Source organism: Balaenoptera acutorostrata, chromosome X (genome assembly GCF_949987535.1).
Source record: "Balaenoptera acutorostrata chromosome X, mBalAcu1.1, whole genome shotgun sequence".
Classification (NCBI taxonomy): Eukaryota; Metazoa; Chordata; class Mammalia; order Artiodactyla; family Balaenopteridae; genus Balaenoptera; species Balaenoptera acutorostrata.
Window position 1 is genome coordinate 62,205,160 of NC_080085.1, and position 72,089 is coordinate 62,277,248.

At 42.0% G+C, this 72,089-nt stretch overlaps 2 protein-coding genes across 2 annotated transcripts; one reads left to right on the forward strand and one right to left on the reverse strand.

Annotated features, from left to right (window-relative positions):
- Positions 1-16,094: 16,094 nt before the first annotated feature.
- On the reverse strand, positions 16,095-30,564 carry LOC130706262 (uncharacterized protein CXorf49 homolog). Its single transcript, XM_057537650.1, has 6 exons — positions 30,375-30,564; positions 18,461-19,821; positions 17,635-17,791; positions 17,029-17,105; positions 16,716-16,761; positions 16,095-16,135 (listed from the first exon to the last, which is right to left on the reverse strand). Exons 1-6 carry the CDS (start codon positions 30,562-30,564, stop codon positions 16,095-16,097), a joined length of 1,872 nt encoding a protein of 623 aa, XP_057393633.1.
- A 39-nt stretch (positions 30,565-30,603) lies between these two features.
- Positions 30,604-34,198, forward strand: LOC130706263 (uncharacterized protein CXorf49 homolog). The gene is made up of 5 exons (XM_057537651.1): positions 30,604-31,851; positions 32,500-32,656; positions 33,184-33,260; positions 33,528-33,573; positions 34,158-34,198. The coding sequence occupies exons 1-5, from the start codon at positions 30,604-30,606 to the stop codon at positions 34,196-34,198; spliced, it is 1,569 nt and encodes a 522-aa protein (XP_057393634.1).
- The last annotated feature ends 37,891 nt before the right edge of the window (positions 34,199-72,089 follow it).

Consider the following 72,089-nt stretch of genomic DNA (forward strand, 5'->3'; position numbering starts at 1 on the left):
TTAAGGTCACACGTACGCTCAAAGTGAAGGGATGGTGAAAGATATTTCATGAAAGTGGAAAACAAAAGAGAGCAGGGGTAGCTATACTGATATCAGACAAAATAGACTTTCAGCCAAAAATGGTAATTTGAGACAAAGAAGGTCATTATATAATGATAAAAAGGGTCAATTCATCAAGATGATATAACAACTGTAAATATATACACACCCACCATTGGAACACCTAAATATATATATATAGTTAGAAATGATCACTGATATTTATTTATCTTTTTTAAACTTTTTATTTTATTTTGGAGTCTAACCAATTAACAATGTTGTGATAGTTTCAGGTGCACAGCAAAGGGACTCAGCCTTATATATACATGTATCCATTCTCTCCCAAACTCCCCTCCCATCCAGTGGAACACTTAAATATATTGAGGAAATACTAACAGATCTGAAGGGGTAAATAGGTAACAATACAATAATAGTAGGGGACTTCAATACTCCACTTTCACAATGGATAGTTTATCCACACAAAATCAACAAAAGGAAATGGACTTGAACCTTACTGTAGACCAAAGGACTTAACAGACTTCTATACAACATTCCTTCTAACAGCAGCAGAACACATTCTTCTCAAGTGCAAATGGAACACCTTCCAGGATAAATCATATGATAGCTCATGAAACAACCCTAAGCCAACTTAAGAAGATTGAAACCATACCAAGTATCTTCTGCAACCACAATGGTATGAAACTAGAAATCAATAACAGGAACAAAGCTGGAAAACTCACAAACATATGGATATTAAACAATACACTCCTGAACAACCAATGGGTTGAAGAAGAAGTCAAAGGTATATTTAAAAATATCTTGAAACAAATGAAAATGGAACCACAAGGTACCAAAACTATTGGGATGCTGCAAAAGCAGTTCTAAGAGGGAAGTTTAGAGCGATAAATGAATACATTAAGAAACAAGAAAAAAAAAGAAACAAGAAAGATATCAAATAAACAACCTTACGGATTAAGAAAAAGAAGAAAAAACTAAGTGCAAAGTTAGCAGATGGAGGGAAATAACAAATATCAGGGAAGAAAAAATGAAATAGAGATCAGAAAGTCAATAGAAAAGATCAATGAAAATAAGAGCTGGCTTTTTGAAATGATAAACAAAATTGACAAACCTTCAGCTAGACTAACTCAGAAAAAAGAGAGAGTTCAAACTAAATCATAAATGAAAGAGGAGACATTACAATGACACCACAGAAACACAAAGGATTGTGAGAGACAATTATGAACAACCATACACCATCAAATTGGAAATGGATAAATTCCTAGAAATATACAATTTACCAAGACTGAATCATGAAGAAATAGAAAATACGAACAGACCAATTATGAATACAGAGATTAAATCAGTGAAGAAGAAGAAGAAAAAAATCCGAGCAAAGAAAAGCCCAAGACCAGATGGTTTCAATGGTGAATTCTACCAATCATTTAAAGAAGAATTAATGCCAGTCCTTCTTAAACTCTTCCAAAAAATTTAAAAGGATGGAATACTTCCAACCTCATTTCACAAGGACAGCATTATCTGACACCAAGGTCAGATAAAGACACTATAAGAAAACTATAGACCAATGTCACTGATGATTATAGATGCAAAAATTCTCAACTAAATAGCAAGCCAAACTCAACAGGACATTAAAAGAATTATATATCACGACCAAGTGGGAATTATCCCTGGGATGCAAGGATGGTTCAACATATTTAAATCAATAAATGTAATATACCACATTAATAAATGAAAGATTAAAATCATATGATCATCTCAATATATGCAGAAAAGCATTTGACAAAATTCAACATCATTTTAGGATAAAAACACTCAGCAAATTGGGTATAGAAAAAACATACTTCAACATAATAAAGGCCATATATGTCAAGCCCAGCATCATCATCATACTCAACGGTGAAAGGCTGAAAGCTTTTTCTCTAACATCAGGAAGAAAACAAGGATGCCCAATCTCACCATTCATCTTCCACATAGTACTGGAAGTCCTAGCCAGAGCAATCATCAATACAAAAAATAAAAAGGGCATCCAAATAGGAAAGGAAGAAGTAAAATTGTCTTTATTTGCAGCTGATATGATCTTATATGTAGAAAATCCAAAAGACACCAACACCAATAGTTAGTACCAATCAACAAATAGAGTAGAGAGGAATCAAGATGGCAGAGTAGAAGGACGTGCTCTCGCTCCCTCTTGCGAGAACACCAGAATCACAACTCGCTGCTGGACAATCACCGACAGGAAGACACTGGAACTCACCAAAAAAGATACCCCACATCCAAAGACAAAGGAGAAGCCACAATGAGACAGTAGGAGCAGCACAATCACAGTAAAATCAAATCCCATAACTGCTGGGTGGGTGATTCACAGACTGGAGAACACTTATACCACAGAAGTCCACCCACTGGAGTGAAGGTCCTGAGTCCCACGTCATGCTTCCCAACCTGGGGGTCCGGCAACGGGAGGAGGAATTCCTAGAGAATCAGACTTTGAAGCCTAGTGGGAATTGATTGCAGGACGTCGACAGGACTGGGGGAAACAGAGATTCCACTCTTGGAGGGCACACACAAAGTAGTGTGCGCACCGGGACCCAGGGGAAGGAGCAGTGACCCCAGGGGACACGGAACCAGACCTACCTGCTAGTGTTAGAGGGTCTCCTGCAGAGGCAGAGGGGGTGCTGTCGCTAACGGTGGGGACAAGGACACTGGCAGCAGAAGTTCTGGGAAGTGCTCCTTGGCGTGAGCCCTCCCAGAGTCTGTCATTAGCCCCACCAAAGAGCCCAGGTAGGCTCCAGTGTTGGGTTGCCTCAAGCCAAACAACCAACAGGGAGGGAACCCAGCCCCACCCATCAACAGTCAAGTGGATTAAAGTTTTACTGAGCTCTGCCCAAGAGAGCAACAGTCAGCTCTACCCACCACCAGTCCCTCCCATCAAGCCTCTTAGATAGCCTCATCCACCAGAGGGCAGACAGCAGAAGCAAGAAGAACTACAATCCTGCAGCCTGTGGAACAAAAACCACATTCACAGAAACATAGAAAAGATGAAAAGGCAGAGGGCAATTTACCAGATGAAGGAACAAGATAAAACCCCAGAAAAACAACTAAATGAAGTGGAAATAGGCAACCTTCCAGAAAAAGAATTCAGAATAATGATAGTGAAGATGATCCAGGACCTCGGAAAAAGAATGGAGGCAAAGATCGAGAAGGTACAAGAAATGTTTAACAAAGACCTAGAAGAATTAAGGAACAAACAAACAGAGATGAACAATACAATAACTGAAATGAAAACTACACTAGAAGGAATCAATAGCAGAATAACTGAAGCAGAAGAACGGAGAAGTGACCTGGAAGACAGAATGGTGGAATTCACTGCTGTGGAACAGAATAAAGAAAAAAGAATGAAGAAAAACGAAGACAGCCTAAGAGACCTCTGGGACAAAATTAAACACAACGGGCTTCCCTGGTGGCGCAGTGGTTGAGAATCTGCCTGCCAATGCAGGGGACACGGGTTCGAGCCCTGGTCTGGGAGGATCCCACATGCTGTGGAGCGACTAGGCCCGTGAGCCACAATTGCTGAGCCTGCGCGTCTGGAGCCTGTGCTCCTCAACGAGAGAGGCCGCGACGGTGAGAGGCCCGCGCACCGCGATGAAGAGTGGCCCCCACTTGCCGCAACTAGAGAAAGCCCTCGCACAGAAATGAAGACCCAACACAGCCAAAAATAAATAAATAAATTTAAAAAACAAACAAACACATGTGGTTAAATATTAAAAAAAAAAAATTAAACACAACAACATTCGCATTATAGGGGTCCCGGAAGGAGAAGAGAGAGACAAAGGACCAGAGAAAATATTTGAAGAGATTATAGTCGAAAACCTCCCTAGCATGGGAAAAAAATAGCCACCCAAGTCCAGGAAGTGCAGCGAGTCCCATACAGGAAAAACAAAGGAGAAACTCGCCGAGACACATAGTAATCAAATTGACAAAAATTAAAGACAAAGAAAAATTATTGAAAGCAGCAAGGGAAAAATGACAAATAACATACAAGGGAAGACCCATAAGGTTAACAGCTGATTTCTCAGCAGAAACTCTACAAGCCAGAAGGGAGTGGCATGATATACTTAAAGTGATGAAAGGGAAGAACCTACAACCAAGATTACTCTACCCGGCAAGGATCTCATTCAGATTCGAGGGAGAAATCAAAAGCTTTACAGACAAGCAAAAGCTAAGAGAATTCAGCACCACCAAACCAGCTCTACAACAAAAGCTAAAGGAACTTCTCTATGTGGGAAACACAAGAGAAGAAAAGGACCTACAAAAACAAACCCAAAACAATTAAGAAAATGGTCACAGGAACAGACATATCGATAATTGCCTTAAACGTGAATGGATTAAATGCTCCAACCAAAACACACAGGCCTGCTGAATGGATACAAAACCAACACCCATATATATGCTGTCTACAAGAGACCCACTTTAGACCTAGGGACACATACAGACTGAAAGTGAGGGGATGGAAAAATATATTCCATGCAAATGGACATCAAAAGAAAGCTGGAGTAGCTATACTCATATCAGATAAAATAGACTTTAAAATAAAGAATGTTACAAGAGACAAGGAAGGACACTACATAATGATCAAGGGATCAATCCAAGAAGAAGATATAACAATTATAAATATATATGCACCAAACATAGGAGCACCTCAATACATAAGGCAACTGCTAACAGCTATAGAAGAGGAAATCGACAGTAACACAATAATAGTAGGGGACTTTAACACCTCACTTACACCAATGGACAGATCATCCAAAATGAAAATAAATAAGGAGAGAGAAGCTTTAAATGACACAATAGACCAGATAGATTTAATTGATATTTATAGGACATTCCATCCAAAAACAACAGATTACAATTTCTTCTCAACTGCGCATGGAACATTCTTCAGGATAGATCACATCTTGGGTCACAAATCAAGCCTCAGTAAATTTAAGAAAATTGAAATCATATCAAGCATCTTTTTTGACCACAACACTATGAGATTAGAAATGAATTACAGGGAAGAAAACATAAAAAACACAAACACATGGAGGCTAAACTATACCTTACTAAATAACCAAGACATCACTGAAGAAATCAAAGAGAAAATCAAAAAATACCTAGAGACAAATGATAATGAAAACACAATGATCCGAAACCTATGGGATGCAGCAAAAGCAGTTCTAAGAGGGAAGTTTATAGCTATACAAGCCCACCTCAAGAAACAAGAAACATCTCAAGTAAACAATCTAACATTACACCAAAAGGAACTAGAGAAAGAAGAACAAACAAAACCCAAAGTTAGCAGAAGGAAAGAAATCATAAAGACCAGAGCAGAAATAAATGAAATAGAAACAAAGAAAACAATAGGAAAGATCAATAAAACTAAAAGCTGGTTCCTTGAGAAGATAAACAAAATTGATAAACCATTAGCCAGACTCATCAAGAAAAAGAGGGAGAGGACTCAAATCAATAAAATTAGAAATGAAAAAGGAGAAGTTACAACAGACACCGCAGAAATACAAAGCATCCTAAGAGAATACTACAAGCAACTCTATGCCAATAAAATGGACAACCTGGAAGAATGGGCAAATTTTTAGAAAGGTGTAACTTTCCAAGACTGAACCAGGAAGAAACAGAAAATATGAACAGACCAATCAGAAGCACTGAAATTGAAACTGTGATAAAAAATCTTGCAACAAACAAAAGCCCAGCACCAGATGGCTTCACAGGTGAATTCTATCGAACATTTAGAGAAGAGCTAAAACCCATTCTTCTCAAACTCTTCCAAAAAATTGCAGAGGAAGGAACACCCCCAAACTCATTCTATGAGGCCACCATCACCCTGATACCAAAACCAGACAAAGATACTACAGAAAAAGAAAATTACAGGCCAATATCACTGATGAATATAGATGCAAAAATCCTCAACAAAATACTAGAAAACAGAATCCAGCAACACATTAAAAGGATGATACACCATGATCAAGTGGGATATATCCCAGGGATGCAAGGATTCTTCAATATATGCAAATCAATCAATGTGATACACCATATTAACAAATTGAAGAAGAAAAACCATATGATCATCTCAATAGATGCAGAAAAAGCTTTTGACAAAATCAACACCCATTTATGATAAAAACTCTCCAGAAAGTGGGCATAGAGGGAACCTACCTCAACATAATAAAGGCCATATATGACAAACCCACAGCAAGCATCATTCTCAATAGTGAAAAACTGAAAGCATTTCTTCTAAGATTAGGAACGAGACAAGGATGTCCACTCTCACCGCTATTATTCAACATAGTTTTGGAAGTCCTAGACACGGCAATCAGAGAAGAAAAAGAAATAAAAGGAATACATATTGGAAAAGAAGAAGTAAAACTGTCACTGTTTGCAGATGACATGATATTATACACAGAGAATCCTAAAAATGCCACCAGAAAACTCCTGGAGCTAATCAATGAGTTTGGTAAAGTTGCAGGATACAAAATTAATGCAAAGAAATCTCTTGCATTCCTATACACTAATGATGAAAAAAATCTGAAAGAGAAATTATGGAAACACTCCCATTTACCATTGCAACAAAAAGAATACAATACCTAGGAATAAACCTACCTAGGGAGACAAAAGACCTGTATGCAGAAATCTATAAGACACTGATGAAAAAAATTAAAGGTGATACCAACAGATGGAGAGGTATACCATGTTCTTGGATTGGAAGAATCAATATTGTGAAAATGATTATACTACCCAAAGCAATCTACAGATTCAATGCAATCCCTATCAAATTACCAATGGCATTTTTTGCAGAACTAGAACAAATCATCTTAAAATTTGTATGGATACACAAAAGACACCGAATAGCCAAAGCAGTCTTGAAGGAAAAAAAAAAAACTGGAGGAATCAGACTCCCTGACTTCAGACTATACTAGAAAGCTACAGTAATCAAGACAATATGGTACTGGCACAAAAACAGAAACATAGATCAATGGAACAAGATAGAAAGCTCAGAGATAAACCCACGCACCTATGGCCAACTAATCTATGACAAAGGAGGCAAAGATATACAATGGAGAAAAGACAGTTTCTTCAATAAGTGGTGCTGGGAAAACTGGACAGCTACTTGTAAAAGAATGAAATTAGAACACTCCTGAACACCATACACAAAAATAAACTCAAAATGGATTTGAGACCTAAATGTAACGTGGGACACTATAAAACTCTTCGAGGAAAACATAGGAAGAACACTCTTTGCCATAAATCACAGCAAGACCTTTCTTGATCCACCTCCTAGAGGAATGGGAATAAAAACAAAAAATAAACAAATGGGACCTAATGAAACTTCAAAGCTTTTGCACAGCAAAGGAAACCATAAACAAGACCAAAAGACAACCCTCAGAATGGGAGAAAATATTTGCAAATGAATCAACGGACTAAGGATTAATCTCCAAAATATATAACCAGCTCATGCAGCTCAATATTAAAGAAACAAACAACCCAATCCCAAAATGGGCAGAAGACCTAAATAGACATTTCTCCAAAGAAGACATACAGATGGCCAAGAAGCACATGAAAAGCTCCTCAGCATCACTAATTATTAGAGAAATGCAAATCAAAACTACAGTGAGGTATCACCTCACACCAGTTAGAAGGGGCATCATCAGAAAATCTACAAACAACAAATGCTGGAGAGGGTGTGGAGAAAAGGGAACACTCTTGCACTGTTGGTGGGAGTGTAAATTGATACAGCCACAATGGAGAACAGTATGGAGGTTCCTTAAAAAAACGAAAAATACAATTACCATATGATCCAGCAATCCCACTACCGGGCATATACCCAGAGAAAACCATAATTCAAAAAGACACATGCACCCCAATGCTCATTGCAGCACTATTTACAGTAGCCAGGTCATGGAAGCAACCTAAATGCCCATCGACAGACGAATGTATAAAGAAGTTGTGGTACATATATACAATGGAATATTACTCAGCCATAAGATGGATCGAAATTGAGTCATTTGTTGAGTCGTGGATGGAGCTAAAGACTGTCATACAGAGTGAAGTAAGTCAGAAAGAGGAAAAACAAATATCGTATATCAATGCATATATGTGGAACCTAGAAAAATGGTACAGATGAACCGATTTTCAGGGCAGAAGTTGATACTCAGATGTAGAGAACAAACGTATAGACACCAAGGGGGGAAAACCATGGTGGGGTGGGGATGGTGGTGTGCTGAATTGGGCGATTGGGATTGACATGTGTACACTGATGTGTATAAAATTGATGACTAATAAGAACCTGCAGTATAAATAAATACATACATACATACATAAATAAAATTCATACGGAAAAAAACCCAAATACAGTAAAGTTGCAGGATACAAAATCAATATACAAAAATCAGTTACGTTTCTATACATTTACAGCAAATTATCTGAAAAAGAAATAAAGGAAACAGTCCTATTCACAATACATCAAAACCAATAAGATACTTAGGAATAACTTTTATCAGGGAGGTGAAAGATCTACACACAGAAAACTACAAGACTTTGAGGAGACAAACAAATGAAAGACATCCAGTGTTCATGGATAGGAAGAATTAATATGGTTAAAATGGTCATAGTACCCAAGCAATGTATAGATTCAATGTAATCTCTATCAAACTTCAATGGTATTTTTCTCAGAAATAGAAAATGACAAACCTAAAGTTTGTTTGGAGCCACAAAAGATCCCAAATTGCCAAAACAATACCGAGAAGGAAGAATAAAGCTGGAGGCATCACAGTTTCTATTTTCAAACTATATTACAAAGCTAAAATAATCAAAACAGTATGGTACTGTCATAAAAATAGAAACATAGACCAATGGAACAGAATTGAGAGCCTAGAAATAAACCCTCGCATATAGAGTCCAAAAACAAACAAAACAAAACATGTGACAAGGAAGTCAAGAATAATTGAGGAAAGAATGTTCTCTTTAATAAATATGGTTGGGAAAACTGGATGAACACATGCAGAGAAGTATTTCCCTTAACTTTTAATCTTCCAGTTGCAGAAATTGGACACATACTACAGCACTTACAAAAATTAACTTGAAATGGATTAAAGACTTAAACATAAGAACTGAAAACGTAAGTCTTCTAGAAGAAAACATAGGGGAAAAGAAGGAGGAAGCAATCAGAAAATCCAAACCAATCAAAACTTTCTAAAGGAGAGCATGGCATGGACATATATACACTACCAAATGTAAAATAGATAGCTATTGGGAAGCAGCCACATAGCACATGGAGATCAGCATGGTGCTTTGTGACCACCTAGAGGGGTGGGATAGGGAGGGAGGGAGGGAGATGCAAGAGGGAGGAGATATGGGGATATATGTATATATATAGCTGATTCACTTTGTTATAAAGCAGAAACTAACACACTATTGTAAAGCAATTATACTCCAATAAAGATGTTAAAAAAATAAAGTAAAATGAAAGCCCCCCCCCAAAATGGATTAAAACTTCAAAAATGTCAATGTCACGAATGACCCAAAAAAAATCTGGAAAATTTTTCTAGTTTAAAGGACACTAAAGAGACATGACAACTGAATGCAATGCATGTTCTTTGATTGGAAGCAGGATTTTTTTTTTAAGAAATAGGTACAAATAACAATTCTGAGACACATGAATTTTGAATGAGTGCATACGGTAGGTAATTGTATTGTCTCAAAGTTAAATTTCTGAGTGTGATAATTGCATTCAGATGTTGTAGCAAACTGGGACTTCCCTGGTGAAGCAGTGGTTGAGAATCTGCTTGCCAATGCAGGGGACACGGGGTCGAGCCCTGGTCCAGGAAGATCTCACATGCTGTGGAGCAACTAAGTCCGTGTGCCACAACTACTTGCTCTAGAGCCCATGAGCCACAACTACTGAGCCCTCGTGCCACAACTACTGAAGCCCACATGCCTAGAGCCCATGCTCTGCAACAAGAGAAGCCAGCAATGTGACAAGCACGCACACTGCAATGAAGAGTACCCCCTGCTTGCCACAACTAGAGAAAGTCCGTGTGCAGCAACAAAGACACAATGCAGCCAAAAATAAATTTAAAAAAAAGATGTTGGGGCTTCCCTGGTGGCGCAGTGGTTGAGAGTCTGCCTGCTAATGCAGGGGACACGGGTTCGAGCCCTGGTCTGGGAAGATCCCACATGCCGCGGAGCGGCTGGGCCCGTGAGCCACAGTTACTGAGCATGCGCGTCTGGAGCCTGTGCTCCGCAACGGGAGAGGCCGCGGTAGTGAGAGGCCCGCGCACCATGATGAAGAGTGGCCCCCGCTTGCCACAACTGGAGAAGGCCCTAGCACAGAAACGAAGACCCAACATAGCAATCAATCAATCAATCAATTAATCAATAAATAAATAAATAAATAAAATCTTTAAAAAAAAAAAAAAAAAAAAAAAGATGTTGTAGCAAACAATTATTTTTCCCAAGTGAAACATGTCAAGGTATTTAGGGACAATGTACTATAATCTCTTCAAATAACTCAAATGATTCAACAAAATGATTAAACACACACACGCATACAGTTAGACAGAGGGAAAGGAAATATGACAAAAGCTACAAAATATTTACAATGGGTGAGTCCAGTTGAAGGATGAATGGGTGTTGCTTGCAATTTTCTTGCATAAGTATCTGTAGGACAGATATTTTGTAAATAGGGGAAAAAGAGGATATTATGGACCATTTTATTCCAATTAATTTGAAAACTTAGAAAAAAGTCACCAATTTCTACACAAACATAACTTGCCAAAAATGACTCAGAAAGGAAGAGCCAACCAGAATCGTTCCACACTAATTGTAAAGAAATATACTAATAGTCAAAATGCTTTTCCAAAAAAATCTTCTAGGCTTCACCACTGAATTTTGAAAAGCATCTTAGTCATAAATATTTTCAATTTGACACAAAATCTTAGAAAAAATTGAAAGGGCAGGACACTCCTCAACTTATTTTCTGAGGATGGAATAACCTTGACACTAAATCCTGTTGACAGTTTGAGAAAGGAAAATCACAGGTCAACCGCAGGCTCATGGCATAGAAGCAAGAATCAGAAACAGAATATTAGCAAACTGAATCCTACAGGATATAAAAAGGAAAATACAAAACATACCATGACTGGATTCATCCCAGGAATACAAATTTGATTTAGTTTCAGAAAATAAAGTGATATAGCATTCCATGTTAACAGATTACAAGAGAAAATTATGATCCTCGTGTTTAAAAATAAATACTGAGTAACAATATCCATTTGTAATGTATTTTTTTTGGCCGATCGATTTGTAATTATTTTTTTCTGCTGCACCACGTGGCACGCAGTATCCTATTTCCCCAAGAAGGGATCAAACCCGTGCCCCCTGCAGTGGAAGCACAGAATCTTAACCACTGGACCACCAGGGAATTTCCCTGTAATGTAACGTACTTTTTTTTTAATTTATTTATTTATTTACTTATTTATTTATGGCTGTGTTGGGTCTTCGTTTCTGTGCAAGGGCTTTCTCCAGTTGCGGCGAGCGGGGGCCACTCTTCATCGCGGTGCGCGGGCCTCTCACTATGACGGGCTCTCTTGTTGCGGAGCACAGGCTCCAGACGTGCAGGCTCAGCAGTTGTGGCTCACAGGCCCAGTCGCTCCGCGGCATGTGGGATCCTCCCAGAGCAGGGCTCGAACCCGTGTCCCCTGCATTGGCAGGCAGACTCCCAACCACAGCGCTACCAGGGAAGCCCCTGTAACGTACTTTTAAAAATTGAAGTAGAGATGACTTAGAATGTTGTGTTAGTTTCAGGTGTACAGCAAAGTGATTCAGATATATGTATATGTATTTTATATAAATAAATATATAAATATATATGTATTTTATATACATATATTCTTTTCAGATTCGTTTCCATTATAGATTATTACAAGATATTGAATATAGTTCTCTGTGCTATAAGTAGGTCCTTGATATTTATTTATTTTACATATAGTAGTGTGTATCTGTTAATCCCAAACTCCTAATTTATCCCTCCCCCCCTTTGCCCTTTGGCAACCATAAGTTAGTTTTTGATCTGTGTAAGTCTGTTTGTTTTATAAATAAGTTCATTCGTGTCATTTTTAAAATTAGATTCCACATATGAGTGATATCATATGATATTTGTCTTTCTCTGTCTGACTTACCTCACTTAGTATGATCATCTCTAGGTCCATCCATGTTGATGCAAATGGCATTATTTCATTCTTTTTTTATGGTTGAGTAATATTCCATTGTATATATATATACCACATCTTCTTTAACCATTCCATTCCCTGTGTGTATGTATATGTATGTATGTGTATATATACATATATATACACATATATCTGTGTGTGTGTGTGTGTGTGTGTGTGTGTATATATATATATACACACATACACATATATGTGTGTATATGTATATCACATCTTCTTTATCCATTCCTCTGTTGATGGGCATTTAGGTTGCTTCCATGTCTTGGCTATGGTAAATAGAGCTGCTATGAATATAGGGGTGCATGTATCTTTTCGAATTATGGTTTTCTCTGGATATATGCCCAGGAGTGGGATTGCTGGATCATATGGTAATTCTATTTTTCGTTTTTTAAGGAACATCCATACTGTTCTCCATAGTGGCTGCACCAATCTACATTCCCACCAACACTGTACAAGGGTTCCCTTTTCTCCACACCTTCTCCAGCATTTATAACTTGTAGACTTTTTAATGATGGCCATTTTGACTGGTGTGAGGTGATACCTCATTGTAGTTTTGATTTGCATTTCTCTAATAATTGGCAATGTACAGCATCTTTTCATGTGCCTATTGGCCATCTGTATGTCTTCATTGGAGAAGTGTCTATTTAGGTCTTCTGCCCACTGTTTGATTGGGTTGTTTGTTTCTTTGTTTGTTTGTTTTTGATATTGAGCTTTATGAGCTGTTTGTATGTTTTGGAAATTAATCCCTTGTCGGTCACATCGTTTACAAATATTTTCTCCCAGTCCATAGGTTGTCTTCGTTTTCTTTATGGTTGCCTTTGCTGTGCAAAAGCTTTTAAGTTTCATTGGGTCCCATTTGTTTATTTTTGCTTTTGTTTCCATTACTCTAGGAGATGGATCCAAAAAAATATTGCTGCGATTTATGTCAAAGAGTGTTCTGCCTGTGTTTTCCTCTAGGACTTTTATAGCATCTGATCTTACATTTAGGTCTTTAATCCATTTTGAGTTTATTTTTGTAGGTGGTGTTAGAGAATGTTCTAATTTTATTGTTTTCAATGTAGCTGTCCAGTTTTCCCAGCACCACTTGCTGAAGAGACGGTCTTTTCTCCATTGTATATTCTTCCCTCCTTTGTCATAGAGTAATTGACCATAAGTGTGTGGGTTTATTTCTGGGCTTTCTATCTTGTAGCATTGATCTATGTGCCTGTTTCTGTGCTGGTACCATACTGTTTTTTGTTTGTTTGTTTGTTTTGTTTTTTTTAACATCTTTATTGAAGTATAATTGCTTCACAATGGTGTGTTACTTTCTGCTTTATAACAAAGTGAATCAGCTACAGATATACACACGTTCCCATATCTCCTCCCGGGTGGGAAACAGGTCTGGAGTTGAAGGGGCTAGAGCCAGAACAATGTGTGAGCTTGGCCTTCTTCTATGCTCAATGGCCATCACTGCCCTTTCAGGTGTGGGGTTGGGTCCTGAGGGGCTAGAGTAAGAGCCCTGACGAAGTTGGGTTTCTCCCGGCTGTGATGGCAGTCTCCACATTGGTCTGGGATATAGCCGGGTCCTGAGGGCTTGGGGCAGTATTTCTGTGCTGCTTTCACCTTCTCCCCAGTGTGCACACTGTGGTTAGAGGCTGGAGGGAATGGGCTCTGAGCCAGAGGGGTTCAGGCCGGAGGGGTTGGTGCCACACCACTGAGCTGGTCCCACAACCTCCATACTGTGCATTGAGAAGGGAGTTCCTGTGATGGCGGTCTGCAGCCTGTAGTTAGTTTCACTCTCTCCAGAGTGTCTGCAGGGACACATGACCTGGAATGACTGTCTCTACTGGGCAGAGGCAGGTCCAAGGTCTGAGCTACCTCTGTTTCCTCAAAGTGCACACACACTCATTGGTAATGGCCTCAGCTCAGTGGGGAGCAGTGCCAGAGCAAGAGGGCCTAGATCATAAGCCTGGTACAGGCTGGGGTGGGGAGCACTGGGTACATCCTAGGAATCCAGCCAGAGGCCTGGGCAGCAATCAAGCCCACCTTCTCCAGGGAGGGGTTTGAGTGGAAGGATTCAGTCCCACGAACATTCTTTTCTGACACTGAGGTCTGTGACTGTCCCACCCCACATGTGGTCTGTCCACCTGAGCTCATGCCATGAACTCTGGAAGCGAGTCAGGGTGAGAATATGGGGGAAGGGTGGACCCAAGTGCTCCCCATTGTCCAGGTACAGTCACTCCTTCCTTCCCATCCTCACTGCGCCCATCCCGCCCCTGTCCCGGGTAGCTCACGTTGGGTGGTCTCATATATGGGTCAACTGATTCTAAGATGAGCTACTCTGAGGAGCCACCCTTCCCAATCTCATTCCATCCACACCCACAGTAGTCGTCAGACATCATAGGATCACAGAGTAGGATCGAGAGCCTCCTCCAGCGAATCCAACATTTTGAGCATCCCAACACCCTGTCGTGGGGTTTGGTGACTTCTGCATCATCCCCCTCCTATGTTTTGGGAATGTAACGACAACCCTTGAACAAAACAGATCCGACCCTTGATTTTGCTCATTCAATGCCTCACAGAACCTGGACCAGCCTCTACTCCCTTTACTCCCTGAATCACATCTTTCTCCCTCAAGGGAGATTATCCCTGATTACTTTTATTCACAGACAGGGACACACATTCACCAACCTGGAATGTCCTATCTACCATCATACCCCCTTTTGTGTAGTAAAACACCGGTCTTTCGGGAAGGCGGTCAGGCAGAACCACCCTCGCCTCACTCGAACACAAATCTGTCCCTCTGAGTCTCAGGCTGGTACAGCCCTGGGTCCTCGCTGAGGGAAGGAAGTGCTTCCCAACGAGGTCCCTGAGGGAGAAATCGAACGTGGAGTTCAGATTCAACCTCATGTGCCCTAAAGAGGCAGTCTGGGAGATTGAGCTGGGACACGGAAATATCATTTCCAGGAAAATCTGTGTCATGGGGCTGGTGGAAGAGTATTTGACGGGGACCATGCAAGAACACAGACCTACTAACCACACTTGCCATAGAACCTGACGGGCCAATTTCCACTCAAGGGTATAGAGACGACCAGGCTGGAGGAGGGTGGTCAGCTGGCTACGGCAGGGAGGATGTGAAAGCTTCCAGATCGGAGCTCTGGAAGGGGGTCATGAGTTCCTGCTGATGGGGAGGGGGAATGGCAGAGATGAATGGGAACCGCCAGACCCCAAAGGAGGAAGGGGGTTTGGAGAGAACTAGAAGAGGGCCTTCGGGAGAAAGGGAGGACGTGCCAATGTGGCCAGGCAGAGCCCACACAGGACCCAGACCTGGGGCACTCCGCTGGCTTGACTGCAGGGATGGTAGCAGAGGCTGGCCCAGAGTCCCCACCACAGGATGCCAGAGATACTGTTCTGGAAAAGGCTCTGACGTGGAGCAGCGCCCTGCCCCGGCCCGCTACCCCTACCCCTACCCCTACCCCACCAGAGAGAAGGCAGAACACAGAATATGAGAGGCACTTTAATTGGAAAATGCTGTGAAACTGGGGTGGGGCGGGGGCAAAACAAGGGGGAGAGGAAGCCCCAGCTGAGGCAGAACAGGAGGGAACGAGCTTGGCCACAGCTCCCGGGCCCCAAAGGTACCAGCTGCTCCTCTTGCAGGAAGACGCTGGGCTCAACCTGTGAAACAGCGGAGTCAGGGAAGAGCCTCAAGCCAGGGCCAGCCCCCAGCCCTGCTCAACAGCCAGGACTGTGGGAAGGGGTACGGTGTGCGTAACACTCACTTCAAAGGGTCTGGAACTTGTCAGCCAGGTACTGCATGGCGGCTGCAACAGGGACAGGCATTAGCAGGCGCTCCAGACAGAGGGATATAGAAGCCCGTCCCCCTATCCCCGTGAGGAACCGCCTAGCCCTGCAACCTGAAACCCCCTCCAGACCCGATGCAAAGAGCTCTGGGCCTGACCACTCCCCACCACCCGAATTGAATGTGGAACCGGTTCCTAAAGGGAAACAAAGTGTGCCAGCAGCTCTCATGCTGTGGGCCGTGCCACAACCAGTCAGAAGTCGTCACACAAACAAACAATCCAACAAGAACCTTAGAAGCCACACCAAGCAGCAGTTCAAGGGAAAAATCAACGAGGTGTCTCTAAAAGTCCTATCAGAAGGAGGTTCCCTAGGACTGGTCTGGTTGGCAAAGTGTGCATGCAGTCCAGACAGTACTTTGCTACTAGTACACACACCCAGCTGGACATGCACAGCCGGCTCCAGGGCCAGGCCTGCTAGGTTCTCCTCCCCACAGGGATATTGGTCCCTGTGAGGCCAAATGCACCTGCAGTCCACCCCCACCCCAGGTGCCCACCCGGGTTCTGCACTAAGACACCGCTCTCCGTCCCCGGTTCCTCATACCAAGTTTCTCCTTAAGGTCGTCTATTTCTCTCTGTAGCACGAGACTCTAGGCCAGCAGACACAGGAGGAAGAAAAATGATTAGTATACTCTGGCCTCCTCTCTCCTCCACCTTCTCCTCTCCCACAGGCCATCCATCCCAGAGCCGGGTGGCTAGACTGGCAAGGGTTCCTCAGTGGAAAGGAGGTGGGCTCCCTCCGTGGGGTACGTCATGGGGGCAGGGGAAGGAGGGCCCCACACATGTCAGTTGAACTTGGACCCAGATCCCACCCTCGAGTTTGGGCCTGCATTTCCAGGAGGCAGAGGAAGCATTACCAGAGGACAGCCCGGTGTTCCCAGGGTCTGCTGCTGTCTTTCTGGTCTTGGGGGATGGTCAAGTGGCTTCCGGTCACCTGAGAGGGAAAGGACACACAATCCAGCTTCCCAGGCTCCCAGTGAGGTGGAAAGGGCCAAGCGGGGTCTAACGTGAGGTGAGGCAGCACCACCCTCCGCTGGCAACAAGCCGCCCCTGCTCTGCCCAGCAGCCCGAACCTTCTCCCTGGGCCTGCCTCCCCTGTTCCCCAGGGGCAGCCATTTCGCCACTGTGGTCCCCAAAGACCGTGGCTCTGGATTCGACCCTCCCAGAGCTGCAGCCACAGCCAGCACGTGGAAGAGCAATGTGGGCGAACAGGACTTAACAGAAAAGGCTGTTCCCCTGCAAGTCTACACCCGGAGGAGCTGTTTGGGGCACTGCCACCGATCACCCCGGCCGCACAAACCCCACACAGAGGATGATGTGGCTCAAGGCCAGCCCTGCCAGCACCCCGTCTCCTGTGGGAGAAGCTGCCTGGGAGCAAGGCTGTGCCCCCAGCCGAGACAGAGCCAGAGGTTTCTGCCCTCAACCCCTCTCCCCTCCCCTCATATCAAACCCACGACACTCACCTGAGGGGACAGGCACCCTGGGCATGACTTCTCCCTGGTTCAGGGCCAAGGGCTCTGAGTTGCCTGGATCTTGGGGGCCTCTGGTGTTGAGGTCGCCACTGCTGGCTTTTCCACGATGCATGCGTGGAAAAGATGTGCCTGGCCTGTAAGCTGGCAGCTGAAACAAGAATTTCTCACCGATTTGGACTAAGGATGTGTGTGTGTGTATGTGTATGTGTGTGTGTGTGTGTGTGTGTGTGTGTGTGAGTGTGAGAGAGAGAGAGAGAGAGACAGAGAGAGAGAGACAGAGAGAGAGAGAGTTGTGTGATTCGGGGCCGGGGTGAGGCAGGGAATTGAAAGGCTGATCTCATTAGCACTTTCTACCTCAGTCAGCCTCAGGCCAGCAGGCAGAGCTGATCTAGGGACAACACTGGGGCACTGAGAAAGCCCAGGCCCCCTGCAAGGAAGGTCTGGGGAACAGCTAGGAAGTAGGATTCAGGAAGCTGGTGAGTCTAAATACTATGGCTTTTTGGGGAAATTTTTAAGGGATCCCCCGACACAATTCAGCTACCAGCCCTCCCTTCCATCACAGCCTGTCTCGCAGAGGAGGCTGGAAACAGGCCAAGGGTGGAGAACCGGGCCCAGCACACCCGAAGTGCTACCTTAATGTTTGTCCCTAGTAAAAGGAGCCCGATCTGGCATCCTAATGACCAAGTGACCGAGGGGCACCCAATGAAGACCCCTGAGGGATGGACAGAGGCAGCATGGGTGAAGACGTGTGTCCTGGGGGCGGTTGGAGCGGGGGGGGGCGAAGAGTGGGGAGAGAGGAGGAGCATGGCCTACTCACTTGGCCCTTTGCGGCTGGATCTCTATTTGGGTCTTTATCTTCTCCCGCCACCGCCTCAGACTCCCTTGCCCGCCTGGCCACGGATTTCTTTCCATCACCGGTGTGCTTGGAATGTTCGGTTCCCGAAAGGACCAAGGTATACCTCTTGGGTCTCCCAAGCAGCGAGATACCAGAGATTGGGGGCACGGTGGCCGGTTCCAGGGGAGTTGCCGAGATTCGCTCTCCCCCGGAAGGGAAGGTTCTCCCCAGGGCAAGTTTGGAGGATTCCCCGAGTGATTTCTTCTCCTGGACCCCCTTCTTCCTAGGAGTGACGCGCGGCAGGCCACCTGCAGCAGCAGCAGCAGCAGCTCCCGGGTAGCTGGGCCTGCTGCCCCCCTTCCCCCAGAGCACGCTCTGCATTTTCTTAGGGGAAGAGATGCCCTGCTCTCCCACGCCCTGTGTTTCCACAACCGAAGTTAATCCTCGCGGAGCCAAGGACAGGGAAGAGCCTGGCACGTGAAGGAAATTCTCCCTGTCTTGGAAAATCGAGTGTCTGGGAGTGTCTCCGGGATCCTTGGGTCTGCTGGGCTCGACCTGGCCTCCTCCTCTGGGGTAATTGCTCAACGTCATCAACTCTGTCTCACTGAACTCATCTGAGGACTCGGGGTCGGAAAGCAGCCAGGCCAGGCCTTTCTCGGGGAGCCGCTGGCGATCCGCAGCCACCTTCAACCTACGCTTAGGGCCTCTCTTAGGGTTCCCCCAGGCCCGGCCTGCTTCGGGCCCACCGAGGTGGAGAGGGCCGGCCGGAGCCGGCGGCGCTTCCCCACAGCTCTGGGCGGGCGCTCCTCGACCCCCGGGACCCGCCTCGAGGCCGGCCCACACGGCGGACACTTCGAAGGCAGCACAGCTCTCCGGGGACGGGTGTCTGCGGACGTCCAGCACGTCCCGGGCGGCCAGCTGCTGCAGGATGGCCGCCGCAGACTCCTCGGCCAGTTCCATGAGGTCCCTCGTGTCGTCAGCCGGGCAGCCAGGTCGGCCTTCGCGGCCCCACAGCACAGGCCCTCCCGCTTCCAGCATCTCCCGCTCCGACTGGAAGCCCTCGGGGTCTGGGAAGCCGCCCCCGCCCTCGCCGCTCCGTGGCTCCCCGGGCTCGGGGCCTGGGTCGGGACCCCGCGGGACTGCGGGGCCGGTCGGGCTGACGCCGGCCCGCTCCCCGCCCTCTGGGCTGAAAAGCGTTCCCCACACAGACACCTTATCGGGGGAGCTCATGTCGCTAACCTGGCGGCGCCGGAACTGGGGCGACGGTTGATGGCCCGAGTCACGGTCGCGGTCGCGGTCACGGCGGTCGAGGCGGGCGGCGCTCAGAGGGCAGCGGCAGCCACCTCAGGCGTCGCACGAGCTCGCCTCAAACGAAACGACGCGAGGCTTTCAGCGCGCCTCCTACGCCCGCGCCGCGGCCTCCTCATTGGTCCGGGCCCGGCCAACCAGCGGGCGCCTTGTTCGCCTGCCGGCTCGAGGCCTAACCAATGGGGTCGAGGGCCTCTGATTTGCCCCCAAGCCCGTGGGCGGTCCAGGCAGTGGGCTGGTGAAGGGGATGGTGGGAGTGCCTCCCTCTGTCGAGCCTCTCGGCCCGCCTCCTCCTGTCCCGCCTCCCCTTTCCGGTTAGAGTCACAGCTCTGAGCCTCCGTTTCCCATCTACACAGGGGGTCGGGGAGTGAGGGTGCCGGGCTCCAGGGGTGGTGAGGATGAAACGTCAGGATGGAGGCGCTGGACGCCTAGCACACGCCGAAAGCATTTGCGAGCCTCCCTTCCACCGCAAGCCTTAAGACCCAACAGGAGAATGGGCACAAGAGTCCCGCAGTCAGTGATCAGGGGTCAGCCAGAGAGCAAAGGGATCGTATTTTCCTTCTGTAAGGTCTCTGTCTCAACTGCTCCATCAAATGTGGCTCAGCAAACGTTATGGGCAGGTGGGTTTGGCGGACAGACTGGGGTTGGCCTCGCTCCATCAGCCCTTCGCCCACTCTCAGGCAAATTCAAAGAAGAGGAAATCGCAGTGGCCAGTTACACCCCAAAAGATGCTCCCCACCGCTGATCCTGGAGATGTGAACTAAAACCACGAATCGGGTTTCACACACTAGGTTGACAACCTTCAAAGAACTTAACCATTCTGAGGGTGGGAGAGTTTAGGAGCAAAGCCCTGTGGCGGTGGTGCAAGAGATCCATTTGGGAGGTAATCTGGCAGAATCCATTGAAAGCAACTTAGTGCCAGCACGGACTCTGTGCCTGGCACTCTTCTAAGCGCTGGGCATAAATAGAAATGCATCCGCGTGACACACCTATAACTATAGTACCAACTATTACTGGCCTCTTACCGGTGAGGAAACAGGCACTGAGAGGTTCAGCCACTGGCCCAAGGTCATTCGGCTCGTGGGGATCAGCGGCAGCATTGAAACCAATCAATCTGCCTCCAGAGTCCTTGCTTTGAGCCCAAGATCTTAAAACTGGAAGGAAAAATAAAAGCTATTTCCTCTATGTTCTGGCAAGTCCGCTGCCTGGTACTTCTTCCGGAGACACGCTGGTACCTGTAGTGTACAAGAACACATGCACAAGGGTGTTGGTGATGGGAAAAACTGGGAACACTCCAAATTCCCGTCAGTAAGGAAATGGATGAATGCAACGTGGCTTAGCATCCAGTAGCATAAAGCGTGGCAGTCCAAAGGAATGCATCAGGCCATTCTCACAGCTTTCGAAAGCATCCTCCTGACTTCAAACTGCAAGTTGCAGAATGATGGCATCAGATCCACATTAGTCAATGTTTTTAAATCCCAAATGAATCCTATCTAATGTTTGATAACCTTTGGGTGTATGTTTCAAGGTCTGAAAGACGGTTTTCACTAGATGTTAAAATGGTGGAATAGCTCCTAACAGGACCCAATAGGTTTATGGAACAAATTTGTGGCCTTGGATCTCCCCAGATTGGTTAGGGAGGTGTACAGTTGGTTTCCTTTAGACTCAATGTCACCTACAGGTAGCCTTGAAAACATCTGCTGTCATTCTGCTTTCAATTTGGGCATGTTGGGTTCAATCAGTTTTCCAATGGTATGATTATTTGGCTGCAATATTTATTCCTTCACTTGGAATAGAAGATATCATTACTCATATAGAGGCTTTAACAAAATTCACCCAGCAAGCCTTAAATGATAGTAACCAAGACATTTGTTTGCTCAGTTCAGAAATTTCCATGATGAGAAAAGCAGTCCTACAGAATTGCATAGCCCTCAATATTCTAAAAGCTTCCCAAGGGGGAGCTTATGCTATAATACATAGTGAATGCTGTGTTTTTATACCTGATGAGTCTTCTAATGCACCCCCCCCCCCATGGTGCATCTGAAAAATCAGATTTCCACTCTGAATGATCCTCTTCCCAGTTTAAGGGAAATGCTAGGAAAATGGTTTGGTTCAAGAGGATATTGGCTTAAATCTTTACTAATGATATTGTTCCTCCTATTGCCAACTTTGATTACAGTTTGTGTAACTTATAAAGTTTTAGTTTCTTGTCTTTTGCACTGTGTATCACCTGCTCCTACTAAGATAATGATATCTAAACAACTGGAAACTACTGATCACATCTATAGTTCTCTATAAAATAATGGACATGCACAATGCACATGCAAGGTAAAATTGGTGCAAGTCCTATTGGACAACTTGGAATTGACCGTTATTCCTTGCCAGACATCTTACTAGTACCACCCCCTAAAAGGAAAGAAAGAACCGGGCTATTAGGACCCAGCATCGAGGGACATGATGGACCCAAGGCAGGTAAAGAACCACTCTAGCATTTAGGTACCAAATACTTGATCACCTAATGCTTTCTATTGAAAGATTAATGATCAAAAGTGGAATTAATGAAATAAAATTATTTTCAGGCAGGGCAAGAAAAATTGTAAACATAAAATTCTCTCTCTGCCCATTTGAGCCACTAGCCCCTCCCCTTTAGTGTGATTTGTGTATCACATTATACATTAACTAGATCCCCTTAAAAGATACAGGAATGCCCACATGCCAAGAAAAAAAAAAGAAAGAAAGAAAGAAGGAAAGAAAAGAAATTTCCTTCTGGAACCAGCAAGGTAACTCCTTAAGAGATAACTTTCCTTTCTCAATCCTGTAATGGGTCATTAATACCCACTACTCGCCTTGTTGGACTATGTAAACTATTAATATGCTACTTTGTCTCAAAAACTTATATAACGGTTTTATCTCCAATGGGTGGAACAGTCCTCAGAGTTTTCTGAAGATTGTCTCCCATGTTACAGTCCTCAGGTTGGCTCAAATAAAAATTTCCATTTTTCTTAGATTGACTATTGATTAATCTTTTTGGACAACACAATGAAACCAAAAGATGGTTTTTTTTAAAAAGATAACAAATCACAAACCTTAGGCAGACTGACCAAGAAAAAAAAAAAGAGATTCCTAAGGAATCACTAAAATCAAGACTGAAAAGGGAGACATCACCATTGAGCCTATTGAATTTTAAAAATTATAAGAAAATAGTATGAAAAAATTTATACCAACAAATTAGACACATATATGCAATGAAAAAATTTGTAGAGAGACACAAACTTCAAAACAGACTCAATAATAGACAGTCAATTAAATTAATAATTAAAAATCTTCCCACAATGATGCTCCTGTCCAGATGGCATCACTGCTGAATGCTATCAAACATTTCAGATGGAAATAATAGCAACACTCCAGAAATTCTTCCAGAAAAAAGAAGAGGAATGAACACGTTCAAATTAGCTCTAGCAGGCCAATATTACTGTAGTGTGAGCCTCTGACAGTTTTTTTTTTAATTGTAATGCAAGTGCCTGACATTAAGCTTCTGATTGCTGAGGCACCACTTCAAAGACAGCTATATCAAAAAGAACAAATTGCCAGCTACACGACTAGGTAAAGAGCCAGGCCACCACACCCCTGAAGTTTCCTTTGTTTTGGAGATCTCTGATTGACTTAGATAACTGACCCTTTGGCTGCTTGTTTTTCCCTTCTTGTGCTTTAATTCCCATTCTGTTTTAAATTCATCAATAAAGAGTGAATCTGAGAAACCCTAGGCCCCTCACTCTTGACCCCGATTAAAACATAACCCCAGGTCCCAGCTGTCTTTCTCCACCCACAACCTTTCTGTGTGGTCCAAGGCATGCCATGTACCCTCCAGGACTTGTGAGTAATAAACTTCGTCCTTTCAAAGGTTCCTGAAGGTTATTGCTGAGGTGCTTCTTGCAATTATAATAAGAACCACAAGGGCTAGTTCAACCACAACATTGGTTCTGAAAGGGGAAATATCTGTGGGGGCTCGCCTCGGAGTCCAGGTGAGTGCCTCCAGGTATTTCTAGCTGACAGTATCACTATCGATTGGCTGAGACCAGCACAATTACCCTGATGCCCAAAACACACAAAGACATCCAAAATAAAGAAAATTGCATACCAATCTTTCTCATGAATACAGATGAAATAACCCTCAAGAAAATATTAACAAACTGAATTCAGAAACATATAAAAAGGATTATATACCATAACCAAGTGGAATTTATTCTAGAAATACAAGGTTGGTTTAACATCTAAAAATCAATTTATGTAATACACTATTTTAAAAGAAGAAAGCACTGAAACATTATCATATTAACTGACACAGAAAGAGCATGTGACAAAATTCGACCACCTTTCATGATAAAAACAATAAAAAACTAGGAATAGAAAGAAATTTCTTCAGCATGATAAAGGATATCTATGAAAAACCTACAGCTAACATCATATTTAGTAGTGAAAGACTGCATACTTCTCCCCTAAAGTCAGCAACAAAGACATGCTCACTACTTTTATTCATGATTGCACTGGAAGTTTGAGCCAGTTCAAACAGGGAAGAAGAAGAACTAAAAGTCATCCAGATAGGAAATAAAAAAGGAAAATTTTTAATTCTCAGATGACATGATTTCATATGCAGAAAATCCTAAGGAATCCACAAAAATGGATCTAATGGTAGAACTAATAAAGAAGTTCAACAGATCACAGAATACAAGATTAATACATAAAACAAATTTTATTGCTATATACATGTAGCAAATAATCCAAAAATGAAACTAAGGAACACTTAATTCTAGTTACAATAGCATCAAAAAGAATAAAATGCTTAGGCATATATTTAACAAACCAAATGTAATACTTATGCACTGAGAAACACAAATTGATGTTTGTTGAGAGAAATTAAAGATGATCTAAATAAATGGAAAGGCATTGCATGTTCATGGTTGTAAGACTCAATATTTATATGGTAATTCTCCCCAAATTGATATATAGATTCAATTCAATCTCTATCGAAATTTCAGCAGGCTTTCTTTGTAAAAATTCACAGGCTGATCCAAAAATTCGTATGGAAATGAAAAACAAAACAAAACAAAACAAAACAGAATATCCAAAACTACTTTGAAAAAGAACAAACCTGGAAGACTTCCACTTTCTGATTTCAAAACTTACTATAAAAATACAGATAATCAAGTTAGTGTAGTACTGACATAGAGATAGATCATTGGAACAGAATTGAGAGTTCAGAATTAACGAACTCTCCTTATATTTATGGTCAATGATTTTCAATTCAATGGGAAAAGGATAGTCTTTTCAACACGTGGTGCTGGTACAACTGGATATCATGCAAAAATACAAACTTAGAACCTTACTTCACAGCACACACAAAACTTAATGCAAAATGGATCAGAGACTTAAAAGTAAAACCTACAACTATAAATCTGTTAAAAGAAACCCGAGGAGAAAAATCTTTGTAAACATGAGTTAGGCAATGATTTCTTAGGTACAACACCAAAAGCATGATCCATAAAAGAAAAACTTGATAAATTGGACTTCATCAAAATTTAAAACATTTATGCTTCAGAAGGCACTATTCAGAAAATGAAAAGACAAGGTACAGACTGGGAGAAAATATTTGAAAGTCACAGATCTAACAAAGAACTTGTATCCAGATTAAAGAATAAGAATAATAAATAAATAAGAAAATGACCCCATTAAAAAATTGGGTAAAAGATTTGTATAGACATTTCACCAAAGAAGGTATAGAGATGGTTAATGAGCATATGAAAGGATGTTCAGAACCACTAGTCAGTAGGGAAATATAAATCAAAACCATAATGAGATACCATGTTGCAAAAACAATAGGATGGCTATAATCCAAAACACAGATAATAACAAATATTTGGATCTGGAGAAATTTGAATCCTCATACACTTCTGGTGATAATGTAAAATAGTTGAATCTCTTTGGAAAATATTCTGGTATTTTCTTAAAAAGTTAAACATAGAGTTACCATATGATCCAGAATGTCCATTCCTAGGGATCTACCTAAGAGAACTGAAAACATATGTTCACACAAAAACTCATGAACTCAAAATGTATAGGAATATTCTTAACAGCATTTAGTTTGGGAATATTATCCATAATATTCCCAAACTAAACATAACCCAAATGCCCATAAACTGATGAATGTATAAATAAAATGTGGTAGAGCCATACCATGGAATATTATTTGGCAATAAAAATAACTGAAGTACTGATACACGCTACAGCATGGGTGAACCCCAAAAACATTATATTAAGTGAAAGAAGCCAGACAAAAAGTACTATATATTGTGTGATTCCATTTATACAAAATTTCCTAAATAGGCAAACCATAGAGACAGAAAGTAGTTTATTACTTGCCTATAGGGCTGGGGGTGGGTTGTGGGGTTGGGGGTGATGGCTAAGGGATACAGGGCATCTTCTTGGGCTAACAAAAATATCCTAAAATTGATTGTGATAGATGCACAACTGTGAATATATGAAAAGCCATTGAATAAGGCATTTTATTTTTTAATTTATTTTTATTGCAAAAACACATAATATGAAACCTACCTTATTAACAAATTTTTTAGTGTACAGTGTTGTTAACTATATGAACATTGTTGTAATCCGACCTCCAGAATTCTTCATCTTGCATGACTGCAAATCTATACTCATTGAACAACAACTCCCCTTTTCCCCCTCCCCCAAGCCCTTGGCAACCAGGATTCTACTTTCTGCTTCTAAGAGTTTGACTACTTTAGATACCCCATGTAAGTGGAAAAATGCAGTATTTGTCTTTTGTGAGTGGCTTACTTCACTTAGTATAATATCTGCAAAGTTCATCCATACTACAGCATATAGCAAGATTTCCTTCTTTTTAAAGGCTGAGTAATATTCTGTTATATGTATACATTATATATACTACCTTTTATCCATTCACCTGTTGATAGATATTTAGGTTGATTTCATCTCTTGGCTATTGTGAATAATGGTGCAATGAACATAGGAGTGCAATAATCTATGCAAGATCCTGATTTCAATCATTTTGTAATGTAAATGTAAATATACAGAAGTGGGAATGCTGGATCATATGGGAGTTCTATTTTTATTTTTTTAGGAACTTCCATACTGTTTTCCATGGTGGGTGCACCATTTTACACTCTCACCAGCAATGCACAAGGGATTCATTTTCTTCACTTCCTTGCCAACACTTGCTATTTTAAGTTTGTTTGTTTTTTTAATACTGGCCATCTTAACAGTTGTGAGGTGATAAATCATTGTGGTTTTGAATTGCATTTCCCTGATGACTAGTGATGTTGAGCATTTTTCATATACCTGTAGGCCATTTCTGTGTCTTCTTTGGAGAAATATCTAATCAATTCCTTTGCCCATTTTTAAATTGTGTTATTTGGGTTTTGTCTGTTTCTTTGTTTTTGAAAGCATAAGCCACAGACTGGGAAACAGTATTTGCAAAGCACACACGATAAAGAACTTGTATCCGAAAGAGATAAAGAACATTCGATATTCAGTAATGAGAAATCAAACAACACAATAAATAATGAGCAAAAAAAAAAAAAAATAGAACTGTCATTGTGCTTACTGGATGGCCAGTAAGCTATTGAGAAGATGTTTCACCTCATTAGTCATTAGGGAAATAACTAAAGCCACAATGAAATACCACAACATAGCTATAAGCATGGCTGAAATAAAAACAAAATACAGACAATACCAAGTGCTAGAGAGACTGAGGAACAGATAGAACTCTCCTGCATTGTTGGTGAGAAGGCAAAAAATGGTATAGATGCTCTGGAAACAGTTAAAAATACACTAACGATTCAATCCAGCAAGTTAACTCCTAGATGTTTACCCAAGAGAAATGAAAACTTACATGCGCAAAAGATGTGTATGCAAATGTTCATAGCAGTTTTCTTAGATGCTTGGGTGACTGCACACTGGCACTGGACACAGACATGTCTAGGACTACTGGCCACAGGTTCTGAGCTGACATTGATCCCGGAAGCCCAAAGTGTCATGATGGGGCCCTGTTAGAGTGGGGCTTATGAGGTTCTGGCAGTAAAAGGAGTTGGGGATAGATATCAGGCCACGGTGAGCTGACTGGGTCCCTGGACCAACATAGTGGTCATTTTTCCAGTCCCCAAGCTGATAATTCTAAGTGATACACTTGGCAGTTGGAGCAATGACCTGCACATTGGGTCATTAATCTGTGGAGTAAGAGCTATCACCTTGGCAAGGCCAAGAGGAACCTCTGACACTGACTCCCACTCCAGGCCAAGAGAGTAAGTCAAAACCAGTATTGGATCCTGGTGTGCGTAGGGGGGTAAAGCAGAGATTAGTGACATCATTGGAGACGTATGGGATGCAGGGGAAGAGCAGGTAGGAGAGCCACAGGGACGAAGAGAGTGGAGAAGGTGAGAAGAAGTTCTGGGAGTCTCTCTATGGGGGAGGGAGGAAGGGAATGGAAATGGTGAGAGGGAAGACGGAGGCTTCCACTGGATCCACTGGTAATGTTTCATAGGATGCTGGTGGATGCAGGAGATTTTGCTATATCCTTCCTTATCCATTTTAACATATTTGAAATACCACACCATGACTTAAAAAGTCACTGGGAGAAGTGGAAGGGGGCGGTATCCACAAACAGGCAGGCACCATCGGGGGCAGGCTCGAGGAGGAGGATTGCAGATTTACAGTGCACCCAATCTCCCCTGCTCTGTAACTTCTCCAGCATGGCCAGCTTCTCAGATGCAGACCCAGAAGACTGGGCCTTTGAGTTCCACAGACAAGAGGGGTTCAGACACCCCAGGACTCTCCAGGAGGTCAGCCAGAGCAGGAGGCAGGAGAGAGAGGTGACTGAAGACAGAGGAGTATGAACGGGAAAGAGCAGAAGGAAGGTATGGGAGGAATGGAGGGGTGTCAGAGTAGGAGTTGGGTGGCAGACAAGGGAAATTCTAACACCCATGGGCCATATAGAAACCAAGAGAGGGACCACTCCCCAGACAACAGTACTGCTCAGCTCAGGGAAGCTGAGAACTGACAGTTCCAAGAAAAATTGAGAGACACCTGGCTATCCACACACACCGCCATCACAACTGGTAGGCCTTGGTTGTGCGTCCTTCAAAACTTTAAAACATATGTGTACATATACTTAAATGAATTCTCATATATTACATAGGATTGACTGGTGTGTGTGTGTGCCCACGCACGCAAGTGCTTTAATTTACAAATGTGAATCCAAAGCCATCGTTCTGCAACTTGCAGTTTGAAGTCAGGTGGATGCTTTTGAAAGCTGTGAGAATGGCCTGATGCATTCCTCTGGACTGCCACGCTTTATGCTACTGGATGCTAAGCCACGTTGCATTCATCCATTTCCTTACTGACGGGAATTTGGAGTGTTCCCAGTTTTTCCCATCACCAACACCCTTGTGCATGTGTTCTTGTACACTACAGGTACCAGCGTGTCTCCGGAAGAAGTACCAGGCAGCGGACTTGCCGAAACATAGAGGAAATAGCTTTTATTTTTCCTTCCAGTTTTAAGATCTTGGGCTCAAAGCAAGGACTCTGGAGGCAGATTGATTGGTTTCAATGCTGCCGCTGATCCCCACGAGCCGAATGACCTTGGGCCAGTGGCTGAACCTCTCAGTGCCTGTTTCCTCACCGGTAAGAGGCCTGTAATAGTTGATACTATAGTTATAGGTGTGTCACGTGGATGCATTTCTATTTATGCCCAGCGCTTAGAAGAGTGCCAGGCACAGAGTCCGTGCTGGCACTAAGTTGCTTTCAATGGATTCTGCCAGATTACCTCCCAAATGGATCTCTTGCACCACCGCCACAGGGCTTTGCTCCTGACCTCTCCCACCCTCGGAATGGTTAAGCTCTCTGAAGGTTGTCAACCTAGTGTGTGAAACCCAATTCGTGGTTTTAGTTGACATCTCCAGGATCAGCGGTGGGGAGCATCTTTTGGGGTGTAACTGGCCACTGCGATTTCCTCTTCTTTGAATTTGCCTCAGATCGGGCGAAGGGCTGATGGAGCGAGGCCAACCCCAGTCTGTCCGCCAAACCCACCTGCCCATAACGTTTGCTGAGCCACATTTGATGGAGCAGTTGAGACAGAGACCTTACAGAAGGAAAATACGATCCCTTTGCTCTCTGGCTCACCCCTGATCACTGACTGCGGGACTCTTGTGCCCATTCTCCTGTTGGGTCTTAAGGCTTGCGGTGGAAGGGAGGCTCGCAAATGGTTTCGGCGTGTGCTAGGCGTCCAGCGCCTCCATCTTGACGTTTCATCCTCACCACCCCTGGAGCCCGGCGCCCTCACTCCCCGACCCCCTGTGTAGATGGGAAACGGAGGCTCAGAGCTGTGACTCTAACCGGAAAGGGGAGGCGGGACAGGAGGAGGCGGGCCGAGAGGCTCGACAGAGGGAGGCACTCCCACCATCCCCTTCACCAGCCCACTGCCTGGACCGCCCACGGGCTTGGGGGCAAATCAGAGGCCCTCGACCCCATTGGTTAGGCCTCGAGCCGGCAGGCGAACAAGGCGCCCGCTGGTTGGCCGGGCCCGGACCAATGAGGAGGCCGCGGTGCGGGCGTAGGAGGCGCGCTGAAAGCCTCGCGTCGTTTCGTTTGAGGCGAGCTCGTGCGACGCTTGAGGTGGCTGCTGCTGCCCTCTGAGCGCCGCCCGCCTCGACCGCCGTGACCGCGACCGCGACCGTGACTCGGGCCATCAACCGTCGCCCCGGTTCCGGCGCCGCCAGGTTAGCGACATGAGCTCCCCCGATAAGCTGTCTGTGTGGGGAACGCTTTTCGGCCCAGAGGGCGGGGAGCGGGCCGGCGTCAGCCCGACCGGCCCCGCAGTCCCGCGGGGTCCCGACCCAGGCCCCGAGCCCGGGGAGCCGCGGAGCGGCGAGGGCGGGGGCGGCTTCCCGGATCCCGAGGGCTTCCAGTCGGAGCGGGAGATGCTGGAAGCGGGAGGGCCGGTGCTGTGGGGCAGCGAAGGCCGACCTGGCTGCCCGGCTGACGACACGAGGGACCTCATGGAACTGGCCGAGGAGTCTGCGGCGGGCATCCTGCGGCAGCTGGCCGACTGGGACGTGCTGGACGTCCACAGACACCCGTCCCCGGAGAGCTGCGAAGCCTTCGAAGTGTCCGCTGTGTGGGCCGGCCTCGAGGCGGGTCCCGGCGGTCGAGGAGCGCCCGCCCAGAGCTATGGGGAAGCGCCGCCGGCTCTGGCCGGCCCTCTCCACCTCGGTGGGCCCGAAGCGGGCCGGGCCTGGGGGAACCATAAGAGAGGCCATAAGTGTAGGTTGAACGTGGCTGCGGATCGGCAGCGGCTCCCCGAGGAAAACCTGGCCTGGATGCAGTCCAACCCCGAGTCCTCAGATGAGTTCAGTGAGACAGAGCTGATGACGTTGAGCAATTACCCCAGAGGAGGAGGCCAGGCCGAGCCCAGCAGACCCAAGGATCCCGGAGACACTCCCAGACACTCGATTTTCCAAGTCAGGGAGAATTTCCTTCACGTGCCAGGCTCTTCCCTGTCCTTGGCTCCGCGAGGACTCACTTCGGTTGTGGAAACGCAGGGCGTGGGAGAGCAGGGCATGTCTTCCCCTAGGAAAATGCGGAGCGTGCTCTGGAGGAAGGGGGGCAGCAGGCCCAGCTACCCGGGAGCTGCTGCTGCTGCTGCTGCAGGTGGCCTGCTGCGGGTCACTCCTAGGAAGAAGGGGGCCCAGGAGAATAAATCCCTCGGGGGAGCCTCCAAACTTGCCCTGGGGAGAAACTTCCCTTCCGGGGGAGAGGGAATCTTGGCAACTCCCGTGGAACCGGCCACCTTGCCCCCAATCTCTGGTATTCCGCTGCTTGGGAGATCCAAGAGGTATACTTTGGTCCCTTCGGGAACCGAACATTCCAAGCACACCGGAGCTGGGAAGAAATCCGTGGCCAGGCGGGCAAGGGAGACTGAGGCGGTGTCGGGAGAAGATAAGGACCCAAATAGAGACCCAGCCGCAAAGGGCCAAGTGAGTAGGCCATGCTCCTCCTCTCTCCCCACTCTTCGCCCCCCCCCCCCGCTCCAACCGCCCCCAGGACACACGTCTTCACCCATGCTGCCTCTGTCCATCCCTCAGGGGTCGTCATTGGGGGCCCCTCGGTCACTGGGTCATTAGGATGCCAGATCGGGCTCCTTTTACTAGGGACAAACATTAAGGTAGCATTTCGGGTGTGCTGGGCCCGGTTCTCCACCCTTGGCCTGTTTCCAGCCTCCTCTGCAAGACTGGGGCTGGGATGGAAGGGAGGGCTGGTAGCTGAATTGGGTCGGGGATCCCTTCAAAGTTTCCCCGAAAAGCCTCAGTATTTAGACTCACCAGCTTTCTGAATCCTACTTCCTAGCTGTTCCCCAGACCTTCCTTGCAGAGGGCCTGGGCTTTCTCAGTACCCCAGTGTTGTCCCTAGATCAGCTCTGCCTGCTGGCCTGGGGCTGACTGAGGGAGAAAGTGCTAATGAGATCAGCCTTTCAATTCCCTTCCCATTTCCCTGCCTCACCCCGGCCCTGAATCACACACTCTCTCTCTCTCTCTCTCTCTCTCAGACACACACACACACACACACACACACATACACACACACACACATCCTTAGTCCAAATCGGTGAGAAATTCTTGTTTCAGCTGCCAGCTTACAGGCCAGGCACATCTTTTCCACGCATGCATCGTGGAAAAGTCAGCAGTGGCGACCTCAACACCAGAGGCCCCCAAGATCCAGGCAACTCAGAGCCCTTGGCCCTGAACCAGGGAGAAGTCATGCCCAGGGGGCCTGTCCCCTCAGGTGAGTGTCGTGGGTTTGATATGAGGGGAGGGGAGAGGGGTGGAGGACAGAAACCTCTGGCTCTGTCTCGGCTGGGGGCACAGCCTTGCTCCCAGGCAGCTTCTCCCACAGGAGACGGGGTGCTGGCAGGGCTGGCCTTGAGCCACATCATCCTCGGTTTGGGGTTTGTGCGGCCGGGGTGATCGGTGGCAGTGCCCCAAACAGCTCCTCCGGGTGTAGACTTGCAGGGGAACAGCCTTTTCTGTTAAGTCCTGTTCGCCCACATTGCTCTTCCACGTGCTGGCTGTGGCTGCAGCTCTGGGAGGGTCGAATCCAGAGCCACGGTCTTTGGGGACCACAGTGGCGAAATGGCTGCCCCTGGGGAACGGGAGGCTGGCCCAGGGAGAAGGTTCGGGCTCCTGGGCAGAACAGGGGTGGCTTGTTGCCAGCGGAGGGTGGTGCTGCCTCACCTCACGTTAGACCCCGCTTGGCCCTTTCCACCTCACTGGGAGCCTGGGAAGCTGGATTGTGTGTCCTTTCCCTCTCAGGTGACCGGAAGCCACTTGACCATCCCCCAAGACCAGAAAGACAGCAGCAGACCCTGGGAACACCGGGCTGTCCTCTGGTAATGCTTCCTCTGCCTCCTGGAAATGCAGGCCCAAACTCGAGGGTGGGATCTGGGTCCAAGTTCAACTGACATGTGTGGGGCCCTCCTTCCCCTGCCCCCATGACGTACCCCATGGAGGGAACCCACCTCCTTTCCACTGAGGAGCCGTTGCCAGTCTAGCCACCCGGCTCTGGGATGGAGGGCCTGGGGAAGAGGAGAAGGTGGAGGAGAGAGGAGGCCAGAGTATACTAATCATTTCTCTTCCTCCTGTGTCTGCTGGCCTAGAGTCTCGTGCTACAGAGAGAAACAGACGACTTTAAGGAGCAACTTGGTATGAGGAACCAGGGACGGAGAGCGGTGTCTTAGTGCAGAAACCGGGTGGGCTCCTGGGGTGGGGGTGGGCTGCAGGTGCATTTGGCCTCGCAGGGACCAACATCCCTGTGGGGAGGAGAACCTAGCAGGCCTGGCCCTGGAGCCGGCTGTGCATGTTCAGCTGGGCGTGTGTACAAGTAGCAAAGTACTGTCTGGACTGCATGCACACTTTGCCAACCAGACCAATGCTAGGGAACCACCTTCTGGTAGGACTTTTAGAGACGCCTCGTTGATTTTTCCCTTGAACTGCTGCTTGGTGTGCCTTCTAAGGTTCTTGTTGGATCGTTTGTTTGTTTGTGTGACGACTTCTGACTGGTTGTGGCACGGCCCACAGCATGAGAGCTGCTGGCACACTTTGTTTCCCTTTAGGAACCGGTTCCACATTCAATTCGGGTGGTGGGGAGTGGTCAGTCCCAGAGCTCTTTGCATCGGGTCTGGAGGGGGTTTCAGGTTGCAGGGCTAGGCGGTTCCTCACGGGGATAGGGGGACGGGCTTCTATATCCCTCTGTCTGGAGCGCCTGCTAATGCCTGTCCCTGTTGCAGCCGCCATGCAGTACCTGGCTGACAAGTTCCAGACCCTTTGAAGTGAGTGTTACGCACACCGTACCCCTTCCCACAGTCCTGGCTGTTGAGCAGGGCTGGGGGCTGGCCCTGGCTTGAGGCTCTTCCGTGACTCTGCTGTTTCACAGGTTGAGCCCAGCGTCTTCCTGCAAGAGGAGCAGCTGGTACCTTTGGGGCCCGGGAGCTGTGGCCAAGCTCGTTCCCTCCTGTTCTGCCTCAGCTGGGGCTTCCTCTCCCCCTTGTTTTGCCCCCGCCCCACCCCAGTTTCACAGCATTTTCCAATTAAAGTGCCTCTCATATTCTGTGTTCTGCCTTTTCTCTGGAGGGGTAGGGGTAGGGGTAGGGGTAGGGGGCCGGGGCAGGGCGCTGCTCCACGTCAGAGCCTTTTCCAGAACAGTATCTCTGGCGTCCTGTGGTGGGGACTCTGGGCCAGCCTCTGCTACCATCCCTGCAGTCAAGCCAGCGGAGTGCCCCAGGTCTGGGTCCTGTGTGGGCTCTGCCTGGCCACATTGGCACGTCCTCCCTTTCCCCCGAAGGCCCTCTTCTAGTTCTCTCCAAACCCCTTCCTCCTTTGGGGTCTGGCGGTTCCCATTCATCTCTGCCATCCCCCCTCCCAATCAGCAGGAACTTATGACCCCCTTCCAGCGCTCCAATCTGGAAGCTTTCACATCCTCCCTGCCTTAGCCAGCTGACCACCCTCCTCCAGCCTGGTCGTCTCTATACCCTTGAGTGGAAATTGGCCCGTCAGTTTCTATGGCAAGTGTGGTTAGTAGGTCTGTGTTCTTGCATGGTCCCCGTCAAATACTCTTCCACCAGCCCCATGACACAGATTTTCCTGGAAATGATATTTCCATGTCCCAGCTCAATCTCCCAGACTGCCTCTTTAGGACACACGAGATTGAGTCCGAACTCCATGTTCGATTTCCCCCTCAGGGGAGGTTGGGGAGCACTTCCTTCCCTCAGCCAGGACCCAGGGCTGTACCAGCCTGAGACTCAGAGGGACAGATTTGTGTTCGAGTGAGGCGAGGGTGGTTCTGCCTGACCGCCTTCCCGAAAGACCGGTGTTTTACTACACAAAAGGGGGTATGATGGTAGATAGGACATTCCAGGTTGGTGAGTGTGCGTCCCTGTGTGTGAATAAAAGTAATCAGGGATAATCTCCCTTGAGGGAGAAAGATGTGATTCAGGGAGTAAAGGGAGTAGAGGCTGGTCCAGGTTCTGTGAGGCATTGAATGAGCAAAATCAAGGGTCGGATCTGTTTTGTTCAAGGGTTGTCGTTACATTCCCAAAACATAGGAGGGGGATGAGGCAGAAGTCACCAAACCCCACGACAGGGTGTTGGGATGCTCAAAATGTTGGATTCGCTGGAGGAGGCTCTCGATCCTACTCTGTGATCCTGTGATGTCTGACGACTACTGTGGGTGTGGATGGAATGAGATTGGGAAGGGTGGCTCCTCAGAGTAGCTCATCTTAGAATCAGGGGACCCATATATGAGACCACCCAACATGAGCTACCCGGGACAGGGGCGGGATGGGCACAGTGAGGATGGGAAGTAAGGAGTGACTGTACCTGGACAATGGGGAGCACTTGGGTCCTCCCTTCCCCCATATTCTCACCCTGACTCGCTTTCAGAGTTCATGGCATGAGCTCAGGTGGACAGACCACATGTGGGATGGGACAGTCACAGACCTCAGGGTCAGAAAAGAATGTTCGTGGGACTGAATCCTTCCACTCAAACCCCTCCCTGGAGAAGGTGGGCTTGATTGCTGCCCAGGCCTCTGGCTGGATTCCTAGGATGTACCCAGTGCTCCCCACCCCAGCCTGTACCAGGCTTATGATCTAGGCCCTCTTGCTCTGGCACTGCTCCCCACTGAGCTGAGGCCATTACCAATGAGTGTGTGTGCACTTTGAGGAAACAGAGGTAGCTCAGACCTTGGACCTGCCTCTGCCCAGTAGAGACAGTCATTCCAGGTCATGTGTCCCTGCAGACACTCTGGAGAGAGTGAAACTAACTACAGGCTGCAGACCGCCATCACAGGAACTCCCTTCTCAATGCACAGTATGGAGGTTGTGGGACCAGCTCAGTGGTGTGGCACCAACCCCTCCGGCCTGAACCCCTCTGGCTCAGAGCCCATTCCCTCCAGCCTCTAACCACAGTGTGCACACTGGGGAGAAGGTGAAAGCAGCACAGAAATACTGCCCCAAGCCCTCAGGACCCGGCTATATCCCAGACCAATGTGGAGACTGCCATCACAGCCGGGAGAAACCCAACTTCGTCAGGGCTCTTACTCTAGCCCCTCAGGACCCAACCCCACACCTGAAAGGGCAGTGATGGCCATTGAGCATAGAAGAAGGCCAAGCTCACACATTGTTCTGGCTCTAGCCCCTTCAACTCCAGACCTATTTCCCACCCGGGCAGTGACTGCCACCACACCCTAGGGGAAGATGCAGCCCATGCTCACTTCATATCTAGCTCTCCCTCCAGAGTCACTGGGCACATGCAGACTGAACAGGGATGATCCCACCCAAGAACACACCCTCAAGACTGGGATACATAACTGTCTCACCTAATTTCATAGAGACAGAGAAAGTTTTTAAAAAATGAGTAGACAGGGGAACATGTTTCAAATTAAAGACAAGAAAAAATGATGAAAAAAACCCTAAGGAAACTGATAAGTAATTTAACTGAGGAAGACTTCAAAGCAGTAGTAATATGAATGCTAACTGAACTGGGGAAAAGAATAGATGAACACAGTGAGAATTTTTAACAAAGAACTAGAAAATATAAAAAGGACCAGTCGGAGCCGAATATAATAACTGAAATTACAAATACACTAGAGGGAATTAACAGCAGATTAGGTGACAGAGAAGGACACATAAGCAGTCTGGAAAGTAGAATAATGGAAATCACTCAATCATAAGAGCAAAAAAAAATTTTTTTTAATGAGACTAGTTTAAGGGACCTGTGGGACAACATCAAGCATACTCACATTTGCATTATAGGGGCCCCAGAGGAGAAGAGAGAGAGAAAGGGGTTGAAAATGTATTTGATGAAATTATGGCTGAAACTTCCCTAATCTGAAGAAAGAGACACAGAGGAAGCACGGAGAGTCCCAAACAAAATGAACCCATACACACCCACATCAAGATGTATAATTAAAAGGGCAAAAGTTAAAGAGAGAATTCTAAAGTTAGCAAGAGAAAAACAAGAGTCACATACAAGGGAACTCTCAGAAGCCTATCAGCTAATTTTTCTGCATAAACTTTGCAGGTCAGAAGGGAGTGGCATGATAAGGTTTAAAGTGCTGAGAGGGAAAACCCTAAGACCTAGGATACTTTACCCAGCAAGGTTATCATTCAGAATTGAAGGAGAGATAAAAGCTTCTCAGACAAGCAAAAATTAAAAGAGTTCATCAATACTAAACCAACCTTACAAGAAGTGTTAAAAGGTCCTCTTGAAGTAAAAAAAAAACAACAATGCTACAACAGGAAATACGAAATTAAAGGACGGGGAAAATGTACTGGTGAAGCAACTACATCATAAAGGCTGGGTATTTACCAGTTAAATAAGCTAGCACAAAGGTTAAAAGACAAAAATTGTAAAATCAACTCTAACTACAATAAACAGTTAAATGATGGACATGAAGATGTGAAATATGACATCAGAAACACAAAATGTTGGGAGGTGAGTAAAAAATGTAGAGCTTTCAGAATGTGTTTGAACTTAAATGACTATCGGTTTAAATCAAATTGATATAGGTCAACATAAATGAACTCCATGGTAACCACAAATCAAAGACCTACTCTAGATATACCAAAACTAGGGAGAAAGGAACACAAACATAAGACCCAACACAGCCAAAAATAAAAATAAAATAACAAAAAAACAAAAAAACAAAAAACTACAGTGAGGTATCACATCACACTAGTCAGATTGGCCACCATCAAAAAATCTACAAACAATAAATGCTGGAGAGGCTGTGCAGAAAAGGGAACCCTCTTGCGGTGTTGGTGGGAATGTAAATTGATATAGCCACTATGGAGAACAGTAAGGAGGTTTCTTAAAAATCTAAAAATAGGAGACGTGGAGATCACCTTCCTCCCCACAGATACATCAGAAATACATCTACAGGTGGAAGTGCTCCTATAGAACACCCACTGAACGCTGGCCGAAGACGTCAGACCTCCCAAAAGGCAAGAAACTCCTCACGTACCTGGGTAGGGCAAAAGAAAAAAGAAACAACAGAGACAAAAGAATAGGGATGGGACCTGCACCAGTGGGAGGGAGCTGTGAAGGAGGAAAGGTTTCCACACACTAGGAAGCCCCTTCGTGGGCGGACACTGTGGGTGGCGGAGCGGGGAAGCTCCGGAGCCACGGAGGAGAGCGCAACAACAGGGGTGCGGAGGGCAAAGCGGAGAGATTCCCGCACAGAGGATTGGTGCCGACCAGCATGCACCAGCCCGAGAGGCTTGTCTGCTCACCCGCCGGGGTGGGTCGGGGCTGGCAGCTGAGGCTCGGGCTTCGGTCAGAATGCAGGGAGAGGACTGAGGTTGGCGGCGTGAACACAGGCTGAAGGGGTTAGTGCACCACAGCTAGCCGGGAGGGAGTCCGGGAAAAGGTCTGGAGCTGCCGAACAGGCAAGAGACTTTTTTTTGCCTCTTTGTTTCCTGGTGTGCGAGGAGAGGGGATTCAGAGCGCCGCCTAAACGAGCTCCAGAGATGGGCGCGAGCCGCGGCTATCAGCGTGGACCACAGAGACGGGCATGAAACGCTAAGGCTGCTGCTGCCACCACCAATAAGCCTGTGTGTGAGCACAGGTCACTATCTACACCGCCCCTGCCAGGAGACTGTGCAGCCCGCCACTGCCAGGGCTGTGCCCCTGAGGTGGGAGAGTCAAGTTCAGGACACTGGTCCACAAGAGACCTCCCACCTTCACGTAATACCAAATGGCAAAAATCTCCCAGAGATCTCCATCTCAACACTAAGACCCAGCTTCACTCAACGACCAGCAAGTTACAGTGCTGGACACCCTATGCCAAACAACTAGCAAGACAGGAACACAGCCCCATCCATTAGCAGAGAGGCTGCCTAAAATCATAATAAGGCCACAGACACGCCAAAACACACAACCCGACGTGAACCTGCCCAGCAGAAAGACAAGATCCAGCCTCATCCACCAGAACACAGGCACTACTCCCCTCCACCAGGAAGCCTACACAACCCACTGAACCAACCTTAGCCACTGGGGACAGATACCAAAAACTACAGGTACTACGAACCTGCAGCCTGCGAAAAGGAGACCCCAAACACAGTAAGATAAGCAAAATGAGAAGACAGAAAAACACACAGCAGATGAAGGAGCAAGGTAAAAACACACCAGACCTAACAGATGAAGAGGAAATAGGCAGTCTACATGAAAAAGAATTCAGAAAAATGATAGTAACGATGATCCAAAATCTTTGAAATAGAATAGAAAAAATGCAAGAACCATTTAACAAGGACCTAGAAGAACTAAAGAGGAACCAAGCAACGATGAAAAACACAATAAATGAAATTAAAAATACTCTAGAAGGGATCAATAGCAGAATAACTGAGGCAGAAGAACGGGGAAGTGACCTGGAAGATAAAATAGTGGAAATAACTACTGCAGAGCAGAATAAAGAAAAAGGAATGAAAAGAACTGAGGACAGTCTCAGAGACCTCTGGGACAACATTAAACACACCAACATTCGAATTATAGGGGTCCCAGAAGAAGAAGAGAAAAAGAAAGGGACTGAGAAAATATTTGAAGAGATTATAGTTGAAAACTTCCCTAATATGGGAAAGGAAATAATTAATCAAGTCCTGGAAGCACAGAGAGTACCATACAGGATAAATCCAAGGAGAAACACACCAAGACACATATTAATCAAACTATCAAAAATTAAATAAAAAGAAAACATATTAAAAGCAGCAAGGGAAAAACAACAAATAACACACAAGGGAATCCCCATAAGGTTAACAGCCGATCTTTCAGCACAAACTCTGCAAGCCAGAAGGAAGTGGCTGGACATATTTAAAGTGACGAAGGAGAAAAACCTACAACCAAGATTACTCTCCCCAGCAAGGATCTCAACCAGATTTGATGGAGAAATTAAAACCTTTACAGACAAGCTAAAGCTGAGAGAGTTCAGCACCACCAAACCAGTTTTACAACAAATGCTAAAGGAAATTCTCTAGGCAAGAAAGACAAATGAAGGAAAACACCTATAATAACAAACCCAAAACATTTAAGAAAATGGGAATAGGAACATACATATCGATAATTACCTTAAATGTAAATGGATTAAAAGCTCCCACCAAAAGACACAGACTTGCTGAATGCATACAAAACAAGACCCGTATATAAGCTGTCCACAAGAGACCCACTTCAGACCTAGGGACACATACAGACTGAAAGTGAGGGGATGGAAAAAGATATTCCATGCAAATGGAAATCAAAAGAAAGCTGGAGTAGCAATTCTCATATCAGACAAAATAGACTTTAAAATAAAGACTACTCTAGGAGACAAAGAAGGACACTATATAATGATCAAGTGATCGATCCAAGAAGAAGACGTCACAATTGTAAATATTTATGCACCCAATATAGGAGCACCTCAATACACAAGGCAAATGCTAACAGCCATAAAAGGGGAAATCGACAGTAACACAGTCATAGTAGGGGACTTTAGCACCCCACTTTCACCAATGGACAGATCATCCAAAATAAAAATAAATAAGGAAACACAAGCCTTAAATGATACATTAAACAAGATGGATTTAATTGATATTTATAGGACATTCCACCCAAAAACAACAGAATACACATTTTTCTCAAGTGCTCATGGAACATTCTCCAGGATAGATCATATCTTGGGTCACAAATCAAGCCTTGGTAAATTTAAGAATATTGAAATTGTATCAAGTATCTTTTCTGACCACAACACTATGAGACTAGATATCAACTACAGGAAAAGATCTGTAAAGAATACAAACATATGGAGGCTAAACAATCCACTACTTAATAACCTAGTGATCACTGAAGAAATCCAAGGGGAAATCAAAAAATACCTAGAAACAAATGACAATGGAGACACGACGACCCAAAACCTATGGGATGCAGCAAAAGCAGTTCTAAGAGGGAAGTTTCTAGCAATACAAACCTACCTCAAGAAACAGGAAACATCTCAAATAAACAACCTAACCGCGCACCTAAAACAATTAGAGAAAGAAGGAAAAAAAACCCCCAAAGTTAGCAGAAGGAAAGAAGTCATAAAGATCAGATCAGAAATAAATGAAAAAGAAATGAAGGAAACAATAGCAAAGATCAATAAAACTAAAAGCTGGTTCTTTGAGAAGATAAACAAAATTGATAACCCATTAGCCAGACTCATCAAGAAAAAAAGGGAGAAGACCCAAATCAATAGAATTAGAAATGAAAAAGGAGAAGAAACAACTGATACTGCAGAAATACAAACGATCATGAGAGATTACTACAAGCAACTCTATGCCAATAAAATGGACAACCTGGAAGAAATGGACAAATTCTTAGAAATGCACAATGTGCTGAGACTGAACCAGGAAGAAATAGGAAATATGAACAAACCAATCACAAGCACTGAAATTGAAACTGTGATTAAAAATCTTCCAACAAACAAAAGGCCAGGACCAGATGGCTTCATAGGCGAATGCTATCAAACTTTTAGGGAAGAGCTAACACCTATCCTTCTCAAACTCTTCCAAAATATTGCAGAGGGAGGAACACTCCCCAACTCATTCTACGAGGCCACCATCACCCTGATACCAAAACCAGACAAAGATGTCACAAAGAAAGAAAACTACAGGCCAATATCACTGATGAACATAGATGCAAAAATCCTCAACAAAATACTAGCAAACAGAATCCAACAGCACATTAAAAGCTTCATACACCATGATCAAGTGGGGTTTACTCCAGGAATGCAAGGATTCTTCAATATACACAAATCAATCAACGTGATACACCATATTAACAAATTGACGGAGAAAAACCATATGATCATCTCAATAGATGCAGAGAAAGCTTTCGACAAAATTCAACACCCATTTACGATAAAAGCCCTGCAGAAAGTAGGCAAAGAGGGAACATTCCTGAACATAATAAAGGCCATATATGACAAAGCCACAGCCAACATCGTCCTCAATGGTGAAAAACTGAAACCATTTCCACTAAGATCAGGAACAAGACAAGGTTGCCCACTCTCACCACTATTATCATCATAGTTTCGGAAGTTTTAGCCACAGCAATCGGAGAAGAAAAAGAAATAAAAGGAATCCAAATCGGAAAAGAAGAAGTAAAGCTGTCACTGTTTGCAGATGACATGATACCATACTAGAGAATCCTAAAGATGCTACCAGAAAACTACTAGAGCTAATCAATGAATTTGGTAAAGTAGCAGGATACAAAATTAATGCACAGAAATCTCTTGCATTCCTATACACTAATGATGAAAAATCTGAAAGTGAAATTAAGAAAACACTCCCATTTACCATTGCAACAAAAAGAATAAAATATCTAGGAATAAACCTACCTAAGGAGACAAAAGACCTGTATGCAGAAAATTATAGGACACTGATGAAAGAAATTAAAGATGATACAAATAGATGGAGAGATATACCATGTTCTTGCATTGGAAGAATCAACATTGTGAAAATGACTCTACTAACCAAAGCAATCTACAGATTCAATGCAATCCGTATCAAACTACCACTGGCATTTTTCACAGAACTAGAACACAAAATTTCACAATTTGTATGGAAACACAAAAGACCCAGAATAGCCAAAGCAATCTTGAGAACGAAAAATGGAGCTGGAGCAATCAGGCTCCCTGACTTCACACTATACTACAAAGCTACAGTAATCAAGACAGTATGGTACTGGCACAAAAACAGAAACATAGATCAATGGAACAGGATAGAAAGCCCAGAGATAAACCCACGCACATATGGTCACCTTATCTTTGATAAAGGAGGCAAGCATATACAGTGGAGAAAAGACAGCCTCTTCAATAAGTGGTGCTGGGAAAAATGGACAGGTACATGTAAAAGTATGAAATTAGAACACTCCCTGACACCATACACAAAAATAAACTCAAAATGGATTAAAGACCTAAATGTAAGGCCAGACACTATCAAACTCTTAGAGGAAAACATAGGCAGAACACTCTATGACATACATCACAGCAAGATCCTTTTTGACCCAGCTCCTAGAGAAATGGAAATAAAAACAAAAATAAACAAATGGGACCTAATGAAACATAAAAGCTTTTGCACAGCAAAGGAAACCATAAACAAGACAAATAGCAACCCTCAGAATGGGAGAAAATATTTGCAAATGAAGGAACTGACAAAGGATTAATCTCCAAAATTTACAAGCAGCTCATGCAGCTCAATAACAAAAAAACAAACAACCCAATCCAAAAATGAGCAGAAGACCTAAATAGACATTTCTCCAAAGAACATATACAGATTGCCAACAAACACATGAAAGAATGCTCAACATCATTAATCATTAGAGACATGCAAATCAAAACTACAATGAGATATCATCTCACACCGGTCAGAATGACCATCATCAAAAAATATAGGCACAATAAATGCTGGAGAGGGTGTGGAGAAAAGGGAACACTCTTGCACTGTTGGTGGGAATGTATATTGATACAGACACTATGGAGAACAGTATGGAGGTTCCTTAAAAAACTAAAAATAGAACTACCATACGACCCAGCAACCCCACTACTGGGCATAGACCCTGAGAAAACCATAATTCAAAAAGAGTCATGTGCCAAAATGTTCATTGCAGCTCTATTTACAATAGCCAGGACATGGAAGCAACCGAAGTGTCCATCATCGGATGAAGGGATAAAGAAGATGTGGCACATATATACAATGGAATATTACTCAGCCATAAAAAGAAACGAAATTGAGTTATTTGTAGTGAGGTGGATGGACCTAGAGTCTGTCATAGAGAGTGAAGTAAGTCAGAAAGAGAAAAACAAATACCGTATGCTAACACATATATATGGAGTCTAAAAAAAAACAAAACAAAAAAATGGTCATGAAGAACAGGGGGGCAAGGTGGGAATAAAGACGCAGACCTACTAGAGAATGGACTTGAGGATATGGGGAGGGGGAAGGGTAAGCTGGGACAAAGTGAGAGAGAGGCATGGACATATATACACTACCAAACGTAAAATAGATAGCCAGCGGGAAGCAACTGCATAGCACAGGGTGATCAGCTCTGTGCTTTGTGACCACCTAGGGTGGGGGATAGGGAGGGTGGGAGGGAGGGAGATGCAGGAGGGAAAAGATATGGGAACATATGTATATGTATAACTGATTCACTTTGTTATAAAGCTGAAACTAACACACCATTGTAAAGCAATTATACCCCAATAAAGATGTTCAAAAAAAAAGAAACTAAAAATAGAACTACCACACGACCCAGCAATCCCACTACTAGGCATATACCCTGAGAAAACCATAATTCAAAAAGAGTCATGTGCCAAAATGTTCATTGCAGCTCTATTTACAATAGCCAGGACATGGAAGCAACCTAAGTGTCCATAATCGGATGAATGGATAAAGAAGATGTGGCACATATATACAATGGAATATTACCATAAAGAGAAACAAAATTGAGTTGTTTGTAGTGAGGTGGATGGACCTAGAGACTGTCATACATTGTGAAGTTTGTCAGAAGAAGGTAAACACCGTGTGCTAAAACGTGTATGTGGAATCTAAAAAAAAAAAAAAGGTTCAGGGCTTCCCTGGTGGCGCAGTGGTTGAGAATCTGCCTGCTAATGCAGGGCACACGGGTTCGAGCCCTGGTCTGGGAAGATCCCACATGCCGCGGAGCAGCTGGGCCCGTGAGCCACAGTTGCTGAGCCTGCGCGTCTGGAGCCTGTGCTCCACAACAAGAGAGGCCGTGATGGTGAGAGGCCTGCGCACCGCGATGAAGAGTGGCCCCCACTTGCCACAACTGGAGAAAGCCCTCGCACAGAAACGAAGACCCAACACAGCCATAAATAAATAAATTAATTAAAAAAAAAAAAAAAAAAAAAAAAAAAAAAAGGTTCAGAAGAACCTAGGGGCAGGAGAGGAATAAAGACGCAGATGTAGAGAATGGACTTGAGGACACGGGGAAGGAGAACGGTAAGATGGGACGAAGTGAGAGAGTGGCATGGGCTTATATATACTACGAAATGTAAAATAGACAGCTAGTGGGAAGCAGCCGCATAGCACAGAGACATCAGCTTAGTGCTTTGTGACCACCTAGAGGGGTGGGATAGGGAGGGTGGTTGGGAGACGCAAGTGGGAGGAGATATGGCGATATACGTATATGTATAGCGGATTCACTTTGTTATAAAGCAGAATCTAACATACCATTGTAAAGCAATTATACTCCAATAAAGATGATAATATATATATATATATATATATATATATATATATATATATATATATATATATATATATATGCACTCCACATAGGAGTACCTCAATACATAAGGCAAATGCTAACAGCTATAAAAGAGGAAATCGACAGCAACACAATAACAGTGGGGGACTTTAACAACTCACTTATACCAATGGACAGATCATCCAGACAGAAAATTAATAAGGAAACACAAGCTTTAAATGACACAGTACATCAGATTGATTTAATTGGTATTTATAGGACATTCTATCTGAAAACAGCAGAATACACGTTCTTCTCAAGTGCACACGGAATATTCTCTAGGATAGATCACATCTTGTGTCACAAATCAAGCCTTGGTAAATTTAGGAAAATTGAAATCATATCAATCATCTCTCTGACCAAAACGCTATGAGATTAGAAATAAATTACAGGGAATAATACATAAAAAACACAAACACATGGAGGCTAAACAATACGTTACTAAATAGCCAAGAGATCGCTGAAGAAATCAAAGAGGAAATCAAAAAATACCTAGAGACAAATGTCAATGAAAACACGACGACCCAAAACCTATGGGATGCAGCAAAAGCAGTTCTAAGGGGGAAGTTTATAGCAATACAATCCTACCTCAAGAAGCAAGAAAAATTTCAAACAAACAATCTAACCTTTCACCTAAAGGAACTAGAGAAAGAAGAAGAACAACAACAACAAAAAAAAACCCCAAAGCTGGTAGAAGGAAGAAAATCATAAAGATCAGAGCAGAAATAAATGAAATAGAAACAAAGAAAACAATAACAAGGATCAATAAAACTAAAAGTGGTTCTTTTAGAAGATAAACAAAATTGATAAACCTTTAGCCAGACTCATCAAGAAAAATAGGAAGAGCAATCACATAAATAAAATCAGAAATGAAAAAGAAGTTACACCAGGCACTGCAGAAATACAAGGGATCATAAGAGAGTACTACAAGCAACTGTATGCCAATAAAATGGACAACCTGGAAGAAATGGACAAATTCTTAGAAAGGTATAACCCTCCAAGACTGAATCAGGAAGAAATAGAAAATATGAACAGACCAATCACAAGTAATGAAATGGAAACAGTGATTAAACATTTTCCAGCAAACAAAAGTCCAGGACCAGATGGCTTCACAGGTGAATTCTATCACACATTGAGAGATAAGCTAACACCCAGCCTTCTCAAACTCTTCCAAAAAACTGCAGAGGAAGGAACACTCCCAAACTCATTCTACGAGGCCACCATCACCCTGATACCAAAAGCAGACAAAGATACTACAAAAAAAGAAAATTACACACCAATATCACTGATGAATATAGATGCAAAACTCCTCAACAAAACACTAGCAAACAGAATCCAACAACACATTAAAAGGATCATACACCATGATCAAGTGGGATTTATCCCAGGGTTGCAAGGCTTCTTCAAAATACACAAAACAATGTGATACACCATATTAACAAATTGAAGAATAAAAGCCATATGATCACCTCAATAGATGCAGAAAAAGCTTTTGACAAATTTCAACACCCATTTATGGTAAAAAAACTCTCCAGAAAGTGGGCATTGAGGGAACCTACCTCAACATAATAAAGGCCATATATGACAAACCCACAACAAACATCAATCTAAGTGGTGGGAAATAAAAGTGAAAGCATTTCCTCTAAGATCAGGGTGAAGACAAGGATGTCCACTCTCACCACTGTTATTCAACATAGTTTTGCAAGTCTTAGCCACAGGAATCAGAGAAGAAAAAGAAATAAAAGGAATCCAAATTGGAAACGAAGAGGTAAAACTGTCACTGTTTGCACATGACATAATACTATACATAGGAAATCCTAAAGGTGCCACCAGAAAACTGCTAGAGCTAATCAATGAATCTGGTAAAGTTGCAGGATATAAAATTAGTGCACAGAAATCTTTTGCATTCCTATACACTAACAATGATCGGTCAGAAAGAGAAATTAAGGAAGCAATCCCATTCACCACTGCAACAAAAAGAATAAAATACCGAGGAATAAACCTACCTTAGGAGGTATAAGACATACACTCAGGGCATCCCTGGTGGCACAGTGGTTAAGAATCCTCCCACTAATGCAGGGGACATGGGTTCGAGCCCTGGTCGGGGAAGATCCCACATGCCGCAGAGCAGCTAAGCCCGTGCACCACAACTACTGAGCCTGCACTCTTGAGCCTACGTGCCACACTACTGAAGCCCGCGCGCCTAGAGCCACAGCTCCGCAACAAGCGAAGCCCCGCTATCAGCAACTAGAGAAAACCCATGTGCAGCACCGAAGACCCAATGCAGCCAAAAATTAAATAAATGAATAAATAAATAAATTTATTTTAAAAACCCAAGACCTATACTCAGAAAACTATAAGAGACTGATGAAAGAAATCAAAGATGACACAAACAGACGGATAGATCTACCATGTTCTTGGATTGGAAGAATCAATATTGTGAAAATGACTCTTCTACCCAAAGCAATCTACAAATTCAATGCAATCCGTGTCAAATTAGTAGTGACAATTTTTTGCAGAACTAGAAGCAAAAATATTAAAATTTGTATGGAGTCAAAAAAGACCCCAAATAGCCAAATCAATCTTGAGGGAAAAAAAAAAAGGGGCCAGAGGAATCCGATTCCCTGACTTCAGGCTATACTGCAAAGCTACAGTAATCAAACAATACAGTAGTGGCACCAAAACATAAATATAGATGAATGGAACAGGATAGAAAGCCCAGAGATAAACCCACACACCTATGGTCAACTAATCTATGACAAAGGAGGCAAGGAAATACAATGGAGAAAAGGCATTCTCTTCAATAAGTGGTGCTGGGAAAACTGGACAGCCACATGTAAGAGAATGAAATTAGAATACTCCTTAACACCATACACAGAAATAAACTCAAAATGGATTAAAGACCTAAATGTAAGACCGGACACTATAAAACTCTTAGAGGAAAACATAGGAAGAACACTCTTTGACATAAATAACAGCAAGATCTTTTTTGACCCACTTCCTAGAGTAATGGAAATAAAAGCAAAAATAAACAAATGGGACCTAATGAAACGTAAAGGCCTTTGCACAGCAAAGGAAACTCTAAACAAGACCACAAGACACCCTCAGAATGGGAGAAAATATTTGCAAATGAATCAACAGACAAACGAGTAATCTCCAAAATATATAAACAGCTCATGCAGCTCAATATAAAAAAAAAAAAACAAAATCCAGTCAAAAAATGGGTAGAAGACCTAAATAGACATTTCTCCAAAGAAGACATACAGATGGCCAAGAAGCACATGAAAAGCTGCTCAACATCACTAATTATTAGAGAAATGCAAATCAAAACTACAATGAGGTATCACCTCACTGTGGTTAGAATGGGCATCATCAGAAAATCTACAAACAATAAATTCTGGAGAGGGTGTGGGAAAAGAGAACCCTCTTGCACTGTTGGTGGGAATATAAATTGATACAACCACTATGGAGAACAGTATGGAGGTTCCTTAAGAAACGAAAAATAGAATTACCATATGACCCAACAATCCCACTGTGGGGCATATACCCAAAGAAAACCATAATTCCAAAAGACACATGCACCCCAATGTTCACTGCAGCACTATTTACAATAGCCAGGTCATGGAAGCAACCTAAATGTCCATCGACAGACGAATGGATAAATAAGTTGTGCTACATATATACAATGGAATATTACTCAAACATAGAAAGGAATGAATTGGGTCATTTGTAGAGAGTTAGGTGGCCCTAGAGACTGTCATACAGAGTGGAGTAAGTCACAAAGAGAAAAAAATTTTGTATATTAACGCATATATGTGGAATCTAGAAAAATGGTATAGATGAACCAGTTTGCAAGGCAGAAATAGAGACAGAGATATAGAGAACAAATGTATGGACAACAAGGGCGGAAAGCGGGGGTGGGGAGTGGGGGATGGGATTAATTGGGAGATTGGGATTGACATATATACACTAATATGTGTAAAATAGATACCTAACAAGAACCTGCTGTATAGCACAGGGAACTCCACTTCACTGTACAGTAGAAACTAACACAACATTGTAAAACAACTATACCCCAATAAAAAAAATAAGAAAGAAAAAAAATAATGAAGCAGTGAAAACCACAAAACAATGTCAGTGGACAAAATCCTCCAATCAAAAGACATCAGGTTGGATTGGATTTAAAAAATAAGTAAATAGAAACAAGACCCATCTTTATGCTGCCTATAAGAGACTCACTTCAGAGCGAGAGTCACACACAGACTGAATGTGAGGGGATCGAAAAAGATATTCCATGCAAATGGCAACAACAAGAAAGCTGGGGTAGCAATACACATATCAAAGTAGACTTTAAAACAATGTCTATAATAAAAGACAAAGAAAGGCATCATATAATGATAAAGGTGTCAATAGAAGAAGAGGATACAACATTCATAAACACATATGCACCTAATATAGGAGCACATAAATATATAAAGCAAATATTAACAGAAATAAAGGGAGAAATTGACAATAATACAAGAACAACAGCAGACTTAAACAACACACTTACATCAATGGACAGATCGTCCACGCAGAAAATCATTAAGGAAACAGTGGCCTTAAATGACACATTTGATCAGTGAACTTAATAAATATCTATAGGACATCCCATCCAAAAACAGCAGAATACACATTCCTTTCAAGTGCACATGGATTATTCTCCAGGATAGATCACATACTAGGCCACAAAACAAATCTCAACAAATTTAAGAGGATAGAAATTATATCAAGCACTTTTTTCTGATCATGATGGTATAAAACTAGAAATCAATTACAGGAAGAAAAATGGGAAAAGCACAAACACATAGAGACTAAACAACATACTAACAAAAGACCAATGGGTCAATGAAAAAATCAAAGAGGAAATCAGAAAATACCTTGAGAAAAATGAAAATAAGAAAACCTTTCCAAAATCCATGGGATGCAGCAAAACTTCCCTTCTAAGAGGAAAGTTTATAGAGATACATACATGCCTCAAGAAACAAGAAAAATCTCAAATAAACACGCTAACTTCCATGTAAAGGAATTAGCAAAAGAACAAACAAAGCCCAACATCAGCAGAAGGAAGGAAATAATAAATTTCAGAGCAGAAATAAATAATATAGAAACCAAAAAAAAAAAAAGAAAGAAAGAAGCGATCAATGAAACCAGGAGCTGGGGTCTTTTTTTAAGATAAACAAATTGATAAGCCTTTAGCCAGGCTCCTTAAGAAAAAAAGAGAGAGGACCCAAATAAACAAAATAAGAAATGAAATAGGAGAAATTACAACCAATATCACAGAAATACAAATGATCATAAGAGAACAGTATGAAAATTTATATGCCACAAAATTGGACAACCTAGAAGAACTGGATAAATTCCTAGAAACATACAATCTTCCAAGACTTAATCAGGAAAAAATAGATAATCTGAACAGACTGATTACTACTATTAAAATTGAATCAGTAATCAAAAAACACCCAACAAACAAAATTTGAGGACCAGACAGCTGCACAGGGACATGTTACCAAGCATACAAAAAGGGAACCCTCCTGCACTGTTGGTGGGAATGTATATTGATACAGCCACTATGGAGAACAGTATGGAGGTTCCTTAAGAAACTAAAAATAGGACTATCATATGACCCAGCAATCCCACTACTGGGCATATACCCTGAGAAAACCATAATTCAAAACGAGACACATACCACAGTGTTCACTGCAGCATTATTTACAATAGCCAGGACGTAGAAGCAACCTAAATGTCCATTGACAGATGAATGGATAAAGAAGAAGTGATACATATATACAATGGAATATTACTCAGCCATAAAAGGCAACGAAATTGAGTTATTGGTAGTGAGGTGGATAGACCTAGAGTCTGTCACACAGAGTGAAGTAAGTCAGAAAGAGAAACACAAATACCATATGCTAACACATGTATATGAAATCTAAAAAGAATATATATATATAGTACTGATGAACCTAGTGGCAGGGCAGGAATAAAGATGTAGACATAGAGAATGGACTTGAGGACACAAGGGGAGGGGGAAGCTGGGGCAAAGTGAGAGTAGCATCAACATATATACACTACCAAATGTAAGATAGTTAGCTAGTGGGAAGCAGTAGCATAGCACAGGGAGATCAGCTCGGTGCTTTGAGACCACCTAGAGGGGTGGGTAAGGAGGGCGGGAGGGATGCTTAAAAGGGAGGGGATATGGGGATGTATGTGTGCATGTGGCTGATTCACTTTGTTGTGTGACAGAGGCTAGTGCAGTATTGTGAACTAGTTATACTCCAATAAAGATCTATTTAAAAAAGTTAATAACTATCCTTCTCCAACTACTCCAAATAATTGAAGAGGAGGGAACACTCCCAAATTAATTCTACAAGGCCAAGATTACCCTGACACCAAAACTAGACAAAGACTCTGCAAGAAAAGAAAATTGTAGGCCAATCTGATGAATACAGATGCCAAAATCCTCAACAAAATATTAGCAAACCGAATTCACAATATAGAAAAAGGATCATACACTATATGATCAAGTAGGATTTATTCCAGGAATGCAAGGATGGTTCAATACTCACAAATCAATCAATGTAGTACACCACATTACCAAAATGAAATACAAAAATCACATCATCTCAATAGATGCAGAAAAAGCATTTGTCAAAATTCAACACCCACTCGTGATAAAAACTCTCAACAAAGTTGGTATAGACGGAACATACCTCAGCACAATAAAGGCCATTTATGACAAGCTGACAGCTGACATTGTATACAAAGGAGAAAAACTGAAAGCTTTTCCTCTAAAGTCAGGAACAAGACAATGATGCCCACTCTCAAATTTCAATTTAACATAGTATTGTCCTAGACACAGCAATCAGACAAGAAAAAAAAATTAATGGCATCAAATTTTGAAGGGAAGAAGTAAAACTGTCACTATTTGCAGGTGACATAATACTATATATGGAATACCCTAAAGTCTGCACCAAAGGAAAAAAAATCTATTAGAAGTAATAAATGAATTCAGTAAAGTTACAGGATAAAAGATTAATATACAGAAATCTGTTGCTTTTCTATACATAATAATGAACTATCAGAGAGAGAAAGCAAGAAAGCAATCCCATTTACAATCACATCAGAAAGCATACAATACCTAGAAATAAACTTAACCATGCAAAAATAAACAAATGGAACCTAATTAAACTTAAAAGCATTTGCACAGAGAAGGAAACCGTCAACACAGTGAAAAGACAACCTACTGAATGGGAGAAGATATTTGCAAATGATATGTCTGATAAGGGGTTAATATCCAAAATAGATAAAGAACTCATACAACTGAACATCAAAAAAACAAACAGCCTGATTAAAAAATGGGCAGAAGACCTGAATAAACATGTTTCCAAGGAAGACATATGGGTGGCCAACAGGCACATGAAAAGATGTTCAAATTCACTAATCATCAGGGAAATGCAAATCAAAACTACAATGAGATATGACTTCACACTCTTGAATGGTAGAATGGCTATCACCACAAAGACAACAAATAATAAATGTTGGTGAAGATATGGAGAAAATGGAGCCCTATTTCGCTATTGGCGGGAATGTAAATTGGTACAGCTGCTATGGGAAACAACATGGAGGTTCTTCAAAAAACTAAAATTAGGACTACCGTATGATCCAGGAATTCCCCTCCTGGGTATATATGCCAAGAAAAAAAAAAAGAAGAAGACATATGCACCCCAATGTTCATACCAGTATTATTTACAATTGGCACGATATGGAAGCAAACTAAGTGTCCATCAACAGGTGAATGGATAAAGATGTAATATATATACATTCATATATATATATATATATGAATATTTTTCAGTCATAAAAAAGAAAACATTTGCCATTTGCAACAACTTGGAGAGGCCTGGAGGGTAATATCCTTAATGAAATAAGTCAGACGGAGAAAGACAAACAGCATATGTTTTCACTCATAAGTGGAATATAAAAAAACAAACAAACAAATGAATATAAGAAAACAGAAACAGACTCATAGGTACAGAGAATAAACTAGTGATTACCAGTAGGGAGAGCCTTGGGGAGAGGGACAAGGTAGGGGAAATGGATTAAGAGATACATACCACTAGGTATAAAATAAATAAGATACAGGATGTAATGGACATCACAGAGAATGTAACAAATATTTTATAATAACTTTAATTGAAGTATAATCTATAAAATATAGAATCACTGTGTTGTACACCTGAAACTAATATAACATTGTAAATCAACTATACTTCAATAAGGAAAAAAGAAATGAAGGCAAGATAAAGACTATCTCTAATAAACAAAAGCTGAGGGAATTCATCACCACAAAATGTGCCATACAAGACTGCTAAAAGGAGTTCTTGAAGCTGAAACAAATGGACGCTAGTTAATATTATGAAAACATGCGAATATACACGGTAAAGGAAGGCACACACTCAGATCCAGAATAATCTAATAGTGTAATATGTTGGTGTGCCTACTTAACTCTAGTATAACGATTAAAGGATAAAAGTATTAAAAATTGCTATAGCGTCAACAATTTGCTAATGGGTACACAATTAAAAATATGTAAATGGTGACATCAAAAACATAACATATATGATGTTTTATGCAAGCCACATGGTAACCACAAAGCAAAAGCATACATTAGATTCACAAAAGATGAAGAGAAGGGAATCAAAACTTACTACAATGAAAATCATCAATTTACAAAGGAAAGCAGCAAGAGTGGAAGAAAGGAACTAGGGAACTAAAAATCAGCCAGAAAGCAATTAATATGATGGCATTATTAAATCCTTACCTATTAATAATTACTCTAAATGTAATTGGATTTACTTCTCCAGTCCAAAGGCATAGAGTGGATGGATGGATAAAAAAAGAATACCAACTGTATTGCTGCCTACAAGAGACTCACTTCAGTTTTAAGGTCACACGTACGCTCAAAGTGAAGGGATGGTGAAAGATATTTCATGAAAGTGGAAAACAAAAGAGAGCAGGGGTAGCTATACTGATATCAGACAAAATAGACTTTCAGCCAAAAATGGTAATTTGAGACAAAGAAGGTCATTATATAATGATAAAAAGGGTCAATTCATCAAGATGATATAACAACTGTAAATATATACACACCCACCATTGGAACACCTAAATATATATATATAGTTAGAAATGATCACTGATATTTATTTATCTTTTTTAAACTTTTTATTTTATTTTGGAGTCTAACCAATTAACAATGTTGTGATAGTTTCAGGTGCACAGCAAAGGGACTCAGCCTTATATATACATGTATCCATTCTCTCCCAAACTCCCCTCCCATCCAGTGGAACACTTAAATATATTGAGGAAATACTAACAGATCTGAAGGGGTAAATAGGTAACAATACAATAATAGTAGGGGACTTCAATACTCCACTTTCACAATGGATAGTTTATCCACACAAAATCAACAAAAGGAAATGGACTTGAACCTTACTGTAGACCAAAGGACTTAACAGACTTCTATACAACATTCCTTCTAACAGCAGCAGAACACATTCTTCTCAAGTGCAAATGGAACACCTTCCAGGATAAATCATATGATAGCTCATGAAACAACCCTAAGCCAACTTAAGAAGATTGAAACCATACCAAGTATCTTCTGCAACCACAATGGTATGAAACTAGAAATCAATAACAGGAACAAAGCTGGAAAACTCACAAACATATGGATATTAAACAATACACTCCTGAACAACCAATGGGTTGAAGAAGAAGTCAAAGGTATATTTAAAAATATCTTGAAACAAATGAAAATGGAACCACAAGGTACCAAAACTATTGGGATGCTGCAAAAGCAGTTCTAAGAGGGAAGTTTAGAGCGATAAATGAATACATTAAGAAACAAGAAAAAAAAAGAAACAAGAAAGATATCAAATAAACAACCTTACGGATTAAGAAAAAGAAGAAAAAACTAAGTGCAAAGTTAGCAGATGGAGGGAAATAACAAATATCAGGGAAGAAAAAATGAAATAGAGATCAGAAAGTCAATAGAAAAGATCAATGAAAATAAGAGCTGGCTTTTTGAAATGATAAACAAAATTGACAAACCTTCAGCTAGACTAACTCAGAAAAAAGAGAGAGTTCAAACTAAATCATAAATGAAAGAGGAGACATTACAATGACACCACAGAAACACAAAGGATTGTGAGAGACAATTATGAACAACCATACACCATCAAATTGGAAATGGATAAATTCCTAGAAATATACAATTTACCAAGACTGAATCATGAAGAAATAGAAAATACGAACAGACCAATTATGAATACAGAGATTAAATCAGTGAAGAAGAAGAAGAAAAAAATCCGAGCAAAGAAAAGCCCAAGACCAGATGGTTTCAATGGTGAATTCTACCAATCATTTAAAGAAGAATTAATGCCAGTCCTTCTTAAACTCTTCCAAAAAATTTAAAAGGATGGAATACTTCCAACCTCATTTCACAAGGACAGCATTATCTGACACCAAGGTCAGATAAAGACACTATAAGAAAACTATAGACCAATGTCACTGATGATTATAGATGCAAAAATTCTCAACTAAATAGCAAGCCAAACTCAACAGGACATTAAAAGAATTATATATCACGACCAAGTGGGAATTATCCCTGGGATGCAAGGATGGTTCAACATATTTAAATCAATAAATGTAATATACCACATTAATAAATGAAAGATTAAAATCATATGATCATCTCAATATATGCAGAAAAGCATTTGACAAAATTCAACATCATTTTAGGATAAAAACACTCAGCAAATTGGGTATAGAAAAAACATACTTCAACATAATAAAGGCCATATATGTCAAGCCCAGCATCATCATCATACTCAACGGTGAAAGGCTGAAAGCTTTTTCTCTAACATCAGGAAGAAAACAAGGATGCCCAATCTCACCATTCATCTTCCACATAGTACTGGAAGTCCTAGCCAGAGCAATCATCAATACAAAAAATAAAAAGGGCATCCAAATAGGAAAGGAAGAAGTAAAATTGTCTTTATTTGCAGCTGATATGATCTTATATGTAGAAAATCCAAAAGACACCAACACCAATAGTTAGTACCAATCAACAAATAGAGTAGAGAGGAATCAAGATGGCAGAGTAGAAGGACGTGCTCTCGCTCCCTCTTGCGAGAACACCAGAATCACAACTCGCTGCTGGACAATCACCGACAGGAAGACACTGGAACTCACCAAAAAAGATACCCCACATCCAAAGACAAAGGAGAAGCCACAATGAGACAGTAGGAGCAGCACAATCACAGTAAAATCAAATCCCATAACTGCTGGGTGGGTGATTCACAGACTGGAGAACACTTATACCACAGAAGTCCACCCACTGGAGTGAAGGTCCTGAGTCCCACGTCATGCTTCCCAACCTGGGGGTCCGGCAACGGGAGGAGGAATTCCTAGAGAATCAGACTTTGAAGCCTAGTGGGAATTGATTGCAGGACGTCGACAGGACTGGGGGAAACAGAGATTCCACTCTTGGAGGGCACACACAAAGTAGTGTGCGCACCGGGACCCAGGGGAAGGAGCAGTGACCCCAGGGGACACGGAACCAGACCTACCTGCTAGTGTTAGAGGGTCTCCTGCAGAGGCAGAGGGGGTGCTGTCGCTCACAGTGGGGACAAGGACACTGGCAACAGAAGTTCTGGGAAGTGCTCCTTGGCGTGAGCCCTCCCAGAGTCTGTCATTAGCCCCACCAAAGAGCCCAGGTAGGCTCCAGTGTTGGGTTGCCTCAAGCCAAACAACCAACAGGGAGGGAACCCAGCCCCACCCATCAACAGTCAAGTGGATTAAAGTTTTACTGAGCTCTGCCCACCAGAGCAACAGTCAGCTCTACCCACCACCAGTCCCTCCCATCAAGCCTCTTAGATAGCCTCATCCACCAGAGGGCAGACAGCAGAAGCAAGAAGAACTACAATCCTGCAGCCTGTGGAACAAAAACCACATTCACAGAAACATAGAAAAGATGAAAAGGCAGAGGGCAATTTACCAGATGAAGGAACAAGATAAAACCCCAGAAAAACAACTAAATGAAGTGGAAATAGGCAACCTTCCAGAAAAAGAATTCAGAATAATGATAGTGAAGATGATCCAGGACCTCGGAAAAAGAATGGAGGCAAAGATCGAGAAGGTACAAGAAATGTTTAACAAAGACCTAGAAGAATTAAGGAACAAACAAACAGAGATGAACAATACAATAACTGAAATGAAAACTACACTAGAAGGAATCAATAGCAGAATAACTGAAGCAGAAGAACGGAGAAGTGACCTGGAAGACAGAATGGTGGAATTCACTGCTGTGGAACAGAATAAAGAAAAAAGAATGAAGAAAAACGAAGACAGCCTAAGAGACCTCTGGGACAAAATTAAACACAACGGGCTTCCCTGGTGGCGCAGTGGTTGAGAATCTGCCTGCCAATGCAGGGGACACGGGTTCGAGCCCTGGTCTGGGAGGATCCCACATGCTGTGGAGCGACTAGGCCCGTGAGCCACAATTGCTGAGCCTGCGCGTCTGGAGCCTGTGCTCCTCAACGAGAGAGGCCGCGACGGTGAGAGGCCCGCGCACCGCGATGAAGAGTGGCCCCCACTTGCCGCAACTAGAGAAAGCCCTCGCACAGAAATGAAGACCCAACACAGCCAAAAATAAATAAATAAATTTAAAAAACAAACAAACACATGTGGTTAAATATTAAAAAAAAAAATTAAACACAACAACATTCGCATTATAGGGGTCCCGGAAGGAGAAGAGAGAGACAAAGGACCAGAGAAAATATTTGAAGAGATTATAGTCGAAAACATCCCTAGCATGGGAAAAAAATAGCCACCCAAGTCCAGGAAGTGCAGCGAGTCCCATACAGGAAAAACAAAGGAGAAACTCGCCGAGACACATAGTAATCAAATTGACAAAAATTAAAGACAATGAAAAATTATTGAAAGCAGCAAGGGAAAAATGACAAATAACATACAAGGGAAGACCCATAAGGTTAACAGCTGATTTCTCAGCAGAAACTCTACAAGCCAGAAGGGAGTGGCATGATATACTTAAAGTGATGAAAGGGAAGAACCTACAACCAAGATTACTCTACCCGGCAAGGATCTCATTCAGATTCGATGGAGAAATCAAAAGCTTTACAGACAAGCAAAAGCTAAGAGAATTCAGCACCACCAAACCAGCTCTACAACAAAAGCTAAAGGAACTTCTCTTTGTGGGAAACACAAGAGAAGAAAAGGACCTACAAAAACAAACCCAAAACAATTAAGAAAATGGTCACAGGAACAGACATATCGATAATTGCCTTAAACGTGAATGGATTAAATGCTCCAACCAAAACACACAGGCCTGCTGAATGGATACAAAACCAACACCCATATATATGCTGTCTACAAGAGACCCACTTTAGACCTAGGGACACATACAGACTGAAAGTGAGGGGATGGAAAAATATATTCCATGCAAATGGACATCAAAAGAAAGCTGGAGTAGCTATACTCATATCAGATAAAATAGACTTTAAAATAAAGAATGTTACAAGAGACAAGGAAGGACACTACATAATGATCAAGGGATCAATCCAAGAAGAAGATATAACAATTATAAATATATATGCACCAAACATAGGAGCACCTCAATACATAAGGCAACTGCTAACAGCTATAGAAGAGGAAATCGACAGTAACACAATAATAGTAGGGGACTTTAACACCTCACTTACACCAATGGACAGATCATCCAAAATGAAAATAAATAAGGAGAGAGAAGCTTTAAATGACACAATAGACCAGATAGATTTAATTGATATTTATAGGACATTCCATCCAAAAACAACAGATTACAATTTCTTCTCAACTGCGCATGGAACATTCTTCAGGATAGATCACATCTTGGGTCACAAATCAAGCCTCAGTAAATTTAAGAAAATTGAAATCATATCAAGCATCTTTTTTGACCACAACACTATGAGATTAGAAATGAATTACAGGGAAGAAAACATAAAAAACACAAACACATGGAGGCTAAACTATACCTTACTAAATAACCAAGACATCACTGAAGAAATCAAAGAGAAAATCAAAAAATACCTAGAGACAAATGATAATGAAAACACAATGATCCGAAACCTATGGGATGCAGCAAAAGCAGTTCTAAGAGGGAAGTTTATAGCTATACAAGCCCACCTCAAGAAACAAGAAACATCTCAAGTAAACAATCTAACATTACACCAAAAGGAACTAGAGAAAGAAGAACAAACAAAACCCAAAGTTAGCAGAAGGAAAGAAATCATAAAGACCAGAGCAGAAATAAATGAAATAGAAACAAAGAAAACAATAGGAAAGATCAATAAAACTAAAAGCTGGTTCCTTGAGAAGATAAACAAAATTGATAAACCATTAGCCAGACTCATCAAGAAAAAGAGGGAGAGGACTCAAATCAATAAAATTAGAAATGAAAAAGGAGAAGTTACAACAGACACCGCAGAAATACAAAGGATCCTAAGAGAATACTACAAGCAACTCTATACCAATAAAATGGACAACCTGGAAGAAATGGGCAAATTTTTAGAAAGGTGTAACTTTCCAAGACTGAACCAGGAAGAAACAGAAAATATGAACAGACCAATCAGAAGCACTGAAATTGAAACTGTGATAAAAAATCTTGCAACAAACAAAAGCCCAGCACCAGATGGCTTCACAGGTGAATTCTATCGAACATTTAGAGAAGAGCTAAAACCCATTCTTCTCAAACTCTTCCAAAAAATTGCAGAGGAAGGAACACCCCCAAACTCATTCTATGAGGCCACCATCACCCTGATACCAAAACCAGACAAAGATACTACAGAAAAAGAAAATTACAGGCCAATATCACTGATGAATATAGATGCAAAAATCCTCAACAAAATACTAGAAAACAGAATCCAGCAACACATTAAAAGGATGATACACCATGATCAAGTGGGATATATCCCAGGGATGCAAGGATTCTTCAATATACGCAAATCAATCAATGTGATACACCATATTAACAAATTGAAGAAGAAAAACCATATGATCATCTCAATAGATGCAGAAAAAGCTTTTGACAAAATCAACACCCATTTATGATAAAAACTCTCCAGAAAGTGGGCATAGAGGGAACCTACCTCAACATAATAAAGGCCATATATGACAAACCCACAGCAAGCATCATTCTCAATAGTGAAAAACTGAAAGCATTTCTTCTAAGATTAGGAACGAGACAAGGATGTCCACTCTCACCGCTATTATTCAACATAGTTTTGGAAGTCCTAGACACGGCAATCAGAGAAGAAAAAGAAATAAAAGGAATACATATTGGAAAAGAAGAAGTAAAACTGTCACTGTTTGCAGATGACATGATATTATACACAGAGAATCCTAAAAATGCCACCAGAAAACTCCTGGAGCTAATCAATGAGTTTGGTAAAGTTGCAGGATACAAAATTAATGCAAAGAAATCTCTTGCATTCCTATACACTAATGATGAAAAAAATCTGAAAGAGAAATTATGGAAACACTCCCATTTACCATTGCAACAAAAAGAATACAATACCTAGGAATAAACCTACCTAGGGAGACAAAAGACCTGTATGCAGAAATCTATAAGACACTGATGAAAAAAATTAAAGGTGATACCAACAGATGGAGAGGTATACCATGTTCTTGGATTGGAAGAATCAATATTGTGAAAATGATTATACTACCCAAAGCAATCTACAGATTCAATGCAATCCCTATCAAATTACCAATGGCATTTTTTGCAGAACTAGAACAAATCATCTTAAAATTTGTATGGATACACAAAAGACACCGAATAGCCAAAGCAGTCTTGAAGGAAAAAAAAAAAGCTGGAGGAATCAGACTCCCTGACTTCAGACTATACTAGAAAGCTACAGTAATCAAGACAATATGGTACTGGCACAAAAACAGAAACATAGATCAATGGAACAAGATAGAAAGCTCAGAGATAAACCCACGCACCTATGGCCAACTAATCTATGACAAAGGAGGCAAAGATATACAATGGAGAAAAGACAGTTTCTTCAATAAGTGGTGCTGGGAAAACTGGACAGCTACTTGTAAAAGAATGAAATTAGAACACTCCTGAACACCATACACAAAAATAAACTCAAAATGGATTTGAGACCTAAATGTAACGTGGGACACTATAAAACTCTTCGAGGAAAACATAGGAAGAACACTCTTTGACATAAATCACAGCAAGACCTTTCTTGATCCACCTCCTAGAGGAATGGGAATAAAAACAAAAAATAAACAAATGGGACCTAATGAAACTTCAAAGCTTTTGCACAGCAAAGGAAACCATAAACAAGACCAAAAGACAACCCTCAGAATGGGAGAAAATATTTGCAAATGAATCAACGGACTAAGGATTAATCTCCAAAATATATAACCAGCTCATGCAGCTCAATATTAAAGAAACAAACAACCCAATCCCAAAATGGGCAGAAGACCTAAATAGACATTTCTCCAAAGAAGACATACAGATGGCCAAGAAGCACATGAAAAGCTCCTCAACATCACTAATTATTAGAGAAATGCAAATCAAAACTACAGTGAGGTATCACCTCACACCAGTTAGAAGGGGCATCATCAGAAAATCTACAAACAACAAATGCTGGAGAGGGTGTGGAGAAAAGGGAACACTCTTGCACTGTTGGTGGGAGTGTAAATTGATACAGCCACAATGGAGAACAGTATGGAGGTTCCTTAAAAAAACGAAAAATACAATTACCATATGATCCAGCAATCCCACTACCGGGCATATACCCAGAGAAAACCATAATTCAAAAAGACACATGCACCCCAATGCTCATTGCAGCACTATTTACAGTAGCCAGGTCATGGAAGCAACCTAAATGCCCATCGACAGACTAATGGATAAAGAAGTTGTGGTACATATATACAATGGAATATTACTCAGCCATAAGATGGATCGAAATTGAGTCATTTGTTGAGTCGTGGATGGAGCTAAAGACTGTCATACAGAGTGAAGTAAGTCAGAAAGAGGAAAAACAAATATCGTATATCAATGCATATATGTGGAACCTAGAAAAATGGTACAGATGAACCGATTTTCAGGGCAGAAGTTGATACTCAGATGTAGAGAACAAACGTATAGACACCAAGGGGGGAAAACCATGGTGGGGTGGGGATGGTGGTGTGCTGAATTGGGCGATTGGGATTGACATGTGTACACTGATGTGTATAAAATTGATGACTAATAAGAACCTGCAGTATAAATAAATACATACATAAATACATACATACATAAATAAAATTCATACGGAAAAAAACCCATATACAGTAAAGTTGCAGGATACAAAATCAATATACAAAAATCAGTTACGTTTCTATACATTTACAGCAAATTATCTGAAAAAGAAATAAAGGAAACAGTCCTATTCACAATACATCAAAACCAATAAGATACTTAGGAATAACTTTTATCAGGGAGGTGAAAGATCTACACACAGAAAACTACAAGACTTTGAGGAGACAAACAAATGAAAGACATCCAGTGTTCATGGATAGGAAGAATTAATATGGTTAAAATGGTCATAGTACCCAAGCAATGTATAGATTCAATGTAATCTCTATCAAACTTCAATGGTATTTTTCTCAGAAATAGAAAATGACAAACCTAAAGTTTGTTTGGAGCCACAAAAGATCCCAAATTGCCAAAACAATACCGAGAAGGAAGAATAAAGCTGGAGGCATCACAGTTTCTATTTTCAAACTATATTACAAAGCTAAAATAATCAAAACAGTATGGTACTGTCATAAAAATAGAAACATAGACCAATGGAACAGAATTGAGAGCCTAGAAATAAACCCTCGCATATAGAGTCCAAAAACAAACAAAACAAAACATGTGACAAGGAAGTCAAGAATAATTGAGGAAAGAATGTTCTCTTTAATAAATATGGTTGGGAAAACTGGATGAACACATGCAGAGAAGTATTTCCCTTAACTTTTAATCTTCCAGTTGCAGAAATTGGACACATACTACAGCACTTACAAAAATTAACTTGAAATGGATTAAAGACTTAAACATAAGAACTGAAAACGTAAGTCTTCTAGAAGAAAACATAGGGGAAAAGAAGGAGGAAGCAATCAGAAAATCCAAACCAATCAAAACTTTCTAAAGGAGAGCATGGCATGGACATATATACACTACCAAATGTAAAATAGATAGCTATTGGGAAGCAGCCACATAGCACATGGAGATCAGCATGGTGCTTTGTGACCACCTAGAGGGGTGGGATAGGGAGGGAGGGAGGGAGATGCAAGAGGGAGGAGATATGGGGATATATGTATATATATAGCTGATTCACTTTGTTATAAAGCAGAAACTAACACACTATTGTAAAGCAATTATACTCCAATAAAGATGTTAAAAAAATAAAGTAAAATGAAAGCCCCCCCCCAAAATGGATTAAAACTTCAAAAATGTCAATGTCACGAATGACCCAAAAAAAATCTGGAAAATTTTTCTAGTTTAAAGGACACTAAAGAGACATGACAACTGAATGCAATGCATGTTCTTTGATTGGAAGCAGGATTTTTTTTTAAGAAATAGGTACAAATAACAATTCTGAGACACATGAATTTTGAATGAGTGCATACGGTAGGTAATTGTATTGTCTCAAAGTTAAATTTCTGAGTGTGATAATTGCATTCAGATGTTGTAGCAAACTGGGACTTCCCTGGTGAAGCAGTGGTTGAGAATCTGCTTGCCAATGCAGGGGACACGGGGTCGAGCCCTGGTCCAGGAAGATCTCACATGCTGTGGAGCAACTAAGTCCGTGTGCCACAACTACTGAGCCTGTGCTCTAGAGCCCGTGAGCCACAACTACTGAGCCCTCGTGCCACAACTACTGAAGCCCACATGCCTAGAGCCCATGCTCCGCAACAAGAGAAGCCAGCACTGTGACAAGCACGCACACTGCAATGAAGAGTACCCCCTGCTTGCCACAACTAGAGAAAGTCCGTGTGCAGCAACAAAGACACAATGCAGCCAAAAATAAATTTAAAAAAAAGATGTTGTAGCAAACAATTATTTTTCCCAAGTGAAACATGTCAAGGTATTTAGGGACAATGTACTATAATCTCTTCAAATAACTCAAATGATTCAACAAAATGATTAAACACACACACGCATACAGTTAGACAGAGGGAAAGGAAATATGACAAAAGCTACAAAATATTTACAATGGGTGAGTCCAGTTGAAGGATGAATGGGTGTTGCTTGCAATTTTCTTGCATAAGTATCTGTAGGACAGATATTTTGTAAATAGGGGAAAAAGAGGATATTATGGACCATTTTATTCCAATTAATTTGAAAACTTAGAAAAAAGTCACCAATTTCTACACAAACATAACTTGCCAAAAATGACTCAGAAAGGAAGAGCCAACCGGAATCTTTCCACACTAATTGTAAAGAAATATACTAATAGTCAAAATGCTTTTCCAAAAAAATCTTCTAGGCTTCACCACTGAATTTTGAAAAGCATCTTAGTCATAAATATTTTCAATTTGACACAAAATCTTAGAAAAAATTGAAAGGGCAGGACACTCCTCAACTTATTTTCTGAGGATGGAATAACCTTGACACTAAATCCTGTTGACAGTTTGAGAAAGGAAAATCACAGGTCAACCGCAGGCTCATGGCATAGAAGCAAGAATCAGAAACAGAATATTAGCAAACTGAATCCTACAGGATATAAAAAGGAAAATACAAAACATACCATGACTGGATTCATCCCAGGAATACAAATTTGATTTAGTTTCAGAAAATAAAGTGATATAGCATTCCATGTTAACAGATTACAAGAGAAAATTATGATCCTCGTGTTTAAAAATAAATACTGAGTAACAATATCCATTTGTAATGTATTTTTTTTGGCCGATCGATTTGTAATTATTTTTTTCTGCCGCACCACGTGGCACGCAGTATCCTATTTCCCCAAGAAGGGATCAAACCCGTGCCCCCTGCAGTGGAAGCACAGAATCTTAACCACTGGACCACCAGGGAATTTCCCTGTAATGTAACGTACTTTTTTTTAAAATTTATTTATTTATTTACTTATTTATTTATGGCTGTGTTGGGTCTTCGTTTCTGTGCGAGGGCTTTCTCCAGTTGCGGCGAGCGGGGGCCACTCTTCATCGCGGTGCGCGGGCCTCTCACTATGACGGGCTCTCTTGTTGCGGAGCACAGGCTCCAGACGTGCAGGCTCAGCAGTTGTGGCTCACAGGCCCAGTCGCTCCGCGGCATGTGGGATCCTCCCAGAGCAGGGCTCGAACCCGTGTCCCCTGCATTGGCAGGCAGACTCCCAACCACAGCGCCACCAGGGAAGCCCCTGTAACGTATTTTTAAAAATTGAAGTAGAGATGACTTAGAATGTTGTGTTAGTTTCAGGTGTACAGCAAAGTGATTCAGATATATGTATATGTATTTTATATAAATAAATATATAAATATATATGTATTTTATATACATATATTCTTTTCAGATTCATTTCCATTATAGATTATTACAAGATATTGAATATAGTTCTCTGTGCTATAAGTAGGTCCTTGATATTTATTTATTTTACATATAGTAGTGTGTATCTGTTAATCCCAAACTCCTAATTTATCCCTCCCCCCCTTTGCCCTTTGGAAACCATAAGTTAGTTTTTGATCTGTGTAAGTCTGTTTGTTTTATAAATAAGTTCATTCGTGTCATTTTTAAAATTAGATTCCACATATGAGTGATATCATATGATATTTGTCTTTCTCTGCCTGACTTACCTCACTTAATATGATCATCTCTAGGTCCATCCATGTTGATGCAAATGGCATTATTTCATTCTTTTTTTATGGTTGAGTAATATTCCATTGTATATATATATACCACATCTTCTTTAACCATTCCATTCCCTGTGTGTATGTATATGTATGTATGTGTATATATACATATATATACACATATATCTGTGTGTGTGTGTGTGTGTGTATATATATATATATATACACACATACACATATATGTGTGTATATGTATATCACATCTTCTTTATCCATTCCTCTGTTGATGGGCATTTAGGTTGCTTCCATGTCTTGGCTATGGTAAATAGAGCTGCTATGAATATAGGGGTGCATGTATCTTTTCGAATTATGGTTTTCTCTGGATATATGCCCAGGAGTGGGATTGCTGGATCATATGGTAATTCTATTTTTCGTTTTTTAAGGAACATCCATACTGTTCTCCATAGTGGCTGCACCAATCTACATTCCCACCAACACTGTACAAGGGTTCCCTTTTCTCCACACCTTCTCCAGCATTTATAACTTGTAGACTTTTTAATGATGGCCATTTTGACTGGTGTGAGGTGATACCTCATTGTAGTTTTGATTTGCATTTCTCTAATAATTGGCAATGTACAGCATCTTTTCATGTGCCTATTGGCCATCTGTATGTCTTCATTGGAGAAGTGTCTATTTAGGTCTTCTGCCCACTGTTTGATTGGGTTGTTTGTTTCTTTGTTTGTTTGTTTTTGATATTGAGCTTTATGAGCTGTTTGTATGTTTTGGAAATTAATCCCTTGTCGGTCACATCGTTTACAAATATTTTCTCCCAGTCCATAAGTTGTCTTCGTTTTCTTTATGGTTGCCTTTGCTGTGCAAAAGCTTTTAAGTTTCATTGGGTCCCATTTGTTTATTTTTGCTTTTGTTTCCATTACTCTAGGAGATGGATCCAAAAAAATATTGCTGCGATTTATGTCAAAGAGTGTTCTGCCTGTGTTTTCCTCTAGGACTTTTATAGCATCTGATCTTACATTTAGGTCTTTAATCCATTTTGAGTTTATTTTTGTAGGTGGTGTTAGAGAATGTTCTAATTTTATTGTTTTCAATGTAGCTGTCCAGTTTTCCCAGCACCACTTGCTGAAGAGACGGTCTTTTCTCCATTGTATATTCTTCCCTCCTTTGTCATAGAGTAATTGACCATAAGTGTGTGGGTTTATTTCTGGGCTTTCTATCTTGTAGCATTGATCTATGTGCCTGTTTCTGTGCTGGTACCATACTGTTTTTTGTTTGTTTGTTTGTTTTGTTTTTTTTAACATCTTTATTGAAGTATAATTGCTTCACAATGGTGTGTTACTTTCTGCTTTATAACAAAGTGAATCAGCTACAGATATACACACGTTCCCATATCTCCTCCCTCCCGCATCTCCCTCCCTCCCACCCTCCCCATCCTACCCCCCCAGGCGGTCACAATGCACCGTGCTGATCTCCCTGTGCTATGCGGCTGCTTCCCACTAGCTATCTATTTTACATTTGGTAGTGTATATATGTCCATGACACTCTCTCATCCTATCACATCTCACCCCTCCCCCTCCCCATATCCTCAAGTCCATTCTTTAGTAGGTCTGTGTCTTTATCCCCATCTTGCCACTAGGTTCTTCATGGCCTTTTTTTTTCCCTTAGAATTCATATATATGTGTTAGCATACTGTATTTGTTTTTCTCTTTCTGACTTACTTCACTCTGTATGACACACTCTAACTCCATCCACCTCATTACAAATACCTCCATTTCATTTCTTTTTATGGCTGAGTAATATTCCATTGAATATATGTGCCACATCTTCTTTATCCATTCATCCGATGATGGACACTTAGGTTGCTTCCATGTCCTGGCTATTGTAAATAGAGCTGCAATGAACATTTTGGTACATGACTCTTTTTGAATTATGGTTTTCTCAGGGTATATGCCCAGTAGTGGGATTGCTGGGTCCTATGGTAATTCTATTTTTAGTTTTTTAAGGAACCTCCATACTGTTCTCCATAGTGGCTGTATCAATTTACATTCCCACCAACAGTGCAAGAGGGTTCCCTTTTCTCCACACCCTCTCCAGCATTTATTGTTTGTAGATTTTTTGATGATGGCCATTCTGACCAGTGTGAGATGATACCTCATTGTACTTTTGATTTGCATTTCTCTAATGATTAATGATGTTGAGCATTCTTTCATGTGTCTGTTGGCCATCTGTATATCTTCTTTGGAGAAATGTCTATTTAGGGCTTCTGCCCATTTTTGGATTGGGTTGTTTGTTTTTTTGTTATTGAGCTGCATGAGCTGCTTGTAAATCTTGGAGATTAATCCTTTGTCAGTTGCTTCATTTGCAAATATTTTCTCCCATTCTGAGGGTTGTCTTTTGGTCTTGTTTATGGTTTCCTTTGCTGTGCAAAAGCTTTGAAGTTTCATTAGGTCCCACTTGTTTATTTGCATTCTTATTTCCATTTCTCTAGGAGTTGGGTCAAAAAGGATCTTGCTGTGATTTATGTCATAGAGTGTTCTGGCTATGTTTTCCTCTAAGAGTTTTATAATGTCTGGCCTCACACTTAGGTCTTTAATCCATTTTGAGTTTATTTTTGTGTATGGTGTCAGGGAGTGTTCTAATTTCATACTTTTACATGTACCTGTCCAAGTTTCCCAGCACCACTTATTGAAGAGGCTGTCTATTCTCCACTGTATATGCTTGCCTCCTTTATCAAAGATAAGGTGACCATATGTGCGTGGGTTTATCTCTGGGCTTTCTATCCTATTCCATTGATCTATGTTTCTGTTTTTGTGCCAGTACCATACTGTCTTGATTACTGTAGCTTTGTAGTATAGTGTGAAGTCAGGGAGCCTGATTGCTCCAGCTCCATTTTTCGTTCTCAAGATTGCTTTGGCTATTCTGGGTCTTTTGTGTTTCCATACAAATTGTGAAATTTTGTGTTCTAGTTCTGTGAAAAATGCCAGTGGTAGTTTGATACGGATTGCATTGAATCTGTAGATTGCTTTGGTTAGTAGAGTCATTTTCACAATGTTGATTCTTCCAATGCAAGAACATGGTATATCTCTCCATCTATTTGTATCATCTTTAATTTCTTTCATCAGTGTCCTATAATTTTCTGCATACAGGTCTTTTGTCTCCTTAGGTAGGTTTATTCCTAGATATTTTATTCTTTTTGTTGCAATGGTAAATGGGAGTGTTTTCTTAATTTCACTTTCAGATTTTTCATCATTAGTATATAGGAATGCAAGAGATTTCTGTGCATTAATTTTGTATCCTGCTACTTTACCAAATTCATTGATTAGCTCTAGTAGTTTTCTGGTAGCAGTTTTAGGATTCTCTATGTATAGTATCATGTTATCTGCAAACAGTGACAGCTTTACTTCTTCTTTTCCGATTTGGATTCCTTTTATTTCTTTTTCTTCTCTGATTGCTGTGGCTAAAACTTCCAAAACTATGTTGAATAATAGTGGTGAGAGTGGGCAACGTTGTCTTGTTCCTGATCTTAGTGGAAATAGTTTCAGTTTTTCACCATTGAGGACAATGTTTGCTGTGGGTTTGTCATATATGGCCTTTATTATGTTGAGGAAAGTTCCCTCTATGCCTACTTTCTGCAGGGCTTTTATCATAAATGAGTGTTGAATTTTGTCAAAAGCTTTCTCAGAATCTATTGATATGATCATATGGTTTTTCTCCTTCAATTTGTTAATATGATGTATCACGTTGATTGATTTATGTATATTGAAGAATCCTTGCATTCCTGGGATAAGCCCCAATTGATCATGGTGTATGATCCTTTTAATGTGCTGTTGGATTCTGTTTGCTAGTATTTTGTTGAGGATTTTTGCATGTATGTTCATCAGTGATATTGGCCTGTAGTTTTCTTTCTTTGTGACATCTTTGTCTGGTTTTGGTATCAGGGTGATGGTGGCCTCGTAGAATGAGTTGGGGAGTGTTCCTCCCTCTGCAATATTTTGGACGAGTTTGAGAAGGATAGGTGTTAGCTCTTCTCTAAATGTTTGATAGAATTCGCCTGTGAAGCCATCTGGTCCTGGGCTTTTGTTTGTTGGAAGATTTTTAATCACAGTTTCAGTTTCAGTGCTTGTGATTGGTCTGTTCATATTTTCTATTTCTTCCTGTTTCAGTCTCGGCAGGTTGTGCATTTCTAAGAATCTGTCCATTTCTTCCAGGTTGTCCATTTTATTGGCATAGAGTTGCTTGTAGTAATCTCTCATGATCGTTTGTATTTCTGCAGTGGCAGTGGTTACTTCTCCTGTTTCATTTCTAAATCTATTGATTTGAGTCTTCTCCCTTTTTCTCTTGATGAGTCTGGCTAATGATTTATCAATTTTGTTTTTCTTCTCGAAGAACCAGCTTTTAGTTTCATTGATTTTTGCTATTGTTTCCTTCATTTCTTTTTCATTTATTTCTGATCTGATCTTTATGATTTCTTTCCTTCTGCTAGCTTTGGGGTTTTTTTGCTCTTCTTTCTCTAATTGCTTTAGGTGCAAGGTTAGGTTGTTTATTCGAGATGTTTCCTGTTTCTTGATGTAGGCTTATATTGCTATAAACTTCCCTCTTAGCACTGCTTTTGCTGCATCCCATAGGTTTTGGGTCGTCGTGTCTCCATTTTCATTTGTTTCTAGGTATTTTTGATTTCCCCTTTGATTTCTTCAGTGATCACTTCGTTATTAAGTAATGTATTGTGTAGCCTCCATGTGTTTGTATTTTTTACGGATCTTTTCCTGTAATTGATATCTAGTCTCATAGCATTGTGGTCAGAAAAGATAATTGATACGATTTCAATTTTCTTAAATTTACCAAGGCTCGATTTGTGAACCAAGATATGATCTATCCTGGAGAATGTTCCATGAGCACTTGAGAAGAATGTGTATTCTGTTGTTCTTGGATGGAATGTCCTATAAATATCAATTAAGCCCATCTTGTTTAATGTATCATTTAAAGCTTGTGTTTCTTTATTTATTTTCATTTTGGATGATCTGTCCATTGGTGAAAGTGGGGTGTTAAAGTCCCCTACTATGATTGTGTTACTGTCGATTTCCCCTTTTATGGCTGTTAGTATTTGCCTTATGTATTGAGGTGCTCCTATGTTGGGTGCATAAATATTTACAATTGTTATACCTTCCTCTTGGATCAATCCCTTGATCATTATATAGTGTCCTTCTTTGTCTCTTGTAATAGTCTTTATTTTAAAGTCTATTTTGTCTGATATGAGAATTGCTACTCCAGCTTTCTTTTGATTTCCATTTGCATGGAATATCTTTTTCCATTCCCTCACTTTCAGTCTGTAAGTGTCTCTAGGTCTGAAGTGGGTCTCTTGTAGACAACATATATATGGGTCTTGTTTTTGTATCCATTCAGCCAGTCTGTGTCTTTTGGTGGGAGCATTTAATCCATTTAC

What these genes read in the sequence shown, in the direction of transcription:
- LOC130706263 (XM_057537651.1), top strand. Translation starts at nt 30,604, where the DNA reads ATGAGCTCCCCCGATAAGCTGTCTGTGTGGGGAACGCTTTTCGGCCCA. An exon ending in GAACACCGGGCTGTCCTCTG is followed by an intron (nt 33,261 to 33,527) that starts GTAATGCTTCCT and finishes CTGCTGGCCTAG; the next exon opens with AGTCTCGTGCTACAGAGAGA. An exon ending in CGACTTTAAGGAGCAACTTG is followed by an intron (nt 33,574 to 34,157) that starts GTATGAGGAACC and finishes TCCCTGTTGCAG; the next exon opens with CCGCCATGCAGTACCTGGCT.
- LOC130706262 (XM_057537650.1), bottom strand. Translation starts at nt 30,564, where the DNA reads ATGGCCCGAGTCACGGTCGCGGTCGCGGTCACGGCGGTCGAGGCGGGC. An exon ending in GGCCAACCAGCGGGCGCCTT is followed by an intron (nt 19,822 to 30,374) that starts GTTCGCCTGCCG and finishes GCGACGCCTGAG; the next exon opens with GTGGCTGCCGCTGCCCTCTG. An exon ending in GAACACCGGGCTGTCCTCTG is followed by an intron (nt 16,762 to 17,028) that starts GTAATGCTTCCT and finishes CTGCTGGCCTAG; the next exon opens with AGTCTCGTGCTACAGAGAGA.